At 39.4% G+C, this 72,089-nt stretch overlaps 2 protein-coding genes across 3 annotated transcripts; one reads left to right on the top strand and one right to left on the bottom strand.

Annotated features, from left to right (window-relative positions):
• Positions 1-19,019: 19,019 nt before the first annotated feature.
• Positions 19,020-33,990, top strand: LOC141627491 (TPR repeat-containing thioredoxin TTL1-like). Of its 2 annotated transcripts, XM_074440737.1 has the most exons (8): positions 19,113-20,511; positions 30,382-30,577; positions 30,880-31,064; positions 31,151-31,484; positions 31,766-31,970; positions 32,052-32,158; positions 32,298-32,429; positions 33,875-33,990. In XM_074440737.1, the coding sequence occupies exons 1-8, from the start codon at positions 19,505-19,507 to the stop codon at positions 33,908-33,910; spliced, it is 2,202 nt and encodes a 733-aa protein (XP_074296838.1). In that variant the 5' UTR covers positions 19,113-19,504; the 3' UTR covers positions 33,911-33,990. The 2 variants fall into 2 exon arrangements, with proteins under 2 accessions (XP_074296839.1, XP_074296838.1); XM_074440738.1 differs by lacking the exon at positions 33,875-33,990 and having other exon boundaries at positions 19,020-20,511; positions 32,298-33,019.
• A 5,643-nt stretch (positions 33,991-39,633) lies between these two features.
• Positions 39,634-46,049, bottom strand: LOC141627492 (ubiquitin-conjugating enzyme E2 36-like). Its single transcript, XM_074440739.1, has 8 exons — positions 45,737-46,049; positions 45,558-45,585; positions 45,287-45,373; positions 42,837-42,895; positions 41,093-41,134; positions 40,935-41,008; positions 40,097-40,194; positions 39,634-39,921 (listed from the first exon to the last, which is right to left on the bottom strand). The coding sequence occupies exons 1-8, from the start codon at positions 45,770-45,772 to the stop codon at positions 39,884-39,886; spliced, it is 462 nt and encodes a 153-aa protein (XP_074296840.1). The 5' UTR covers positions 45,773-46,049; the 3' UTR covers positions 39,634-39,883.
• Positions 46,050-72,089: the final 26,040 nt, after the last annotated feature.

Raw genomic sequence — 72,089 nt, forward strand, 5'->3', positions numbered from 1 at the left:
CGGTTTCTCCATAAAGAAACTTTGGAGAAACTAGGTCACATGAGTCGGTCGTGTCCCCGCTAAATGGGACGGGTATGATAGGTCCGGTGGACATGTCCGAGTCCACATATTATGTTATGACCCTTGAATTCTTTTCCTCTTACGCTTTTGATTCCGAAGCCTTTGAGGCTGATGAGACCAAACCCTGCATTTCCTTTCGACTTTTTAATGTTAATTATTCTCTGACACTTGCTGATTTTGCGGGTTTTCTGGGTCTTCACTCCGAGGGTAGAACCTCGGACCCCTCTGACACTCACCGGGCCATGTGGTCTTGTATTGGTGACACTTACGGGTCGAGGAGGACGGGCACTTCCGTCCACTTGCCCCCTCTTCGTTATTTTCTACGGCTAATGGGTAATACCATTTTTGGCCGTAAAGAGTCTAATAATGTGAATAATATTGAGCTTTCAATTTTGGCGGGTTATCTGAACGTTGAGCGTCGGAGAGCCCGCATCTATAACATTGCCTACTTGACCGCCGCTCACTTTCAGACTGTAAGTGAGGGCAACTTGACCACCATTGCCTGTGGCGGTTTGGTGACACGCATCGCCAACCGCCTTGTTTTACTTTTCCCTCGACAGGAGGACCCCATTGACCCTGACCTGCGCTTCATGGACCTCCGTTACGCGCAGGGTGTCTATTGGGTCGATAGACAGATGCGGTGGAAGATTGATTCTTTCATCTGTGACCGCATCCCCGTCACCGGTTACCCCCTCGTCCCCGCCCCTCACCACTGTTGAGGGGACTGCTAGGCCGCCTTTGCCTAGTTACAGGCTTCCTTTGGTGGCGGCCACGCCTTCTGCTGGCACTTCGAGGAGGGCTCGTGCCTCCTCTTCACAGGCACCCCCTACCTCCACTACCACCCCTACTGCTGGTGCGGCTATTTTTCGACCACCTACTCCTTTAGTTGTCCCTCCGGTCATGGACCAGAGGGCAATGTCACGTGTCTTGGGTGATTTGTGCAGGAGCTTCAACGAGCACAGATTGGACACGGCCATCGCCCTGTTCCCGGTCTACGACGAGCTAGCTAGGGGGTGATGCTTCCTAAGGGTGACTGGGCTCACCCTTCTTACTTTGTTCCCCCTGAGGGTGGCTACCCTCAGGCTGCTAGGAGACCCCCTCCTACCACCACCACTACTGGTCCCTCCACTTCCAGGAGAGCCACTCCCTCCGTTTCTAGGAGAGCTACACCTGCTGCTGAGGAGGAGGAGAGTGAGTCGGGGTCCGACGGGGACAGTGACCCCTCCTACGAGGGTGGAGATTAGATGCTGGTGACCTCCCCATTTTTGGCTGGTTTGGGGAGGTCGTATTTTGTGAGTTATTTTCCTTTCTCTTTTCGCTTCCTTTTACCTTTTATGCTTTTATTCTCCCATTCTTCTGCTGGTGATTTGCTGTTGAGCACAATGGGGACATTGTGCGTTTTGGTTTGGGGAGGGTATTTGCATATGCCTTTTGTCTTGCATCTGCATTCGTTTTCTATTGCATTTCAGTCACATGTTTAATTTCTGCTTGCATTTGTCAAAAAAAAAAAAAAAAAAAAAAAAAAAAAAAAAAAGACAAAAAAAATTGAAAAAATGCATAAAAAAACCAAAAATATCACGTTTACTTTTGCATGTAGTTGAGTCGGATTGGAGTTTTTAATGATGATTTTGCTCTACTAGTCAAATATGCCGTTCCTTGCCTTTTCATAGCTGCTTAGCGAGAATTAAAAGTGATCTCTCAAATTTCGTTATGGAATCCATTTCGGGCAATTAGAATTGACTCATTACTTTTGGCAAGCTACTTATACTTTCTGAGATATAGAGCCTGTAACTGGTGACATTTATGACCGGTTAATTTAGGTTTGAGAGTAGTTACTCCCTTCATTTCATGTTTTGCACGTGTATGAGTTTTGATTTCTTATTGCCTATACGCATTGGTTTGTGGTCGGTATTGCATGTTTAGAGAACTTTTGCATCCTCCCCTTTCTCATTTTACCCCACTAACTCCACTATAAGCCAAAATTGCCAGTTGCCCTCAACTACATCCCATAATTAGCCTACCATTGTGCCAAGCTAGGAAGTAGTAGAGGAATTTGTTGATTTAAGTCGTTTTGGTTCGCTCTTGTAATGTTGGAGCGGGTATTTTTGAGAAGTGAAGGATTTACTTGACTGAAAACAGGAAGAAAGAAAAAGATTCAAACAAAAAAAAATGAAAAAAAAAGAGAAGTTGTTTACCTGCGTAATGTTCAAAGTATGCAGGGTGGTCGATCGACAGCCCTCATTGGTCGATCGACCACCAGTTCAGATTTTGAAAAAAAAAAAAAAAAAAAAAAAGGAAAGAAACAGGAATAGAAAAAATGAAAAAAAAAAGAGAGAGTCTTGAAATTAATAAGTCTTGGCTGAAATAAAACACGCCTCATGTGTTTACCTCTTGATTTGGAGGCGTCCGTTTGGATTTGTGTGTTGCCTAGTAAATAAAGGCATGTTCTTTTTGTTGAGTTGGAAGAACGGGATTCGGTTTCTGATGGTTCGTTAGGTACTAGCTTGGCTCTTACCTTCACTTTCCCATAATTGTTTTGCCTCTTCTTTCCCACTTAGCCTCACATTTCCAAATTTTGCAATAGTTCGGCATGTGATAGTCCTTGACGGTGGTTATGCGTATGTACGGTAAATGGAATCATTATTCATGCTAGTCAAGCATACATGTTTTGTCGGTCGCAGTCTAGGTGAGAGACTATACTTATCTTCCCTCTCTTTTACATATTTTCTTACCATTTGCTTTGGCCGAGAAGAGTGATCCGGGAGAGTCCGATTGTGTGAGTCTTGCAAGGTCGAACGCCCGATCTAATTCTATGATATGCATAAATTTGTTCGCTTGATTTAAGCTTTGCAGTAGTTGACTTGGGGCATTAAATGGTTTGGCATTGACTTGTAGTTAGCTCTGAAATGTTCTCCTTTCCATTTAGTTTTTATACGGGTCATAGTGCTTGCTTGGGGACAAGCAAGGTTTGGTTTGGGGAGATTTGATACGTGCATATTTTATACACTTTATCCGTGGTTTTGCACGTATTTCCATGCATAATTAGTAGCTTAAAGCTACTATTTCTCCCAAAACGGTTTACTTTGCATTTTCTATGATTTATTGTAGGAATGCGTGGAAGTAGGCTAAATCAAGCCAAGTTCTGTCCTCCTAAGCGAGTTCGGGAAGCCAAGAGGAAGGAGAGTTCATTCACTCACCTTGGGATGCGTGCAAGGAGTGAAGAGTTGTTCGGAAGCATCAAGGAGCCACTTTGCACAAAGACTTTCAATCGATCGACTAAGACTTCCAATCGATCGACCACTGAGCTAGACGAAGCTACTTTCATTCGCATGTTCGATCGATCGACCGTGCGGACGATCGATCGACCGATTTCGAGCCGATGTTTAATTTTCCGTGTTAGACTTTTAAAAGCCCAACTTGTAATTAACTTTCGGTATCTTTTATCGCTTGAACGCAGCAACTTTTAGGTTATGTTATTCATTCCGAAAACCCGAGTTTTTCGGATCTAGCTCGAGACGGAAACCTTTGATTCGAATACTTTGTTCTTGATATTCAATTAGTAAGCCTTTTATGCAATTCTTCTTTTTCTTATTTTTGCTTGTTAATTTAATTCTTGTTTCATCAATTAATTTCATTAATTGAATTTCTCTCCTTTGTCCTAGTTAGATTTCATCATGTTGAATTTGTCCTTATTTATTAATTTCGCAATTAGTGTAGTCATGATTATGAGTAGGTAATCCGTTGATTGGGAATGAGGTGAACCATGGTATTAAATTAGGATAGTTGTGTAGCATGAGTTCTTCCGTATTGGTCTTGTATCTTTTGATGGACTTCTTTGCTAGGTCGAAAGATTGGTAAATTGATTTATCGCTAGATTTAGAATTTCTCTTGAGTGAAAACTTTGATGAATTCTAGGGAATTTATAGACCGTGAGGTTATTTGAGCTTTGATCGCAAGATTAGCTTATTTTCCCGAGACCGTGTTGTGAGATCTCTCGCTTGACTGACTGTTACTTGCCATGGTGAACCGAAATTCCCGATCCTCTCTTTATCTTGTTAAGAATATTCATTTTTGCAATTAGCCTTTTAGCCAACCAATTTCAAAACCCCCAATTAATTGTTACTTTTATAGACTGATAATTAGCAAACAAAATCAACCTTGTCTCTCTGTGGTTCGACCCTTACTATCACTAGCTATAGTTTTAGTTTGGAATTATAAATTTAATTTTGGTACTAAACGACGGTATCAAACACTTCCCCACGAATTGCCTTCAACTCCCTCTCAAAACCCGCTAACCTCTTGTCCACTTCCTCTATCCAAGAGTACACCCGAGTAGCATCCAAGCCCGAGTCTAAAGACCGAGATGGTCCAACCCGTGACAACACCGTAGCCAAATTAGTCGCATGCTCCTCGAATTTTTCCATTAAGCCACTCATAAACCCCTCCAACTTTGACTCCATAGCTCCTAAACCCGAATCCACCGGGGCTTTCTCAACATCTTTTGCAAGAAGCAACTCGGATCCATCAACAACAAGACCTATTAGCTTGATTAACTTGTCACACATACAGTCCCGCGCACTAACATCGTAACTGTCAGGCCCTACCACTCGTTTTATTTCCAACAATCTAGACACCCACATACCATAAGGCAAATCGATAGTGGTGCTCAACTTCTCCTTAGTTACCGTAAGACTTGTTTGAATTATACGGTGCAACATGACACTTCCCAAATTCACCTTCTGACCTTCCAACCAAGAATAAACCATTATAGCTTCATAACTCGATACCGTATCACGACCTCCTCTCCTCGGCACCACTGTGTTCCACAAAAAGTTCAAGAGGAACTTGATTTTTGCCGAGAGAGGACGAACCACGATATTACCTCCCTCCGTCATCTTCTCAAAATACTTCTTTACCAACAACTCCTTTTCACTCACAACATTAGACCACTCAAGACTCGAATTTAATTCAATTCCTTCATCGGGAACCGAAAAAACAGAGCAAAAATCCGAAACAGAGATCGTCACATCCACGCCATTAACAACCGCATGCAAAACTCCTTTCTTAATTGAGACACTAGCAAAGAATTGAACCACCTCAACTGGGTAAACAGGACCCGAAAACTGACTAATGTGACTCCACCCTTGAAAATCAAGAAAATTAACAAAGAAAGCAAGAGCGGGAACACTAACCAACCAAGATTTCGGATAGTACCTACCACCATGAATGGAATACCTCAAAACTCGATTAACTAGGATGCTTTCATCATGAGTAAGCCGAACACGATTTAACCCTTCCTTGGTCGCGGTTTTGGAAGCATCCCTAAGCAAGGTACAAGCAACACCATTCCAAACTATCACCTCGGGTTCCTCCACAGCTTCACTATCATCAACAACTACTTTATTTTTACCCTTGAAAAGACGGCGTCTTTTGCCTTCGGACACCGATTCGTCCCGACTACGAAACAGGGGCGAATTTTGGTTTGGTTGTGGTGAAGGACAATTAATGGAACGAGGATCATGTGGTGGTAGAGGTGATGTTTGGTTAGGAAAGGGGCGGTTTTGGTGGTGACGGGTTGAGGATCGGGTATTTTTTGCATGAGATGGATTCATGATGATGGTGATTGTTAAAAAAAAGGAGGTGATGGTGATGGTTTGAGTAAAGAAGATGAATTGTGATGATGGTAAAAATATGAAAGAAAGAAAAGTATACAAGTGGGGTTGGGTGGACGGGTAACACGCAATAAGGAGGGTAGAAATAGGTGTAGGCTAGGTATAGGGTTAACAAGTGGAGGTCAATTATGGTAAGTGTCTTTAATTAGGAATAGGTATTATGATAGGTATGGGAATTTATGGTGATAAGACAAGAATTAGGAAATTGATTTTATGTAGGAAGTATGAGCCGTGTATAGGAGAGCTATTTGGAAGAGTTTTTTGAATTGGAAAGATAAAAATATGGTGTGTTTTGTTTATTGTGATAAAGAATAAGTTTGTATAACAATTAAATTCTAAATAGCAGATAGAATCTTATGATAAAAATATTTCTATAAACGAAATTATTCATGCAACGCAATATACGGACACAGTCATACAATCTTAACTTAACTAGTCAGTCATAAAAAGATTGAACAAATATAGAAGCTTAGGTACCACCAATTAAACAAATTTCCAACCGTAAAGTCTCAAATCGTTCTCTAGCTAATGATTTTGTCAAAATGTCTGCCCATTGTTTTTCAGTACTACAAAATTCAAGTTTTATATTCCCCTTCTCAACATGGTCTCGTATAAAATGGTGTCTTATTTCAATATGTTTGGTACGTGAATGTTGTGCGGGGTTTTTAGAAATTATTATCGCACTAGTATTATCACATAAAATAGGAATATATCCTACGTCAACACCATAATCACGTAACTGTTGCTTAAGCTATAAAAGTTGAGTACATACCAGTCCTGCGGCAATATATTCGGCTTCAGCAGTTGAGAGAGCAACCGAATTTTGTTTCTTCGAACCCCACGTGATGATACACGGTCCGACAAACGTGGCGACACCCGACGTGCTTTTTCTGTCTAGAGAACATCCTGCGTAGTCGGCATCAGAATAACCGACAAGATCAAAATTGCACTCCATTGGGTACCATAGGTATAAGTTGGCCGTTCCAATCAAGTAACGTAAAATTTGTTTTACGGCCGTCATATGCGATTCTTTGGGAGACGATTGATATCTCGCACAAACACATACGCTAAACATAATATCGGATCTACTTGCGGTCAAATATAACAGTGACCCAATCATCCCATGGTAAGTAGTTTCATCAACTGATTTACCGTTTTCATCCAATGTCAATTTCTTGTTTTCGACCATTGGAGTAGGCATAGCGTGTGAATTTTCCATTCCAAATTTCCGAATCAACTCCTTGATATATTTCTGTTGATGGATTTTAATGCCTTCATCAGTTTGTTGTATTTGCAGTCCTAAGAAGAATTTTAATTCTCCCATCATACTCATCTCGAACTCAGAAGTCATCAACTCAGAAAAATATTTGCACAAGCTTCGGTTAGTCGATCCAAAGATGATATCATCGACGTATATTTGAACAACCAAAAGGTCAGAACCCTCAGTTTTTAGAAATAGGGTTTTGTCGACGGGTCCTCTCAATCCACCATCAAGTAGAAACTTAGATAATCGATCGTACCAAGCCCTAGGTGCTTGCTTTAATCCGTATAGGGCTTTATCTAATTTGAATACGTGATCCTCAAATTTGATATTCTTAAAACCAGGGAGTTGTTCAACGAAGACTTCCTCTTGTAAATAACCATTCAAGAATGTCGTCTTGACGTCCATCTGGAAGAGCTTCATTCCCTTGTGTGCGGCGAATACTATCAGAAATCTAATAGCTTCAAGACGAGCAACAGGTGCGAAGGTCTCGTCATAATCTATACCTTCTTGTTGATTATACCCTTGGACCACCAATCTTCCTTTGTTTCTGACAATGACTCCGGCATCATCTAATTTGTTCCTGAAGACCCACCGAGTTCCAATGACTGTACGATCTTTTGGTCTAGGAACTAAATGCCAAACCTTGTTTCTTTCGAACTGTTGTAGCTCTTCTTGCATAGCTATAATCCAATCTAATTCAGCAGGAGCTTCATTGATGTTCTTTGGTTCAATCATGGACAGAAAAGAGTAGAAAGAGCAGAAATTGTTCAAGGAACGTCTTGTTTGAACATCCTTCTTAATATTTCCAAGAATATTGTCCATGGGGTGTGAGTTCTTGTATTTCCACTTCGTTGAAGTGCTTGGTTCTTCATCGTTATTTGAGCTTGTCCCGACTTCATTTGGTTCGGAATTAGAGGAAGTTCCCCCTGAATCCAATCCAGGTGTTGTATTTGAGCCGATTATAACCTCGGACTCTATACCTTGATTTGGATTCAATGTTACAGTAACATCATCTATAACATTGGTTTGGGAGTTCTTGTCTTGAGTCAATGTTATATTATCATCAACTATAACTTTTCCTTTCTCCTTTTTATCTTTTGAGGAACGAATAAGTTCATCACTTATTCCCTCAATTTCGTTATCCTCTAATTCCAATTCCGGGGGGTCGTCTCTTGAAAGACGAAAGTCGGGTTCATCCAAGTCTTTTTCCTCATCCTGTAAAGGCTTATCGAACACGTTATCTTCATCAAAAATAACGTGGACACTTTCTTCAATACAAAGAGTTCTTTTATTGAAGACTTTTTAAGCCTTGCTATGATCTGAGTATCCTATGAAGATCGCCTCATCACTTCTGGGGTCGAATTTGCTTAAACGGTTTTTACCGTTATTATGCACAAAGCACTTGCTCCCAAAGCAACGAAGATGGGAGATATTAGGTTTTCGACCTCTAAGAAATTCGTAGGGGGTTTTCTTGAGGATAGGTCGGATCATAGCACGATTATGGATGTAGCAAGAAGTACTTATGGCTTCAGCCCAAAAATTACGAGGTAAACCACTACACAGAAGCATTGTGCGTGCCATATCTTCTAAAGTTCTATTCATACGTTCAACGACACCGTTTTGTTGAGGAGTTCTTGGTGCAGAAAAGTTATGACCTACACCATTAACTCTACAATATTCTATAAAAGTTTGGTTGTCAAATTCGGTGCCATGATCCGTACGAATAGATACAAGATTAGTCTTATATTTGTTTTGAACACGTTTCATAAGACAATCAAATTCATCAAAAGTTTCGTCTTTTGAATGAAGAAAGATAGGCCATACATACCTTGAGTAGTCGTCTACAAGAACAAAGACGTACCTGGATCCTCCTTTACTCCTTACCTTCATAGGTCCACATAAATCCATGTGTACCAACTCCAAGGCTTGATTTGTGCTTACTACTCTTTTCGGTTTAAACGATGATCTTACTTGTTTGCACCTTGCACACGTGTCACACATCTTTTCTTGGTCGAACTTGATCTTAGGTAACCCTTCAACCAAGTCCCACTTCTTGAGTTTATTCAAGGTTAGTGAGCTAATGTGACCAAACCGTTTATGCCATAAACAAGGATCATCAAGAGTAACTTTCATGCATGAAAAAGAGTTAGTAGGCACAGCATTTAAATCTACCATATAAACATTTCTTTTCCTTTGGCCTTCTAGAAAAACATTGCTAGTTCCTTCGATAATAATGCGACAACTATCAGTATGAAACACTACTTTGTTACCTTTGTCGCATAGTTGAGATATGCTTAGCAAGTTATGTTTTAGACCATCGACGAGATAAACATCACTGATTGCATGAGACTTAGAAATTCCGATTTTGCCAACTCCGATTACTTTTCCCTTTTTATTGTCCCCGAACGTCACTTTTCCTCCATTAAAGGGCTTGAGTGAAAGAAACATATTCTTGTCTCCGGTCACGTGTCTTGAGCATCCACTATCAAGATACCACTAATTGTTTTCTTTCACTTCTTCCTGCAGAAAAGATTAGATACAGTTTTTAGGTACCCAAGCTAAGTTGGGTCCTTTATGATTAGTTACTCTATATACTAAATCCTTTCGAATCCAAACATGTTTAATGACCGTTTTTCTAACCTTAGGTTTGTTTCGCTTAAGAGGAGTTCTAGGGTTAGGGTTTTCTCTAGGTCTAGGAATTTCTCTAGGTCTCTCTTGACTACTTCCCTTGTGAATAGGTTTACTAGGTTGAGGTCGACAAGGGTTTTTTGAAGTGCTAGGTTTCTTAGAGTAGTCAAAGGCCATGTCATAGAACCAACGAAATTTATTGTTCCTTTCTTCGTTAGTGGGAGTTTCCTTATCCTCGACAACTGTGTCAACAGTTTTCGCATGTTCGGCATTTTTTCGTAAATCATGAGCCTTTTTGACACAATTGATTTGGATATGTCCCGTATGACCACTGTAATTGCAAATCAAGTATTCAGGAAGATCAGCATACTTCCTTTTTCTAAAATCGAAATCCGAAGGTGTTGATTTGCATTTAGAGTGATCTCTATGGCTGTAGCACTCATGTCCTAACCTCATCTTCATATTATCATCAGATTGTTCGGTTAGGAAGTTTAGGACTTTTGTGCTACCTTCCCACTTGTCATGGACCTTTCTAGCGTGTAGAAGAAGGTCTTTTAGGGTTTTAACTTCCTCTTGACATTTCGTGTGATCTACATCATTGTCCTTTTTAAAGTTATCACGAAAGTCTTGGAATCGTTTATTAAGAATGAACACAACATCGGTGTGGTGTTTCTTAACATTGATCATATCGGTCTTAGATTCTTTCAATTGCTTTGAAAGAGAATCTATCTCTTTCTTTTGATCTAAGATAACTTCTTCATTAGATTTGACCTTAGTTTCCAAAAGTTCTTTGACTTTTCTAAGTTATAAAGTTATAGTTTCATTAGCTATAACTTTAGCTTGAAGGTGCTTGATGTTAAGCTTTAGGTCGGAAGTTATAGCTTCATTAGCTATAACTTTGGACTCTAAATCCTTCTTTTCAGCCATAATAGAATCTAATGTTGTAGCTTTCTCAGCTATAACTTTAGATTTCAACTTCTTAGCTTTAGTCTTGAGAGTATGATTCTCTTCCGCGATTTCGAGAATCTGTTCCTTTATATCTTTCAATTCCAAATCCTATTCGTGACACTTATCAAGAGATTGTTCAAAGAATTCAATTAAAGCACTTTTAGACAATTTCCTAACACGTTTTTTAAGCTCAAGATAACTTACCACTTCATCATCGTCTTCGTCTGATTCTCCGAGAAAGCAATAGTTTGAATGAGAAGTTGTGCTTTCATCATCACTGTCGGAGATTAGGTCAAGACTAACACTGCTGAGACACAGGTTTGCTACTTCGTCGTCTTCAGATTCCTCGTCATCTTCTGATTCAAGGTCTCCCCAACACGAAGCCATCATAACTTGCTTGAATTCTCTCTTTGTCTTTTCACGCTTCGTCTTGTCCTTTATCTTATCCCATATTGGACAATCCTTGATCATATGACCAGATTCTCCACACTTGAAGCAACCTCTATTTGCGAAGGACATCTTCGAGTCATTAACCTTTTTGTTGAATGACTTGTTGTTATTGTTGTTATAGGATGATTTTGTTTGTTTATTTCGAAATATCTTGTTTTTAAAGCGTCGTGCAAACAAGACAGTTTCATCCTCTAGTTCAGAGTCAACTTCTTCGCTCTTTAAGGCCATACTCTTATTGCGACTTGGTTCAGCGTCATCTTTGTTAAGAGTAATTTCATGGGCCATGAGAGCACCAATGAGTTCTTGATAGGATAGGGTTTCAAGATCTCGTGATTCCTCCATTGCAGTGACCTTAGCACGCCACTTCTTAGTAAGGCTCCTAAGAACCTTTCTAGCAATATCCTCGGTACAGAATTTCCTACCTAGTTTTTTTAATTCATTTATTATACTTGAAAACCTTGCGGACATACTATCTAAGGACTCATTAGGCTCCATAATGAATAGCTCATATTTTTGCATAAGCAAATCTATTCGGTGCTTCCTAACAATGGAAGTACCCTCGTAAGCTAATTCGAGCCCATCCCATATCTCCTTGGCCGTGGAACATGAAGAGAACCGATCAAACTCAGTAGAAGTCATTCCGTTTTGCAGAAGACTTATCGCTTTGGAGTTCTTTTCGGCCTTCTTGCAGTCAGCCTCGACATAGTCCTCTTCTTTCTTTTCATAGGTAGTGCCTTCCTCGGATGCCACAAGAATTTTATGCGGTCCGTTTTGAATAATCCTCCAGCACTCCCAATCGTGTTCTTTCACATAGTGAGTCATCATGTTTTTCCAAAATCCGTAATTCTTCCCATCAAAGACGGGACACTTGAGATATTTGGAATCCATTTATCACGTGATAGGCAGCGGAATATAAAACGATAAGATAAATGAAAAACAAGATAGATCAGCCTCTTTGCGGTTAGGCAATCAAGAGCACGAGGCTCTGATACCAATTGAAAAGTCTATTGATCCAAAATACTCAAGAGGGGGGGTGAATTGAGGATTTAAAACTTTTTGAAAGCGTTTTCGATTATTCTAATGTAATTGATTATTTAAAGTTTATTGATTAAACTTTAACTAATCAACTAATGTAATAAACGAAACAAACGAAAGAACGAAGAGACACAGGGTTTTTGAAGTGGTTCAGTTTCACAAGTCGAAACCTACGTCCACTATTCTCGATTAATAAATTTAGTACCTTTCTACGGATTACAAATTTACTAACCCAACTCGTACAACTAACTCTAGCTGTAACTCAATGGGTACCGTTAAATACTCGAGTGACTAACTTACGCTAATAAGAAAGCACTAATGATTCTAACAAAGGTTTATGTTAATGAACAAGTTAAGAATTCAACTAAGCACTATTATCTTATAACGATAAATGAAGAACGAGTATGCGAGTTTTAAGACACACGACCTTTCAAAATAACAAAACGGTTTTCTGTTTAAAACACACGGTTTTGCTTTGTAAAGATGAAAACAATTTTTATGCTTAAGGTCTCTATTTTAGATGTTGTAAATAGCAAAGTATTTATAGGAGAAGGAAGAGTGGGCTAGACGGTTTTGTCAAACCCTAATAGCCGAAATATTAAGATATAAAAACAAATTATATCTTCTTATTATCTCTTTCCTAAAAGCCTTAAAAGATAAAAAAGAATATTCTAAAAGATAGAATATAATCTTTTCAAATATTATCTTTACTATAAATTCTAAGATTATGATAAGATTTCCTAAAATAAGAATATGTTTTACCATAAACAAATATATTAAGTAAGATATATAAGATATGTAAAGATATTATTATAGAATAAAATCTTTACCTAATATACCCTAGGTAGCACGAGATGTTACGGCTCATGTGCCTCGTGACTCGTGCAAACCCTAGTCTTAACATATGATTAGAATTTAGGTTTTAAGAGAGGCTATACAGAAACCCTAATTAGTAGCAAGGTCCAACTCATAAGTTGATACATCAAGACTACCAATTAATGTTTACTATAAAACCGGACTCCTCACTAAACCAGGCTTTATAATATAAATACTTTTATTAAAACATTTAAAACAAACTTTAAACAATTAAAAAACAATTTTCGAAACAATTATAAGTCGTGTATAAAAACTCAGCATTTCAATGTTATAGTAGAAGAGCTATAACAAACAATAATAAAACCGAGCAAAGACATCACAAAAACCCTAATGATAGGCGATTTTGAGGCGATTTTGAAGACGACTTGCAGCCAAAATTAGGGCTTGATTTCTCTTCAATATGGCTCGAAATTCTGCAAAGAAATCAAGCAATAAGAAATCTACGAACTCTAAACGTGTTAATTCTAATAAAACAAAGAGTAGCGTAGTATTGAGAGAAGGAAACAGGGACCATCGGAGGAGGATGTAATACGTACGAAACCTATGCATGATGTTAATGGAGTCCTGGACTGTCTTTTGATGATGAAGAGACACCCTCTCGAAAATACTCGATGGGTTACACAACGAGGTAAGAAACCTAGTTCAATAGTGCAAATCGACATACACGGCTGAAACAGGTTCCCTCTGTTTTGGAGCAACCAACGAAGTGACTTCACGAGATCCTTGATTTTCCAAAGAAGATGTGCAGGAGGAAGTAGAATATTGGAATCAAGTAGTGATATGCTTTGTGTTAGGAGCCAATCCTCCATGGGAGGTATTGGAAGGATTTATTCATCGAATATGGAATAAATATGGCATTGATAAGATTTCTTTTTTACCAAATGGTATATTCTTGGTTCGGTTTAAGGAAATGAAGAATAGGGATGCGTCTTGCAGTGAATACCATATGTTTGACAATAAACCATTAGTGATTAAGCCGTGGCAAAGTGATGTTGATCCGTTAAAAGAAGAGGTTAAGGTGGTACCAAAGATGGATGCGATTGTATGGTTTGCCTTTGAAATTTTGGGGTAAATGCTTGCCCAAGATATCTGGTCTAGTGGGCCCATTTGTTAAGACTGATCAAGCCACAGAGGAGAAAACTAGATTGGGATATGCTCGAGTAATGGTTGAATTGAATGTAGGGCATAAATTTCCAACTAGTGTGCAATTCAAGGATGAGCATGGCACTCTATTGAAGATCAAGGTGGAATATGAATGGAAACCGAGTATTTGTTTGAAATGTAAAGGTATGGGACATGAAACTAATGAGTGTATGAGGTCTCAAAATAAACAACAGCCAAAACCAAGTGGGAAAATGGTTTGGAGACAGGTCCCTAAAGTCAATAATGTTTTATCAGACAAGGAATATCCTGTGCTTCCACCTAAAACTCCAACAAAGATTCAGAGTGAGGAGAATGAGGAGAGTGAACTGGAAGACATAATTGATCTGGATGCTATTGAGAAAGAACAGAATCAGGTGACACAAACTGCTGACACAAACTGGTGACCCTCCTCAACAACCTATTTCTAATTAATAGCATTGGTTTTTGGAACGTGCGAGGTCTTAATAATGTAAATAAACAGAAGTTGGTTAGATGCTTTATGAATAATCACTCAGTAGGCCTTTTTGGTTTACTTGAGACTAAAATAAATGGAACTAATGTGAGTAATATTTCTCTCAATATGTTTGATGGTTGGTGTGTTACTACCAATTGTCATACACATAAGGGAGGTAGGGTGTGGTTGTTATGGAAACCTCATCTATTTGATGTTTGGGTGCTGCATTATGATCCTCAATTCATTCATGCTAAAGTTCAAGTCAAAGCTACTGCGAAATGTTTTTTCTTAACTATGGTATATGCTTTTAATGAAGGAACTGACAGAATTGGGTTATGGAACTGTTTGAATAACTATGCTGTTGGATGCACTGAACCTTGGGCTATTGTAGGTGATTTTAACACAGTGATGAACCCTGATGAAAGGCTAGGTGGTCAGACTAAGCCTGAAGATATGGAAGCTTTTGTGGATTGTATGAACAATTGTGATATGGTTGATATTCAGGCTACTGGGGCATTCTTCACTTGGACGAATAAACAAGATGATATGCATAGGAAATATAGTAGGTTAGATCGTTTTCTTATCAACTCATACTGGACTACCATGTTTCCTGAAATGGTTGGGCATTTTTACCCTGAAGGAGTGTTGGATCATACCCCATGTGTTGTTTATAACAACAAGCTAACTATTCAAAAAAATAGGAGTTTCAAATATTTTTCTATGTGGAGTGGGGCTACAGAATTTTTGCCTAAAGTCCAGGAGGTTTGGGACAGGAATATCCTAGGCACCAAGATGTTTTGTATTGTGAAAAAGCTTAAGGAATTGAAAACAGTCCTTAAAGAATTGAACAAAACCTGCTATGCTGATATTGAAGTTCAAACTGTGGAGACTGAGAAAGAACTAAATACTCTTCAGCTGCAGTTAAGTGGGAACCCCACTAGCTTTGATCTGATTAGCCAGGAGATTGGTATTATTGCAAAACTCAGGAGACTTCGTAAGGATAGAGACAGCTTCCTACAACAGAAAGCCAAGGCTCAATGGCTAGAGGAGGGGGACACAAATTCAGCTTACTTCCATGGTATTATCAGGAAAAAATGCATGAGAAACACTGTCATCCAAATTGAAGATCAGCATGGAATTGTTTGTTCAGATAGTAGTAGCATTCAGAGTGCCTTCTTGGACTACTTTCAAGGTTTACTTGGAAGTAAAAAGACTACTGAGGGTGTGAGGGATGCTGTCTTGGCTTATGGTAATGTCTGTAGTGAGGAGCATGTTGAGATTCTGTCCAAGCCAGTGACTTTTGAGGAGGTGAAACAGGTGGTGTTCTCTATTCCCATAGACAAAGCCCCAGGACCTGATGGGTTTTCAAGTGGCTTCTTTCGAGATGCTGAGAGTGTGATTGGGCAGGATGTCTTTGAGGCAGTCAAGGAATTCTTTGTAACTGGTCAATTACTTGGCCAGATAAATGCAACCAATGTGTGCCTGATTCCCAAATGTGAGAGACCAACTTCCGTGAAACAATTTAGGCCCATTGCATGCTGCAATATGTTATACAAAATCATTTCTAAACTCCTTTGCAACAGATTAGCTCTAGTATTGCCAGATATTATTCATGAATGTCAGGGAGCATTTGTTCAAGGGAGGTCCATCATTGAAAACGTCCTGATTTGCCAAGATATTGTGCATCAGTACTCCAGGAAGAATGTGTCACCTAGATGCCTGTTTAAAATAGATTTGCAAAAAGCATATGATACAGTTGAATGGGAATTTGTGGAGCAAATGTTGACTGGTTTGCAGTTTCCAAAACATTTTATTACTCTGATTATGGCTTGCATTCAATCCACTTCCTTTACTTTGGTCTTGAATGGGAATAATTTTGGATATTTCAGAGGTATGAGAGGTCTGCGTCAAGGAGATCCTGTGTCTCCTCTCATTTTTACAATCTGTATGGAATACTTGACAAGACTCATTAAGTTTGCTACAGCAAGATGGACTTTTCATTATCATTCTTTATGTAAGGGACTCAAGCTCACTCACCTTATGTTTGCGGATGACCTGTTGATGTTTAGTAAAGGGGATGCTCCTTCTATTCTCCTACTTTTGAGAGCTTTCAGTTCCTTCTCTAAAGCTTCAGGATTAAGCATGAATAACAGTAAGTCAGAAATCTTTTTTAATGGGATGCAGGAGGACTTACAGAAGGACATCCTTGCTGTGTCTGGTTTCCGGAAGGCACAATGCCTTTTAAATATCTCGGGAGTACCCATACGACCAGGGAAGATGAGCAAGAAGGGTCAGAATTGCCTGATAGAAAAAATGGTGGCAAAAATTCGTAGCCTTGGTGCAAAGAAGCTATCTTATGCAGGAAGAGTGGTTCTTATAAATTCAGTGCTTAACACTCTTTACAATTATTGGGCTGCCATGTTCATTATCCCAAAGAGTGTGATCAAAAGAGTAGAAGCCATCTGCAGGAACTTTCTATGGAGTAGCTCATCTGATTACCACATAGTTCCACTGGTAGGATGGGATAGAGTTACATTGCCAAAGGATGAAGGAGGTCTAGGAATTAAAAAGCGAGCTGTGGAATACCGCCTCGGTGGGGAAATTGGTGAATTGGCTATATATCAAGCCCGATGTGCTTTGGATCAAATGGGTTGCTAATGTGTATTTAAAGGGAGTTGAATGGCATGATTATACTCCCGGAAGTGATACCCCCGGACTGGAAGAGCATTTGTAAGGTTAAGGAAAGGATTAAGAGTGGTTTTCATGGTAATCTTTGGATTTCTTCGACCAAAGGATACTCTATACGTAATGGATATGAATGGTTGATGGGTCGGACCCCAAAACCGCTGGTCTAATCTTGTATGGAATAACTGGAACATCCTTAAACACTCTGTTGTTGCTTGGATGATTATGCAAGATGGATTAAATCTTAGAACCAAGCTATATGCTATTGGTTTGTGTCCTGATGATGATTTGCATCTTATGTGGGGAATGACTGAGACAAGTGACCATCTCTTTTCGTAGTGCGGGTTCACTAGTAAAGTTAAGGATAGTATTGCGATTGGATTGGTAAGCCAATGCTTGATCCTACTTTGCATTAATATCTCGCAAACAGAACGATTGCAATGGAAGGCTTCGTGTGTGTTCAAACAAAGATTCGTATACCATATGGTTTCGTAGAAACAATGCGAGGCATCGATTGTGTGTTCGAGACGACATTATAGCACAAAGAATCAAGTAGTTAATTCAGAGGAGAATTCGTAGCAAAATGTGTAATCTAGAAAGCAATGGTGCCATTGATCGCGGCAAGCATAGGATTTATGTGTTAGAATGCCTTAGCCGGGATTCGAACATTGTCCTTGTAATTATGGCTGTTTTTTGATATAATTTATATACTCACATTTTACCTAAAAAAAAAAAAGAAGAGCTATAACATTGAGCTCTTTTACTAGTAATGTTATGGCTGCAAAGCTATAACTTTACTAATCAAGAAACTCATTCTTGATTACCATTACGAGATAATCACCTATGCTATTCTAATCTTCAAGGAGATCTTCGAGTATAGGCTACGTCATCATCCAAGCTTGATTAAACTTTAGACGAACTTCGTCTTCACATAGTTCTTGAATGAATCTTGAATCGTTTGATCTTGAACGAAGGCTCTTGAACTTCTTACGCAATTGTCACATTCTTCTTTGTTGCTCATAATAGGTTAGTTCTAAAATACTTAACAAACGATTACACGCAACAAGTATATAAAATGTAAAACACCTTGACATCATCAAAACATAAACATATAAACTATTGGTTCAACAGCTGCGGTCCCCCGACGGTGTGGATTATCTGTTGCAGCAGGTAATTTGGCAGGACTACACACTTGAGTGTGTAGTTGGATATGAGGCATGATTGGAAATTGGAGGATGGTTGTATAGTGGTTGTTGTGGTTGTTTCTTGTATATTGTTTATCTTGATTATTCAGTGAACTGACCCCGTTGTTTTGTAAAACTGTGATGATCCATTCGGAGATGGTGAGCAGATTGTGACAGGTGATGATTATCTTTAGCTGCGGGGACGAGGATGAGATGTCATCACTTTAAGTCTAGCTTCCGCTGTTACAAGTTTAGATGTTTTGGATTTTTATGTATTGAGATTCATACACTTTCGTTTTGGTATTCTTTGAGACGTTGTAATCGCTAAACGTTATACTTTAATAAATGTTTCTGAATGGTTACTTTTGATATACTAATCTCGGGCAACCGAGATGGTAGCAGCTTCACATGCTAGGGTGGTCTTTGGTAAGGCACCTTGTTATATGGGGTGTTATAATATATGAAAGGTTGGGTGTTATTTCTAAAAATGTAAATACTGATAATAATTTGTAAAAATATGCTAATACGTGGTGGTTATTTGTGATTTTTTTCTAAAGAAAAAGATGAAAAGGGAGGAGTAAATGTGAAAACAAAAACTAAACAAGTGTAAAGTGTGAACTAGTTTCACTGTCACTTCCAATCTCACTCCCTTCAAACAACAACAATCGCTAAAAAACGATGATTAAAAAAAGCTAAAAAATGAAGTAAACCTCAAAACTCCATTCATTTCCTTACATCGTTTCTTTCCCTCTCATCATCTCCGACACTCGGCATCTCCTTGTTCTCATATCCAATTATCCATCACCCAAACACCCATTTATATTTATTTCAAATTACTGTACATTTAATTACAGTACTTTTAATACTATTTGGCTAGTTTAATAACAACACTCCCATTCTTTGCTCTCTCCTTTTTTTTCACGAGATCCCCATCTCTTTCATTTTTTTCACATCTTCTTCTACTACTAAACCCCATTTCTCCATTTTTTTGTTCTTCAATCGTAGTTCGTTTTCTGGGTTTTTGTTCATTGTTCATATAACATTGTTTCTTATCATCAGAAAGATCGCATAATATCTGGGTACATTGCAATTTTAATCAATAAAAATGGCCAATAATGATAAGGGGATACAAACACTATCAGATCGACTCAAGCACTCAAATTTTTCCGACAATAAACCAGATTTCCGTGAACTTGATCTGGGTTCACCCGTTTCCCCGCTCCGGACTCGAACCCGGTCTACTGGGCCTTCCCAATACCATATTTCTCTTACTACCACCACCACTAGCAGCAGCTCGAGTTCGTCTGGGTCGTTTTCGGGTCGGGTTAACCCGAATCCGGGAACAAAGAGGCATTCCGGAGAGTTGACGTTGTCCGGCTTGAATAATGAAACATGTCTCAGCCCGAAAACCCGGCCTGGTAGGAGTAAACCGGGCCACGGGCGGTCCGATTCTTCTGGGTCAAGTGGATCACACTCGATAGTGAACGAGACTGTCGGTGGGACGGTGAACTCGCCACCGTTGAATGTGTTACCGACGGGGAACATTATCTGCCCGTCAGGCAGGACAAAGGTGACCGGGCAGCATCATCATCATCAAGCTGCCCGGAAAGCTGACGTGTTGGGATCTGGGACCGTGAATTACGGTCACGGTAGTATAATGCGGGCAGGCGGAACCCTAAAGTCATCAACCTCCACCATCATCGGGGACGTATCCAGTGGCGGTGTTGTGTCGGAGAGAGTGATGGGTAATATAAGAGGGAATGTGATAGTTGGTGGCGGTGGCGGTGTAGTGGGGGATAGAGTAAGAGGTAATGTGGTGGTTGGTGGCGGAGGTGGGAGTTTGATGAAGAAGGGAACAGGGAATGTGGACCCTGAGGAGTTGAAGAAGGTGGGGAATGAACATTATAAAAGAGGGCATTTTGGGGAGGCATTATTGTTTTATGATCGGGCAATCGCCATTTCGCCTAGCAATGCTGCTCTCCGGAGTAACCGGGCAGCAGCATTGACGGGTTTGGGTCGAGTTGGGGAAGCAGTGAGGGAGGGTGAGGAGGCCGTGAGGTTGGATCCTGCTTATGGAAGAGCTCACCACAGATTAGGGTCTCTGCTTATTAGGTGATTTTGCTTATATTTTAATTATTTAGGATTTTATTGGGTCTTTTCTGCTGATTTTTTAAACTGCATTGTTGGTTTTTGTTGATTTTTTACCTGTTCTGGATATTTGGTCCTTTTGAGATTAGATCATGGTTCTTATTATTTGCTGTTCCCCTGGTTCATTATGGTTTATTTACGTTTTGTGATGGCTGTGATTGGTGGCACTGTCAAGTTCATGATTTCGTTTTGAGAATGATGGGAAACGCTTTTGGCTGGTGTTGTGATTGATTTGGGTGTATCATAAATGAAATCGGAGATAGTTGTCTCGAGAGCTCTGGCATTTGCAACTCCATCTGCTACATCAATCTAAGTCTGCCTGATGGTGCCTACTCCTTTGATAAATCTTGCCAATAGAAATGTAGATTCTAACCTATGATGATTTAGCATACTGATAAAGGCAGAAGGCTTGTGGACGTTAGGTCGCTGATTCGAATCACCTTGCGCTAGTAATTGCACCGGCCTTTCGTCTTCTTGCATGCCTAAACTCACAGAAAAAAAGGGGTTGGTTGGTGGCTGTCATTATCAATGCTTAATTTAAGGCTAGTCAATTTGTGAATTTGATGGCGAATTGTGATGCACACACCTTTATCTTTATGTTGGTGGCTTGTCACATGGTGACCTCCTTGGAGGGCATTTCTGCACATTGTTCAATCTTGCTATATTGATAGTGTAACACCCCCATACTCCAAGTGCCTTACCAGGACCACTCAGGTATAAGGATGCTACCATCTCGGTTACCCGAGGCATGATATTCATAAGACAATAACGAAACAACTTAAATGATATAACTTTAGTGAAAAGTACAACTGAAACCAAATCCCAAAATACGGGTACAAGTTCTTAAAACCAACTGTCATAAAAAATACGAAATGTCATAAAACTAAAAGACTACAAAATGGAAGACTTCTATCGTCGGACGGTGGCACATCCCACTATCCCGATCGAACTCAAACTCCGCATTCACCGCTCACCATCCCCGAATGGATCACCGCAGTTTTACAAAACAACAACCGGGTCGCACTAATCACACAACTCAATATATCAACAATAAGATAAACAGACAGCTTAATCACACACACACACACACAATCACACCAATCCCAACAATCTCAATCACCGACTGTCCACTGGACCAGCCCTGCCAGTGGGGGACCGCAGCCGTTCCCACCTAAACCCAGCTCATCATACCGAGCGATAACCCTATCTATTAATGTGCACATCCCCTTCCGTGGCGGGTTCCACGAAGGGCGAAACTATGGCGTGAAGCCACTTCCGCAAGTGACTCCACTCAGCCGAGAACGCATCTCGAGAACCATAGACAAACAATCACAATCACAATCACAGCCGTCACAATACAATTACTATATCAAACAATCAATCTCAACACATCAACAATCATCCCATTATGGGATAGCACAACTATCAGACGGTCTCTACAGCTGTATCAAAAAGCTTCTTCTACGAAACCTCCTCCTATCATACAACATACAAATGCTACCAAATCACAAACTACTCAAAAACCCCCAAATCCCTAGATTAGGGTTTAACCAACTTAAAGGAAAGACAACAAAAAGGGTACATAGATCTTACCCTCGACGCAAGGATCTCAACGGTATAACCAACGATGAAAACCGACCTTCCAAACTCCGGGATTTGCTAACAATGCGATTAAGATGATGAACGTACTTGCTTTCTCTCTTTGACAGTAAATTAGGTTTTGCAAAAGTGTTTAGAATGATGACGGAAAAGGTTATATATCTTAATCGCATAATTAACAAAATCCGAGAAAAACTCCCAGAACCTAGCTTACTCGATCGAGTATCTAAGGTACTCGATCGAGTACCCCCTTACTCGATCGAGTATCCTAGTTACTCGATCGAGTACCCAACAGGTCAGAAACTATTTTAAAACGCAACTTACCTTTACTCGACAGAGTAAGGCCTACTAGATAGAGTATCCAACAACAACAACATCAGAGCCTTAATCCCAAAATGATTTGGGGTCGGCTGATATGAATCATCCTTTCGAACCGTCCATGGGTGAACGCACGCCTCAAAATGCGAATAAAAAAGGGAAGATAAAAAACAAAAGGGAGAACGAAAATGTAATGGAAAGTCAAGGTGAACTTAGGGGTTTTAAAATCGAATTCCGTCTTTCTTTTAGAAAAACTTAAAATTTAAATTGAGAGAAAAGGTTAAAACGATTTTTTAAAAACCGAAATAGAGTTAAGGATCCGGAATGAACCAGGTAAAATTTATAAGAAAGTGGTTGTAAAACATAAATACGGAGTATTACAGCCTTCCCTCCTTGAAAAGAACTTCGTCCCCGAAGTTCAAACCACTACTAAACAAAGGTACTCCCTCAACACTTCCGACTCAACAACCAAAACAAAACTCAACATAAAACATGTTACTAACCCAACTCATCCCGACAAACATACCGACACAACATGTTACTAACCCAACTCATCCCGACAAACATACCGACACAACATACAAAAAGGGTATAAAACTCTTAAAAACTCTTCGCGATCATCTCCTACCCCCCTAAAAGAAACAAGGTTACGTCCCCGTAACCATACATACCTGATCAAAAAGAAAAGGGTAACGCTCTTTCATAGCTTCCTCTGGCTCCCATGTAGCTTCCTCAGTCTCGTGGTTAGACCAAAGGATCTTAAGCAAAACTGTCTCACCACTCCTAGTCTTCCTAACCTTTCGGCCAAGAATCGCTTAGGCACCTCAAGATATGATAAGGACTCATCTAGCTCTAAGTTCTCTCGCTCTAACACACGTGACGGTCACTCACATACTTCCGCACCATGCGATACATGAAACACATTATGCACTCTCTCTGCAAATTGTAAAGCGAGACGATATCGCAACTTCCCAACTCGCTCTAAGATCTCATAAGGCCCAATAAACTTTTGACTTAGCTTGCCTTTCTTCCCAAATCTCATAACCCCACGCATAGGAGACACTTTCAAAAGAACCTTTTCCCCAACCTAAAACTCTATATCCCGGCGATGTAGATCTGCATAACTCTTTTGCTTATCCCGAGCCGCTCTCATCCGTTCCCCGATCATCTTAACTGCTCCACCATCTCACGCACCATCTCCGGTCCTAAAACCACCGGCTCAAAGACTATCATCCCAACAAATCGGACTCCTACATCTCCTCCCATACAAAACCTCAAACGGTGCCATACCAATACTAGTGTGATAGCTGTTGTTGTAAGAAAACTCTATCAAGTCCAACCTCTGTTCCCAGCTACCACCAAAATCCATCACACAAGCTCGTAGCATATCCCCAAGTGTTTTGATTGTTCTCTCGATCATCTGTCCCTGTCATCCGCGGATGAAATGTCAGACTCATCTTCAAAGTTGTTCCCAACGATTCCTGCAACTCTTTCCAAAACCTTGATATAAATCTTGCATCTCTGTCAGACACTATGTCCTTAGGGACTCCATGTAACTTAAGCACGTTCTTTCGATAGGCCATAGCCAATTGTGCTTTAGTCCATGTATCTTTCATTGGAACAAAGTGAGCTGACTTGGTCAGTCGATTCACTATTACCTAAATCATGTTGTTACCTTGTTGACTCTTTGGCAAACCCACGATAAAATCCATGGAAATGGATTCCCACTTCCACTCAGGTACCGTTAAGGTACCGTTAAAGACTGAATCTTACCTTGTGGTCGTCGCTGTTCCCCCTTAACTCTCTGGCATGTCAAACAACGGGCCACAAACTCAGCTGTCTCTTTCTTCATTCCAGGCCACCAAAACGTATTCTTTAAATCCTTATACAACTTATCTCCACCTGGATGAACTGAATATGGTGTGCAATATGCTTCTGTTATGATAGTCTTTTTCAACTCCTCATCATTAGGAACACACCACCTACCATCAAACCTTAAACTACCGTCTGTATGAATAGAAAATCGAAATCGGGACACTGTCCCTTTCTCTACTCCAGCTCTTCACTCCACTGTCTTAGGATCCAACGCCTGCTTACCTCGAATGTCATCATAAAACTCAAGTTGCACCGTCAGATCACCCATGGCATCTCCTTTCTGCATCATATGTATCCCAAACCTCGCTACCTCATCTCTCAGCCTCATCAAAGATAGAGGTGTACACAAAGAATGTACACTCTTCCTACTCAAAGCATCAAAGAACTACATCGGCCTTCCCTTCATGGTAGATAATTTCCATGTCATAATCGCCAATCAGCTCCATCCACCTCCTCTGTCTCATGTTCAACTCCTTTTGAGTGAAGATGTACTTCAGACTCTTGTGATCAGAAAATACCTTAAAGATTGCTCCATAAAGGTAATGTCTCCAAATCTTGAGAGCAAACACCACTGCACCCAACTCCAGATCATGAGTAGGGTAGTTCTCCTCATAAGGCTTCAATTGCCTAGAAGCATAGGCAATCACCTTACCGTTCTGCATCAACACACACCCCAACCAATTCTTTGAGGCATCCGTATAAACCTCAAAGTTCTCAATCCCCTCAGGTAATGCTAAGATAGGAGCTGTGGTCAAACGCTTCTTTAATGTTTGGAACGTCGTCTCACAACTCTCATCCCAACGAAACCTGTTCTCTTTCCTCATCAACGCTGTCATAGGTCTAGCTATCTTGGAGAAATCTTTCACGAACCGTCTGTAGTATCCAGCTAAACCGAAGAAACTTCTGATCTCAGCAACATTCTTTGGTGCTTCCCACTTTGTCACTGCTTCAATCTTTGCCGGATCCACAGCTACTCCATCTTTAGAGATCACATGCCCCGGAAAAGCAACCTTCTCTAACCAGAACTCACACTTGGATAGCTTAGCATATAGCTCATGTGTAACACCCCGGCCCAAATCGGGTCGGGAGCGGTTACTTATGATAGCTCACCAGGCTGTGTACATGGCCCACAGATCAACACGGGTCCTTTATAGCGCATTTTGTCCTCACTCATGCGCATCCCGGAAACCTTCCCAGGAGGTCACCCATCCTAAGACTACTCCCAGCCAAGCACGCTTAACTTTGGAGTTCTTTCACATGGATGACCATAAAAGAAAGTGCACTTTGTTGATATGAGTAGTACTTCCAATCCCTTTAAGCACTAGTCATTTAAGCCTAGAAATGGACCTCTTCAATTACCGTGGGGTGTTACATCATGCTCCCTCAAAGTCTGTAACACAACCCTCAGATCTCCTCATGCTCCTCCTTAGTCTTGGAGTAGACTAAGATATCATCGATAAACACCACTACAAACTTGTCCAAAAACTGTCTAAAGATCATATTCATCAAATCCATAAACACTGCCGGTGCATTAGGCAACCCAAACGGCATCACCACATACTCATAATGGTCATACCTCGACGTGAAAGTTGTCTTTGGTATGTCCACCTCTCTAATCTTTACTTGATGGTACCCCGATCTCAAATCAATCTTAGAAAAGACTGATGCACCACTCAACTTATCAAACAAGTCATCTATCCTTGGCAAAGGATACTTGTTCTTCACTGTCACTCGGTTCAACTCTCTATAGTCTATGCACAACCTCAAACTCCCATCCTTCTTCTTCACAAAAAGAACTGGTGCTCCCCACGGCGATACACATAGTCTAATGTATCCCTTCTCTATCAGATCATCCAACTGTTTCCTAAGCTCCTCCATCTCCTTAGGACCCATACGGTACGGTGCCTTAGAGAATGGCCCCGTCCCTGGTTTCAACTCTACTGTGAAATCTATCTCTCTTCTCGGCGGCAACCCCGGAATCTCCTCTGGAAACACATCCTCAAACTCTCCCACCACTCGTATCTGATCAACGTCGGACCCTCGATCCTGGTCATCTCTCACATGGCACAATATCAAAGGACATCCCTTCCTTAGATATGACTTTAAGGTAACAAAAATCAACTTAACTTTGGGTTTGACTAGAAACCCACGATAAGACACACTAACGCCCTTAGGACCTCTTAAAGACACTTTATTTTGATGACAGTCTATCTTAGCTTTATACTTTCCCAGCCAATCCATCCCAACTATCATCTCAAAACCGTCAAAAGGAAACTCTAGCAAGTCTACAGGGAAATCAACTTGCCCAACTATCATAGGTACATCCCTATATAACCTCCCACAAGATACAGACTCACCCGAAGGTATAAAAACTTTCTCACTAACAGACTCATACACCCTCAAACCCAACCGTTTAACATGACTCGAAGATACAAACGACTGAGAAGCCCCCAAATCAAACAAAACAAAAGTATGAATACCATTAACAAGAAAAGTACCAGTGATAACGTGTGCATCCTCCTCAGCTGCTTTCTTCTCCATCACAAACCTTTCCATCGGTCTTCATCCACCTCCCGACAAGAGTGGGCGCGACGTGGTCGCTTAGCACCCGACCCTTGATTATTGTTGTTGTTCGTTGGTGGTTTCTGATAAGAATTACCGCCGTTGCGGTTGCCTCCACTCTGGTAGCTCTGACTTCCCCGGTTTGACCATAACCCAGCCGGTCTATTGCTCACCATAACCCAGCCGGTCTATTGCTCGCGTAGCTCTGCGCAGGTCTCTGGAAAGTAGGTCTCTGGAAAGTTCCCGGTGCACTTGTGCACTCATGTCTCTTGTGGCCTACACCACCACAACTGAAGCAGGTCGTTCCCCAACTACTACTACCACCTCCACGGCCACGCCCAAAGGAAGCCCCAAAGATCAACCCGACCCGAAGAAAACCCTCTGGGCGATTGTGGTTGCCTTTCTTGTGACTAGATTGGCCACCACCCTCGCTCTCAGACTTCCTTTTCTCGCCACCTAACCTCTCCTGAGCCATCTCCACCAACCTCTCAGCTCTCCCAGCTCTCTCATAAACTTCCTTAACATGAGTAAGGACTCCCACGGGTAACTTATGCATAATCTTAGGGGTCAACCCCCTCTCAAACCTCAGCGCCAGATTCTCCTCACTCAAACCCATATCCTCGATACTTAGACTTGTCATTGAATCGCTGTCAGTACTCGACCACGTACATATCGCGGTCATCTTAAACCCATCAAACTCCTCTCTCAACTTACTCCTCACATGCTCTGGTACAAACTCTTTTCTCATAGACCTACGAAACTCTTCCCAAGGTATAGCAGGTAAACCTTGGTTCGCATAAAACTCCTTAGCACTCACTTTCACCGTATCCCACCACTTGCCACCCTCCCTCGGATAGAACGGAGCTTTCCACTCTCATCTCATCGGACAAAGAACCAAATCTAATATGTTCTCCATCTCTAAGCCGCCTATCAAGAAGGTTAGGCTCCCCAACCCCCTTTACTCTTTCGGGTTAAACCTCGCTATATAGAGGCTGATTTTAGAGTGGTCAACCTCTTTCTCCTTATCCTTATCCTTATCTTTCCCCACAGTCTTTAAAGCCTCAGTAAGAGCATCCCGATGCTCCAACATCTTAACAATGTCATCTATGTTCATAAGCTCAGCTCTCGCATACAACGCATTCTTCTTGGGGGTGGATATAAACATACGCGCTAAAACCTCAAAACACGAAAACAAGCTGCCCAGACCCTACTCGATCGAGTTCCCCAAACATACTCGATCGAGTAACAGGCTACTCGATCGAGTGCCCACCATACTCGATCGAGTGCTCCAACATCAGACCCCAAACAGACCTTCTGATCTCTAACATACTCGACCGAGTAGCTAGGCTACTCGATCGAGTGACCCCCTACTCGATCGAGTGCCCGAGGTACTCGATCGAGTGCTCAAAAACACGATTTTGGACTCAAAATCGTCAAAAACCCACCCGATCAAGTCAGTCCCACTCGATCGAGTCATGCTAACTCAAAAACGCTACCCGCATGCTATATCATATTCTAACATGCTCAAAACTTTATAAAACCAACGTTATATCATAACTAAGCATATAATGCTACGCATCCTTTCATACGATCTACGAAATCATTATATCATGTTATTAAACGCCACATTGTAAACATCCATCATGTTTCTTATTCCAACAACAGTTCTACATAAACTTTCTACTGCAAACATCCAACAGTTACACACACTTCATCACATTCACACACAAGCTAACCAAACAACGCATACGACCTTGACATACACCCCCCATGTGACCGGTTCAAAATTGTAGGGCGAGTTCGCGACTTTAGGACGTCTCCCAAGCCTTTGCATTAGCTCCTACAACCTTTACCCCGGTTCATTTTAATTGACCCCCATGTTCATTAGATTCATTGGTTACGGGTTTCGAAATCGTCTCTCGATACCATTTGTAACACCCCATACTCTAAGTGCCTTACCAGGACCACTCAGGTATAAGGATGCTACCATCTCGGTTATCCGAGGCATGATATTCATAAGACAATAACGAAACAACTTAAATGATATAACTTTAGTGAAAAGTACAATTAAAACCAAATCCCAAAATACGGGTACAAGTTCTTAAAACCAACTCGTCTCATGAAATATTGAAATGTCATAAAACTAAAAGACTACAAATGAAGACTTCTATCGTCGGACGGTGGCACATCCCGCCTATCCCGAAGATTCAACTCAAACCTCGCTCAATTCTCGCTCACCATCCCCCGAATGGATCACCGCAGTTTTACAAAACAACAACCGGCCGATCTAATCACACAACTCAATATATCAACAATAAGATAAACAGATGCTTAACTCACACACACACACACAATCACACCAATCCCAACAATCTCAATCACCGATCGTCCACCTGGACCCCGCCAAAGCCGGGGGGACCGCACCGTTCCCACCTAAGCCCAGCTCATCATACCGAGCGATAACCCTATCTATTAATGTGCACATCCCCTTCCGTGGCGGGTTCCACGAAGGGCGAAACTATGGCGTGAAGCCACTCCCGCAAGTGACTCCACTCGGTAGAGAACGCATCTCGAGAACCATAGACAACAATCACAATCACAATCACAATCACCACCGTCACAATACAATTACTATATCAAACAATCAATCTCAACACATCAACAATCATCCCATTATGTGATTAATACCGAGTAGGAAATCCTACCCGGAAAGCACAACTATCGACGGTCTCTCAAAATTTTGTATCAAAAAGCTTCTTCTACGAAACCTCCTCCTATCATACAACATACAAATGCTACCAAATCACAAACTACTCAAAAACCCCCAAATCCCTAGATTAGGGTTTAACCAACTTAAAGGAAAGACAACAAAAAGGGTACATAGATCTTACCATCGACGCAAGGATCTCAACGGTATAACCAACGATGAAAACCGACCTTCCAAACTCCGGGATTTCTCTCTTTGACAGTAAATTAGGTTTTGCAAAAGTGTTTAGAATGATGACGGAAAAGGTTATATATCTTAATCGCATAATTAACAAAATTCGAGAAAAACTCCCCGTAAACCGGCTACTCGATCGAGTATCTAAGGTACTCGATCGAGTACCCCTTACTCGATCGAGTATCCTAGTTACTCGATCGGGTACCCAACAGGTCAAAAACTATTTTAAAACGCAACTTACCCTTACTCGACAGAGTAAGGCCTACTCGATAGAGTACCCAAAGACTGATAAATACGGAGTATTACAGATAGGTCCAACCTTTTTGGGTCCTTGCACATGTATCATCCCAATGACTTCGTTGGATTCTACATCTGCCGATTAGGTTATAATTGTGACGAGTCATTTTCCCTTCATCCTGCATCATTAGTGTTTCCCTTTGTTACATACTTTGTACACTTTTGTACTACTCTAGTTTGTTTATGCATTGGTAGCTTTGTGTAGGTAGTTATTTATCTTCCTTTTTTCTTGGTCGGTTCAGGCTAGGACAGGTAGAGGTTGCCAGGAGGCACCTGTGTTATGCGGGTCAACAACCTGATCCGACGGAGCTCCACAAGTTGCAAGTGGTTGAGAAACATTTAAATAAATGCTTTGAATCACGGAGAAATGGAGATTGGAAAAGCACATTACGGGAAGGAGATGCTGCCATCACTGCCGGAGCTGACTATTCCCCTCAGGTAAAAAGTCTTGGGACTATGTTGGAACCTTTGTTTAGCACTCCGTCTCAATTTATAAGTTCCGGAGTACAATGTAAGTTCGATCATGTTTGATTTATCTAAAAAAGAGTGTTAATATCATCAATTTATAAATGTTGAGCTATTGTATACTCTTGAGAAAATATTGGTCAAAGTCAACATTGTTTGACCACCAACGCTAATGAGGACAATATAAATGGACCAAGGGAGTATTGAATTTATTAAAATCATCTTAGGGATGCCTTTACTTTGAGACTGAAGCTAGTTTGTTCCATGAATTGCAGCTCTTCTTATGCAGAGCAGAATCTTTACTAAAACTACTACAAATCGATGATGTTGAAAGCATTTTGTCAAATACACCAAAAATAGACCCATCTCCACATTGCTGCTCAAATAGTAAGTTTTTCGGGATGCTTTCCGAGGCTTACCTGTTTTACGTCCAAGCCCAAATCGAGATGGCACTTGGAAGGTAAGTCAGAGGAATAGTCTTTCTTCCAGAGCGGAACTTTTACGCTTGATTTGGGAAAGTGAGAAAAGATGATGGATATCTTGCAGGTTTGAGAATGCAGTAACCCTTGCTGAGAAGGCCAGGAAGATTGACCCTAGAGGTGTCGAAATTGCAAAACTGCTAAATACTGTGAGACTGGTGGCAAAAGCCCGAGCTCGTGGAAATGATCTCTTCAATTCCGAAAGGTTTACAGAAGCTTGTGCAGCTTATGGAGAAGGGCTCAAACTTGATCCTTCCAACTCTGTTCTTTATGGGAATAGAGCTGCTTGTTGGTATAAGCTTGGGATGTGGGAGAAGTCTATTGAAGATTGCAACCATGCACTTCGTATCCATCCTAATTACACCAAGGCCCTTCTTCGAAGGGCTGCCTCCAACAATAAGGTAAAAAGGCAGGTCTAATTTTCTAAGTAGGGTCATCTCCGTCATAAAATCCCTCGAGAGACCATTTAGTTGTAGTTTAGTTTGAGCCAACCAATTTTACTAGAAAGTTCATCTACTTACCCACTTACCTACAAAAAACTAAAATAAATTAGTAACCACCCCGTTGTATGGGTCGGTCCCATGATAATCTTATCCTAAGGCCGTTTCATATGAAAATTGGGCATCTCTTTACTCTAAGGCATTGTACAATTAGTGACCATGTTATTTGATGTTGCTAATAGCTTGAACGGTGGGGTGAGGCTGTTAGAGATTATGAGGTTGTGAGAAAACAACTTCCTCAAGATAATGAAGTTGCCGAGTCTTTATTCCATGCGCAAGTTGCATTGAAGAAATCTCGTGGTGAAGAGGTCTATAACATGAGGTTTGGAGGTGATGTTGAGGAAATTACGGGTCTTGAGCACTTCAGAGCTACTATATCCTCACCAGGTGGTCCTCTTGTCGATTATCGTAGTTTTTCTGTTGGCCTTTTTTTTTTCTTTCTATAATATCGACTTTATGGAATTGCAGGCGTGTCTGTTGTCCATTTTGAAAGCCCTTCAAATCCACAATGCCAACGGATATCTTCTTTATTGGATACCCTATGTAGTCAATATCCTTTCATCAATTTCCTCAAGGTGCGTTATTATCTTCCTCACATCGTGCTCGAAGCTTGATGTTTGCGTTACTTTTACTACCGTCTTCATTCTAATGAGCATAAGTTGATCTTTTGACAACAATATCGTGTTGTTTTTAAATGTTTTTTATTGATTATAGGTTGATATTGAGGTGAGCCGAGATGTAGCTGAAGCTGAAAGCTTGAGAATAGTACCGACGTTCAAAATATACAAGAATGGTAGCCGGGTGAAAGAGATTGTCAATCCAACAAACGATGTGTTGCAAGCTACGGTGAGACACTATAGCTTTTAACAAATATCACTGTAAAAACTAATCTATAGTTTTCTTGCTGCAACTCCTTAAGCCAAACTCTCGAACAACCATAGACTGTTGGGACTGTCCTACTTCCGCTTAAAAATCCCGTCTTTTCGTGCCCAACATTCTGAGAACCGTTTAGATCAAATGCCAAAGGAACCAAAGGGATAATATACAGCTTAGCAACTCTTAAAATTCATTTCATTCATTCATTTCCCATCACCCTCTTTGGTTCCTCTTTCTCCGCCCACATTCCTTATTTTCCCCTCAAAAATTTCGCGTGAGACCTTCTTTGACTTCTGCACTGCCCAAATATTCGATCCAAGAAAAACAAAGCAAGAGGGGGAAATGTGTACATTTATAAGATGCAGAGTATGAGTGTATGAAGATGGAAGGATCTGTTTATGTATATATGTTGGATTATATATACAAAAAGAAAAAGAAAATTACATTTAGAGGCCGTGACGGAGATTTGATGTATTGTCATGTATGGTGGGTGTACTTGAATGGGATAGTGAAGGAAGGATGAATATGATCAAAATTAATGTTATTATCTTCTTATTTCTTGTTACTTTTGCAGAACCATTTCTATTACAAGTATTCCTTAATAATTTTGTTTCACCATATTTTGACAAATAGTAATATTCAGTTATCGTAAAATGAGATGGTGGTCTACATAGAGACGACAGTAAGCTTGATCCCCTAGTTGATAAGTGAATTAATGACTCGGTTGTGTACACGGTGGTTGATGACATTGATTGCTGCTGTTAGTGTTACTAGCAGCAGCATTGTTCTTGTAGGGGAAGGGCATCTCTTCCTAGAAAACTCTTGGATGCTTGAACTCATTTAATGTGTACGTACGAACGTATGCAAATATAGAGTTGAACCCTTAAACTAATTATTACTGACTGGTTTATGACAAAGTCATATAAATACAGGAATAGTACTCAGATTTATGTACGGCTATCAAGGTCTATGAATTTTCCTACAATATGGCTTTGAAAGCGCACAAATACTATCCTACAACCAGTTGTATAGTAGCATTGTACAACCGCCTCAAAGTTGTTGAGCTCTTACACAAAGTTGTTGAGTTATTTTACAAGTTATTGAGCTATAGTACAAAGTTATTGAGCTTAATAATTATTCTGTTAAGCTCGATAACTTTGTATCATAGCTCGATAATTTTGTTAGTAGAGCTCGATAACTTTATAACAAAGTTCAACTACATTGAATAAGTTGTATATACAACAAGTTGTATAATACATTAACTGTTGAAAGCGGAGGAAGTAAGATCTTCTAGGTTGAACCCTAAAGGAGTTATGCATCAATGCCGTGCAGATGATCAGCTTTTGGATTTAAGGAATAGTGTTTCTTTTCCTCTTACTTAATTGTGAGTTGTGACCAACTTGAGTTATTTGTAGATGCTTCTTGGCACCAAAATCTCTCTACTGGTTTAGGTTGGGTTATAAGGAGAAACTCTAGAGAAGTGGTTTTACAGGGTGCCCGATCGTTAGCGGCACAAAGTGTGGAATAAGCTGAAGCTCTGGCTATTCGGAAAGGATTAATTGCTGCTCTGAAGTCTAAATACGTTCATATCTCTGTCTTCTCTGATTGTTTGCCGGTGTTATCTAAAGTCCTCAAAATTACTCAACTCCACCATGGAACCAAGACCATTATTGAAGATATCTTTAATTTGGTCCACAATTTCCATTGTATTTCCTTATGGTTTTTCCCTGGAAACTATAATATGATAGCTCATGGATTAGCTAAGGGATTTATCCGTCTGTAATCTCTACTCGCTTTCTAATTGTCAAAAAAAAAAAAAAAAAAAAAAAAAAATATTCATCACCATCAACATTCACTAGCTAATAGGTTAGACTTTAAGCTCCCAATTAGGGATGTCAGGCGGTTATTAGCGAGTACCGGCCCGCACCCGTCCCAATTGGGGCGGGTATGGGTACAACTTTCGTGGGTGGTAGGACGGGTACGAGTACAAAAATTCCACACGCCATGGGTGGTGGGGCGGAGATGGGTTTTACGTCATACCCACCAAATACCCGCCTACTGACCAATTATTAAAAAAAATATATATATATATTATTATGACTTTTGATAATGTTCTTTACTAATTTTATTGAAAATCCTAAACTTGATTATAAATAGGAAAAATTACAATTTACCACCTATTATATTATATTCTTTACAATTTACCACCTATTATGTTATACTTTACAAATAACCACCTAAGTTTCATGTTCATCCCCACCATTCTCACTTATTTTACATTCTAGTGACGGTTTTGTGTAATTATTGACTCGACTTCATATTACCGTCTTACGTTAATTTGCATTGACCAATATACCTTACACCCCACATTACATTACATATACTTTTTTTTTAATTCCCCGCAAGCGCTGTCTTCATCCCGAACTCCTATTCTTCCCCAGGAATCGTGTTTCAATTAGTGTTCTTCCCCAGACTCGACTTCATTCAAGTTCGTTTCCCCCTTAATTTTATTTTTTGAACCAGTCTCCAATTAGGATTATGTGTTCATGTTCTTCCCATTGTATTCTCTTTTGCAATCTTTTTGGGTTATTTGATTCTTCAATTGGGGTTTTCTATTCGTTACAATTGAGCCACACTTGAGCTCCGTTCCTGGGCAATCTTCCTTATTGGGTTCTACTCCACTTACCAACATTTCCGAAAAACAATTTACAGCTTCATAAAAATGTCTGTGAATCCAGAAATCAAAATCGTCCAAGAAACTACATTTTTATCTTGAATTTGATCAAATACTTTATGGGTACCGGAGATTAAACCGAAACAAGTATAATCTTTCATCAAACAATTGGAAATATAAACATTGTTGGTTGTACCAGAAACAATGATTTGGGCATGTAATTGACGAAGAATTCTAGGGGTGCATGGGTGTAGCAAATGAACTCGGCGCGGTTGGAATCTTGGTGGATTGTTGTTGTGGTCGGAGCAAAGAGTGGTGAAACGGATCGGAGGACGAGGGTAGTGGGGTTGCGGAATTAAAGGAGGTGTTTCGTGTTGGTGTTGTGTCGATGTCGATGTCGGTTGAGGTATGTTGGTCAGGACGGAGTGCAGGTGGTGTACCGGAGGCTCACAGTGGTGTTTTGTCTGGTGAGCTGGATGTTGTCATGGTGGAAGGTTGGTGATTTATGTGGTGGATTGACAGTGAAAGAGTCAGATTATGCGGAATTGCATGATTTATGGGGAAAATTGGGGGTTTGAGTTGAAGACACGATATGGGGGTAATTAGTGTAAGGAGTAAGGGTATGTTGGTCAATGCAAATTTATGTAAGACGATAAAATAAAATCGAGTTGATAATTACACAAAACCGTCACTAGAATACTCCCTTCGTCCCGGTCAATTGTTGTCCTTTGATTTTGGCACAAAGACCAAGGAAAGAGTAGATGACCAATAACTAAATGACAAGTGGAACAAATTAAATAAGAATGATCAAATTACTCATCAAATTCATTCTTAAAATAGAAAGGACAACAAATGACTGAGACACTCAAAAATGGAAAAGGACAACAAATAACCGGGTCAGAGGGAGTATAAAATAGGTGAGAATGGTGGGGAGTAACATAAAAGTTAGGTGGTTATTTGTAAAGTATAACATAATAGGTGGTAAATTGTAAAAAATGAAATATAATAGGTGATAAATTGTAATTTTTCCTTATAAATATGAAAACTTACGGAAATTCATAGTGATTAAACAACATTTTATTTAAAAACGTATCGTCAAAAATTATGACATAGGTGGTTGGTGGGTAAACGGGGCGGGTACGGGTCTAGATTTTCATTTAGTGGGGCGGGTACGGGTATGGAAACTTGTACCCACCACGGGCGGTGGGGCTGGTACGGGTATGAGAATTGCTTGATGGGTACGGGTACGGGGGAGCGTATATCCACCACCGCCTCGTCCCGTCCCAGTGACATCCCTACTCCCAATCCATTTCAAGTTTACGTCTATTGAAAGACAATCTTATGTTACACAAATTCTTGTTTACAACCGTTGCTTATGTTATTATAGTCGAGAGTCGAGACCAAACCATATTAAATAAAACTTAGTTTTCCACTTAAAGAAAAATATCAAACAAAATGAGCGGGACACGAGGAAAGAAACACTAAGACCATGTTTATGATGATGCCACAATCTCACATGGTAATGGTAATTTCACAAGATAAATAGTGTATTGCCAAGGATTATCCTTGATTTGACGATCTATAATTTATAAAGAGGTAGATGTTGGGAGAGATTAGTGGACACACAAATTTTCATTTGTGACGGAGGTATCCGTCGCAAGTTTGCGACGAGTGCCGTTTCCTCTCACAAAATGCCCATGAGCAGGTCAGTGAAAAGCACATGGGAGGTGTCTCACCTTGTCCCCTCTCCCTTTTCTGTGAGAGGTCACAAGCTTGTGACGGGCTACGGGCTAAGCCCGTCACAAGCAAGACTAGCTGTAGTGGACAAGGTTTCCATAAATAGTAATTAGTCAAAATAAAATTGTAAGCATGACCTGTGGGATTCAATCCAACGAATTGAACATGTTTTCAAGATAATTTGTCAAGATCCATGTGCAGATTTGAACATAAAAGGGTGACAAGTAGTAGGAATTCAATTCAATTCTCATGTGATTAGAGCTGGCAAAAGTTGACCCGATCCGAGGAACCTGACCCGACTCGTCCGAAACTCGACCCGATACAACCTGAAAATTGGGTGAACCGAATTTGAGCCAACCAGATAACCGATAGCAGCCTTATTTTTTCCAACCCGAACCCGACCTGAATCGACCGGACCCGACTCGTGACCCGATATTTTCTCAACCCGATAGATGACCCGATAATGATCTAGTTTAATAATGGTTTAAATAACACCAAATTGACATTCATCTTAATTACTTTCACTTAAAACTACAATTAATACACATCCCCATTATTTAAACATAAAATTACCGTCTAAAACTAAATATAAGATAAAATATATGCCGATAACCTGACCCGACAATGACCAGACCCGACTTCCCACCCGTTGATGACCCGACCCAAAGATGACCCGACATGAACCGAGCCGACCCAAACCCGACACTGACCCGACATAACCCAAACCCGACATGACCCAACCCACTTTGAGAACCGACCCGATCTCAATTCTCTCAACAATGCTGTCAGTTTTAATGCATTGGGACCCACCTATCAAACCGACCATTTATCATTTATATTATATTATATTATTGATTATTAACTAAACAAAATGGAGAAGTCTGATTTCTTTGGCACAAAAAACATGTGTCATAACAGTCATAAGCATTCCTTTATTCACGGGAACTTGGTTTTATGGTCAAATTATAAATTTATAATGCTTTATTTGCTGCTTAACTTCTGCTCAACAAGTGCCCAAATTTGATAGAAAATTTGGTGAATCGAGGATAATTCGATACATTATACATTTATACTCTCCTGTATAAGCGTATGGTTGTGATCAAACCTGAACTTATTCGCGATCTACGAGTAATTGTTTTACCTATAAGTGACTCAGACATGAAAAAAGCGTTAGGGTTAAGGTTCTCTCCCATATCGAGAGATATCTAGTACCTTTACAAAGGAAAGAAGGGATCAACGTCTCATTTTTTTATATAGCTAATCAACCGTGACTTTTATTTAACCCGATCTATAATCAACCCAACCCTTCTTCTAACCTGGCACGAGACTCAACTGAAATAAACATTTCTACATTTCCTTGTATCTTGGGCTCAACTGAAATAAATTAAGCTAGCTGACGGATATAGAAGTGGTAGTACTCCAGTATTTTGCACTGACAGTTTTCCAATAATAACTACCGAGTACGTACAAGCTACTCCCGTACTATAATCCCTTACAGTACACGGAGTAATAAATTAGTAAAGCTACGTACAAATACTAACGTACTATAATCCCTTGTGAAGTAGGATTACTTGTTGGGTACACTCTTATCAAACACCATGATTAATCAATAATTTAAAACTAATTGTATTACATTTACATCATGAATAGATGGAAAAAATGGATTAGGGTTGATAAGAGAAATGGAGAGTTGGGCTTACCAAAAGCTACAATGAAGAGTGGTGGTGGTGTGTGCAAGCAATGCGAGTTATATAATTTGAACATACAACCTAGATATTGTTGGACCGTGACGGTGGTGGTGGTGGTGGCCGTGCAAAATTGGGCGGGTATTGTAAAATTAAATTTTGTACGGTGTTGCATCATTTAAACAGTGGGATTTGAGTCGAGTGACCAAAAAATCCATAAATGGCTTTGCTTTGATGGTCTCACAAATCACAATAGTGATCTAGTGATCTACTAGTCTAGGATAAATTATAGCATCAGAGGTCACCTCGTCAACACTAACATACACCCATCAACCGTACACACTGTCCCTCGTCATTCATCACTGCTTTTTTGTTTCTTTATATTTTGCTCATCAGATAAAGAGGATCCCATCCCATGCCATGCCATGACCAATTTGTCTCATGCACGACTTAAACCACCCGTTTGCAAGGTCTGTGTACAAAAAAGAGGTCGCTCCATGAAGTACGACAATTTTCATTTCAGTATTACCTACGCAAACTCCAGAGCTAGAAGTCTAGAACAATAGGCGTAGAAGTAATGAAAGGAGTGCATAGGCAATAAAAAAGGGATTTTACAGGGCATGAAAAGAGACCCTTTAAGGTGTGCAAGGAGTGATTAAATCTCTAGTAAAATGATCTCGTAGAATTAAGTCAGTCAGGGCGAGACAATTTCATAATTGAAAATAAAAGAGGGACTAAGACATTTCACTAGTTCACTGTATACAAAAGATCATTATACTCGGAAAAAATATCATGAACATTATGAAAATGGTTATTCACTCCAATAGCCCAATGTTAGCCCTACAAGTTTATTAAAAATATATATTATAGATCACTTTGATTATGAAGACAATAGTCTTACAAGAAATAGTTGGGAGGTGGTGGTAGAAGGACCAGGCGGTTTAGGGGAATCTAATCTATTCGCAAACTAAACAAAAACCACACTCTATTAAACAACTAATTGATATCATAGCCACCTATGAAATCCCCAGAGTGCACAGAAAGGCATATCCTTAAACATGAACATATACACGAGATATACTACGAATAGACGCAAATAAGAACTCATTCACTAGAATTATATGGTTTCATAGATAGTCTATGACATTTAAAGAACAGTGAAAGAGACAACAAGATGCTGAATCCAATCTCATACTCACAAATTGATCATAATCTCTTAAATTATCGCTTTAGATTCAATTTCTTACCCCGAAGGTCAATTCCAGAATTAACAGTTGATAAACATTCCACAATTGTTATTTGCACAGGGTTGTGGTTTCCCCCATGGATCACACCCCGCTCGCATATAACTGAGTCCATTCTTTTGCTGCATATTTTACAGAAAAGAAAATAACAGTCAATATAGGGAGCATATTGAGCAAACAAGCAAGAAATAATGGTTTTGTTCTTACAGTTTAACTGTGTTTCCTATTCGTTTTTTTAAAAGGCGGGTTTTAGGGGGTGCGACAGAGAGGGAGGGAATGATTTATAAAGTAACTAACCAGTTTCAACAGCTTCTGCCTCATCTGTTTTCCAGTGCTTAGCAACGTTCTCCGATAGAGGGTCGTCAGGATTTGGAGCACTTAGCAAGGCTTGAATACTGAAATCAGAGATAAGAAGCAAACCAAGGTAATCAACTACTGTAACAATGTACAAAAGCATCATATTTGACAGAAAGCCAATTATGACAATAGCCCAAAATAAAAATAAAAATCCACATGAAACAACTTCTTGGTAATTGATAGCACCCCCATCCCATTTTCTCCCATTATACAAAAGTAACAATATCTTAAACATGATAACATGAAAACAGTTTGTTTTAACCTGGGTTATCGGTTCCCTCAAGTCCCAGCGAATTGTGAACTGATTCCCCTGTACTTCGTATCCGTATTACGACGTATTATTATTCTTGGTTTAGAATGTCCATACTATATAGTGTAAAAAGTGTGTATCGCATATGCGTACTATGGATCAGACAACCATTGGTTTAACAAATCCAATATTACAAATTTTACCTTGTACCTATACAAATACTTGGGAGATATAATGGTCAAAGTTTACAATGGTTGACCATGACAAACTGAGACAATGTAATGGACGGGAGGGAGTATAACACAAACAGACAAGAAGAACCATCAAAACTACATGAAGACAACCAAAAAGCACAGTAGTACTTGAATAAAAACCACTGCTATGGAAAAATCGGCCAACAAATTTCAGCGACGAGTATTTCTGGGATACAAGGATATGATTCATCTGAACTTCAAATGGTGACTCCATAGAAGTAGAAAAAGAAAGGAGTAATTGACAGCCAGACAAAGTGTTGCCGTACTCCATTACCTCAAGAGTACAGTTCGTATCTGGAGAGCAGGGCTCCATTTATCTTTCAGTATATCCAGGCATATGCGTCCAAGCTGCCAAGATAACCATTTCTATTAGAGGCAAAAACCTTAAGGGTGTCGGCTAAAAAAACATTTATCAGAAAGATCCCACTTTACCTTGTCAATATTGGGATGATAAATTTTCGTGAGAAAGCGAACCTGTAATAAGCAAGATATATATTAAATATGCAGCAAGCTGTAAAGAGTGCCATAGTTATACTGTGCAAGATTGTAAAACAAACATCATTTATTTCCCACTTCAATACACATTTTTCACCTTTGGTTAGGTAATTTAAATTGGGGATGGGAGCAAAGCTATCCAGCGTATTTGAGACAAATCTTCATCTAATGGCGCACGTATGAGATCAAATTCAAATTAGATCTTTTGTACATCAACATGATTCTAGTTCCTATTTTGGATAGTGTGCCAGCAAAAATAAGTAACCGCTATAGGCTATCTACCATTATTTACATTAACTAACAGGTTGAACTGAGATACATACATCCAAACTAAATCAGTTACCTCCTCACCTAGCTGCTGGTGAGAATTAATAACTCAGTTACCCATCCCTCGGCATCCGTAAATAAACTCAAAAACTTATGTACTTTTAGAACAGCTCATCACATCATTTCCACAAAATAACAATATCAATGCACAAAAGAAATGAATCCTGTATTATTTTCTTTAGGCAAATCCAAGCCAGTCCCAATCAGAAGCTGATAGATGTGAAATAAGTAATAACACCAAGAGGTGAGGATTAATATGATCCAACCAAACATTATGTTTCATGCAGACAGTCAAACTTGCATTCATAGTGCGACATGACTGCCACAAATCAATATACAAGTAATTGCATCTTCGGTATGCCAGACTTCGATATGAATGTAGGATGTAGTTGAAAACGCATTTGCTAAGCTTTCTTGTCTTGCAGTCTATATACCACTAAAATCATAAGGAAGAATTCTCAATTTACATTGTAGCTCTACTAACAGTGTAACACCTTGTATAACCACAATAAACAAAATATGAGATTACATGAACTAATGCGGTGTGTATGTTTCAAGTGAGACTTCCAGATAAAAATGAATATCCTTTGCCACTCTTGGCTTCCAGTTTCCCTATATCCCTTTAACCAGCCTTCTCTGTACCCATTCTGGGCCACATCTCATCAATGTTTAGTTCCCCTCATGTTACCTCAATACATCATCGACAGCCAATGCAGAGCCAAATACTATGAAGTTGTGGGTGGGGGTGAGGGGAGATGGATTGAATTTTTTTTGTGGCGTGTTTGTGCGAGCGCACGCGTGTTCACTAGCAATGCAGTAGAGTACCTCAGAAACAAAACGAAGGATATTACATAAAGCTTTAATATTATTCACAGATTAGAGGGGGTGGCAGCCTGTGCTAACTCCATCTGGTTCTGCCACTGTTGACAGCAACGAAAAACTTATTGGTAACTGCAGTTGTCTGTAGAATGGTGCATCATTGATCAGGAACAATAATGGGATATAGAAGTATAGTACATGTAAAGTACAAAAAGGAATCTAAGAAAGGCTTTCATAAATACGTGCAAAACTTCTTTGGCTTCTAGAACCCTCCATCAAATCATATTCCAACCCAATAAATTACAACATGAGGTAATATGCTTGTTTGCCTCATGATACAGAAGCTGCACTTTCTTGATTGAGACCCTCATAACATAGGGCAACAAGGATATAGCGCTCCAAATCCATCATATTCAAAAGGTTAAGGGAATCAGGGAATTAATATACGTAGTAAACTTGTGAATTGAGAATAATACAATCATCACGCAGGAATGTCCAAACAAATAATAAATAATGTGTGTAGGGTTCAGTTAACCTTAGGAGCAGCCATTGGATACTCCTCGGGCAAAAATAATTCCAACTTGAAAACTCCTCCTGCACATCACAAGAAAGTGAGTCATTCAGAGAATGAGCCAAAAAGTTCAACATCATGTGGACGAACCAAGCCTAGATTCTTACAGGAAACTTACTATGCATTAATATTAATTTGCAAGGAACGAGTGACTCTGGCAAAGTTTTATAGCTGAAGCTTTCAATTATGGGACAGCCCAATACAACCTAGGCTCTTAAAGAGAACTTACTGTATAAAAGGAAAGACTGAAAGAGTAACTTTAACACAGTTCTATATCGAAAGACTCACAATTATAGGATGTGAATTCTAGTAGAATGTTACTCCGTATATCCCAAATCCCCATTCCTGATTCCTCGACAAGAACTAACAGTGACCTTCAAACAGGTAAACACACCAAACAGTAACCTGAGCAATCTAAATAATTGGGAAGTGACTGGAAGCTAATTGGTATAATCGAAAATTGAAGGCAAGGAATTCTTAGATGCACACCAAGAATATGGCCCCAATGCATCTAGAGACGCTCTCGACTAAGCAAGGCTGGATGTACGTAACCTTATCCACAGTTTCAAACAACAGGTGTTTATTCTCGATGTACCCTTGATGAGTTTGGCAACAATTAAATGTCACTTCAGAATAGAGTAGAATAGAACTTATGTGATTTCATGCTACTAAAAATATGCACTCACTAAGAATAAAAAAACTAGAACTGTTGTTCAATTCTGTTTGAGGTGTATCCATAAACACAAATAGGATCCTACATCTTGTTGTACAGTAGCATTGTACAACAAAGCCCATATTATATATATATATATATATATATATATATATATATATATATATATATATATATATATATATATATATATATATATATATATATACATATATATATATATATCTAAGCCCAATAAAAACAAAAATAAATTCTACGCATCTCATTTTTCCCTGATTCTGATTTTTCTTCAGTCGACAAACCCTCTTCTTTCCCTTCTCTAAATTTCTCTTAAACGACAGTCGACAAATCTCTCTTCTCCATAATTTTGATTCTAAAATGGTGAAAGGGAAGCAATTTACATCATCATCAAGGAGGAAAAACGCATCTAACAATATTTCGTGAACGAGAAACAATTTATATCATCATCAGGAAGGAAAAATGTATCTAACAATACTTTGAGGTAAATTTCTACGCCAATCATACGAACTATTATTAAAAGAATATGGACTAAAAAATACGAGCATCTAAGAATACGAGCTATTAAGATACGAATATGAGCTAATGTAAAAAGAATACGAGCTTAAAAGGATCACGAACTTAAAAAAACGAGCACATAAGCATGCGAGCTATTAAGATAAGAATACGAGCTAATGTAAAAAGAACACGAGCTTAAAATGATCAGGAGCTTTAAAATACGAGCACATAAGAATACGAGCTATTCAGATAAGAATACGAGCTAATGTAAAAATAATACGAGATTCAACTATTTTCATGCATTATGAATTTTGGATAAAAAAATTCAATCAAGATGATGCTCAGTTCCGCATAGTCAATTAATGATAATAATTTAAGGGAGAAGATGAATCATTAACTGGATGATGGAGGAAGATGAAGAGAAGTTAGAAAAATATGGAAACAGTCAAAGAGAATGAGGATTAAATTCAAAATTGAATTACGTTACCTTTTTTTTTGCAAAAATATTTGAAAAAAGACTAAAATAACCTTGGATGTACAATGCTCATTGTACATCCAGTTGTATAGTCTTGGAACTGATCCATAAATAACACTCATATCATCACCAGCACTCCATTAACTGGCTAATCTACCTCCAATAAAGGCATCTCAGATTGTTCATAGAAATCCACCACACAGAATCTCAACTTCCAAACAAAAACTACAAGCGAATGTCTCTTCATTCAGATTTAACAACTGTATACAGAAATCAAGTACCATGATTCGGGTCTGCAGCTAATGTTTAAAAAACACCTTTTTTTAGCTTTCCAAAAAAAAAAACCGTCTAATATACCCCATCAATTTAATGAATAGTTCCTAAATTACTCAAGTACTGTGATTCGGGTTCACAACCTATGACAACTTTAAAGGATGATTCAAGTCAGCCGACCCCGATCATTTGAGATCAAGGCTCTAATGTTGTTATTGTACCGTGATTTGGGTTTCTAACGGCTAAATTTGTCATGAAAAGATATTTATTGATGAATACATAAGGATTAGGTTGCTGAATCCAATCAATCAAAAGTCTCTAAACATAACACTTAAAAAAAGCAAATTCGAGTATTTAGGTTACTTGAAGAACTATTGATCAATCGAGGGTACATATCACAATTCAAACACGGACATACATATAACAGCTTAAAAAACTACACAGGCGTACGTCTATAAAATCCGATAAAAACAATACCTTCATAAGGAGATTGAGATGGGCCAAGGATCATTACATTAAAGTAACGCATATTTTCCTCTGAGGGAGATGCACTTATCCCCGGAGCTACATTCACAGCAAAAAAATTCGAACAATTATGAAGATCGATGCATATTAACGCTTATCAAAGAAATTAAAGTTGTACGCCTTAGATCAGAAGAAAAAAAACCGCAAATTATACTGATTCTGCTAGCTATACGAGGATTTTCGAAAAACATATACAATCAAATAGAACGGATGAATGACGAACCTGGCTCGCTCAAAAGGCGCTGAGTTTCCTGCGATAATAAATCAAATCAAGACACAAAAATGAAACCCTAAAAAATGCTTTTGATTTGATTGAAGAGGAAGGGAATCGAATAAAAGTGAAATCGGATAAAGGTGAAAGAATGAGAGATAGAAATCAGAGAAATGGGGGAAAGGATTTACCTTGATGATTCTGCGAGGAAGATTGCTGTTCGCCATGGATGGACTTGGTGTGAGGTTTGCGAGAAGAATTAGAGAAAATCTAGTTTGAATACGACTTCTCTGATTCTCTCTCCCTCCATACTTACTACGACTACTAGCAAAGAATTAGAAAATGTTAATCTCGTCACCAAAAAGTGTAAAATAAACGCAAATTCTCATTTGTAACGGATTACCATCATAAGTTTGTGACGTGAGACAAACTTACAAGTGGGAGAGCAAGTAGAGAGGGGCCGAGGGCAAGTGGTGGGAGGGGATTGTGAGAGGTCACAAGTTTGTGACCGTCACAAGCAAGACGGACTGATAAATGAAAAAGGTTTTTTTTTGTGGTGTTTATTCATGGACATGTTTTACTCTTTTATGGACATAAATGACCATTATATGTAATACTACGGTTTTATGAGTCTCTGGGTACTCTATCGAGTAGGCCTTACTCTGTCGAGTAAGGGTGTGTTGCGTTTTAAAATAGTTTCGACTGTTGGGTACTCGATCGAGTAACGTAGATACTCGATCGAGTAAGGGGCACTCGATCGAGTACCTTAGCTACTCGATCGAGTAGCGGTTTACGGGAATGATTTGACGGGTTTTGCTAATAACGCGAGTTTGATATAAAAGGTTTTCGTCAGTTTATTTAATCACTTTTAACCTTTCTAAATCCTTCAAAAGAAAAAGGAGTTACGTAGTTCTCTCTCGTCGCGTTGTTGGCAAATCCCCAAGGCTAGGAGTGTCGGATCATCTTGTTCTTTGCATCATAGTGTTCCTTGCGTCAAGGGTAAGATCTACATACCAATTTTATACTGTTTCTTTGAGTTTGTTTAAAACCCTAATTGGGTAGATTTGGGGGTTTTGGGAGGGTTATGTTGATTAGGTGATAATTGTATGATTATGTGTATAGGAGAAGGGTTCGTAGAGGAAAGGTTTTGAGACAAATTTGCTAGATCGTCGATGTTTGTGTTGCATTCCAGGTAGGGTTTCCCTACTCAGTATTAGTTACATAATGTGTGGTGATTGTGCTGTAATTAGTGCTTGTTGATTGGTTTCGTGACGGTTGTTGATTGATTGTTGTTGATGGATGTGATTGTTTGTCTCTGGTTCTCGAGATGCGTTCTCGGCTGAGTGGAGTCACTTGCGGGAGTGGCTTCACGCCCTAGTTTCGCCCTCCGTGGAACCCGCCACGGAGGGGATGTGCACATTAATGGGACGGGGTTATCGCTCGGTATGATGAGCGGGGCTTAGGTGGGAACAGGCTGCGGTCCCCCATCGTGGGCGGTCCGGTGGACAGTCGGTGACGGAGATTGATTGGAGTGGGTGTGATTGTGTGTGTGACTGTTTGAGCTATGTTGTTTGTTGTGTTGTTGGATCATATAAATTGTGTGATTAGTACTGACCCCGTTTAAATGTTTTAAAAATTGTGGTGATCCATTCGGGGTGGTGAGCGATTATTGAGCGGTATGAGACGATGCGTATGAGATAGGCCGGGATGAGTCACCACGTTGCGGTTTAGAAGTCTTCCGCATGTGTCGACGCTTGATAGTATTTTGATAGTAGATAGTTTTGAGAACTTGTTTTTTTCCTTTTATCAGTTTTGGTTTTGAACATGTAATCACTTAAACTATAATTACTTTTAAAGTACGTGTCTTTATTGTCTTATGATATTCATTGCCTCGGGCAACCGAGATGGTAACATCCTTATACCTGGTGGTCCTGGTAAGGCACTTGAGTATGGGGTGTTACAAAATGGTATCGAGCGACGATCCCGAAACCTCGTAACCAATGAACTCAATAAACATAGGGAGTCAAATAAAATGAACCCGGGGTAAAAGTTGTAGGAGCTAATGCAAAGACTTGGGAGACGTCCTAAAGTCGCGAACTCGCCCTACAATTTTGAACCGGTCACTATGGGATATGAGTCGGGATCGTTATGTGTTTACCTTGTGTATTGTGTACCTATGTAGTGATGTGTGGCATGAATCAGTGGATGTACGTATGTTGAGAATGGGGAATGTGTAGAAAAGATGGTGATGATGTGATTTTGTAAGTTATTGATTGAAAGTATGATAGTTGTTTTACGATATGGCATTATAGAAATACGGAAAGAAAATTTGTTTGACTGGAGTTATACATAGAGTTATGTATACATATATGTTGTTGGTAGTGTTGTACGAATTTATATAGCTGAAAGTTTGAGTAAGAGCATGAATAATTGGTGGAAAAAGATGATAATTGTTGCATGATAATATGATATTTTTTTTATAACGCATGTTGTATGATGAAAGAGATTTTATAGGGTTGTTATGCTAGTAACATGTGAATATGATACTTGATGTCATATAATTGTGATTTTGTTTACGTAAAGTTATATAATAAAAACATGTGGGTAATATGTGATTGGTAAGTTGAATGATATATGTGCATCGAGTTATTTATTGCTTGCCTTTTGAGGTTAGTAACATGTGGTTAGGGATACTGGTTTTATGAGCATCGAGCTGTTTTTGTTTACCATGTTGTCGTTTAAGTTGTTGGGAAGTAAAATCAAGTAGTTGTGTTTTCGATTATAGGGAGGTTGTCTTTAAACTGTTATAACTTGAGATGCATAAATGATTTTAGTGTGATTCTAATTAGAGGTGATAGCTTGTCCTTTTACGATTCTAACGATAGGTCACACGCCCAAAACGACCAAGAAATGAGTGAGTTATGACTGTTTTACAAAAATTGGACAGTGCTGAGAAATGCGTAGGTACTCGATCGAGTAGCCTTGGTACTCGATCGAGTAGGGGGGGGGACTCGATCGAGTACGTTAGTTACTCGATCAAGTAGCCCTGGTAATTTGTTTTACGTGCTTCTGATCTTCACCTACTCGATCGAGTAAGTCACTTACTCGAACGAGTGTCCTGTACTCGATCTAGTGACCCCTGTTTTGGGTCATATGCTTATCTTTTGAATTCGTTGCATATTATGTTTAATTCAAAGTTGTTATTTTGCCTCTTTATGCATTGTTTTACATGTACGTTGGTCTTGACGCGTAAGTTACCCAATCTTGTGGTGTAGTGAGTGGCACCTGTGGTGAGTATGAGTTCGGTGGGAGGACATGAGTTATACGTGGTTGTGATAGATAGTGGAAAAAGAAAAGGAAGATCGTTATGGTTTATTGAGACATAGAGCATGTTTTGTGAGATGAAATGAGCGATATGTTTGTACGTTGAGTAATGCAAAAGTAATTAAATGTGGGCAAGGGATGATGTGAGTTTATGGAACGTGAGAATGAAAAGATTGAAATGAGGGACGCAAATGGTGGCATCTTGAGATGTGTAAAGAATCATGGAGGGGGATGGTTAGGAGTCGTGTGGGTTAAGAATATACATAGTGAAAGTTCGTTTTAAAAGGGTTGAGAAGAGTAGTATATAGTGAACTTTGTGGAGACATGTCGCGAGGTGGATTTGTAGACAGTGAATGAGTTTGGGAGATTTGATTTATTAAGAGATGAAACTACTGTGTGATTTCCTTGGGCAATTAGCGGTATGAAAGGAATTTTGATTTCTAGAGATGTAATTGTTGAACAGTAAACGTTGATTCTATGGATGGATTAGTGGCAAGGGTGATTGATGACATAATAAGAGAATATTTGTGGTGAGAAAGAGTGAGATGATATCGATATGAAATAATTAGATGTGATTTTTGGAGCAGTGAGAAAGTAACCGGAACACTAAAGAGTTAGGTAGAAGTGATAAGGCACTACAAAAAAAACGCGGAAAACTGACGGTAGATGTGACGGAATTTGAAGTCCGTCAGATATTTTAAATAACTGACGGCCTTGTGACGGAATATCCGTCAGGAGTCTATTAGTGACGGAATATCCGTCACATGACGTCAGATAATACCAGCGCGTAAAAAAACCAAAGGCGCCATTTCTCTCTGACGGAAAAGCCGTCAATAATTAAGCCCATACTGACGGATAATCCGTCAGAATTGAGCATTAGTGACGGTAATTCCGTCAGTTGATTTCCCTCAATTATTACCCAGTGTAACAATAATTGAGAGGAAACCATCGACGGATATTCCGTCGAGACTCCGCTTTTTGGAGACATCGACGGAATTTCCGTCGATAAGTCAACAGAAATTTGACTTAACTGACGGAAATTCCGTCAGATCTTTCCAAAAAAGCGGAGTCCTGACGGAATTTCCGTCAGGAGTCTATTAAATACCGCATCAGCCATCCTCGTTCTCATCGTTATTATTTTCCCCCAAATCAATTTTTACTCCTCTATTCTCCCCAAATCCGCCAACCACCACCACACCACCACCACACTCTCGTGCCGCCGACCACCACCACCCCAGGTTTGTCATTTATATCTTGTTTTTCCTTTTCCTTTTCCTTTTTCCTTTTCTTGTCTTTATTTATATTATTTGTATAGGTTAACACCGCCGCCGCCACCGCCGCCGCCACCGCCGCCGATTTTGTCCACCACTGCCGGTCACCCTTCCTTTTTACTTATTAGTAAAATTAATTAGGTATTTTTAATCTCTTTTTAATTAATTTTTTTGTTTAATTAGTTTAATTATCTTAATTAGTATTAGTTAGTGTTGATGCATGTTGAATTAGGATAGAAGCCATTTTGTTGTAGTTTTTTGTGAATTGTTAAATTTTGTGTAGTAGTTAGTAGTAGCTTAATTAGCTTTATTAGTAATAGTTAGTAGTAGTTTTGTGAATTGTTAAATTTTGTGTAATGTTAATGTTTTTAAATTGATAATTTTAATTAATGTTAATTAGATTAGATATTTAAAATGAAAAATTAGTCATGTTACTTAGTTTTTGTTAATTGACATTATTAAGAAAGTAGACATTGTAGTATGTTTTGTTTTTAATATTATTGAAATTAATGTTCATATTGACTTAGTACCCGTTCAAAAATTACTCATTAGTAGTAATTTTTGAATAGTCCCCGTTTTGGGACTGTCTTTGTACGTTTCAAGTCACTTAGGTAGCAAACATGTATTTGTGATTTGTTAATGAGGAAAGAGCTCGGTGACAATTCCTTTAATGTTCTCTGAATGCATATGTGGAGTAATTATTTATTCTACATTGTGTATTTGGAGAACTAAGGGGAATTGTCTTTTAATTTTTGCTCATTAATAAATTACAAGTGTGTGTTTGCTAGTGACTTGAAACGTACATTGATGGGTTTAGGTTGGAGTGATAAGGACCCAATTAAAAAAAAAAAACTACTTGTTGACAATAGTTATTTGTTAGTGATAATGTTTATTGAGTATTATTTTTGGTTGTTATTGTGTTTTTATGACATATATACAAACAAATTGAATTGTAGATATATATAAACATGAAAAGATTAGAACGACAATGGATGTATGAAAGATTAGACGAAAAAAAGAAACCGAAGCGTGAATTTGCAAAGGGGGTGAAAGAGTTTATTAACTTCGTGGGACAAAGTAGTATGTATAAGAATTTTGGTGAAATAAGATGTCCGTGTAAGAAATGCGAATGAGCTTTTAAAGGGAAAAAAGTAGTTGAAGATCATCTTTGGTCGAATGGTTTTGTCGATAATTACTATGTTTGGACGTATCACGGTGAGGAAATGCCTACCGAAGGAAGTTCAAGTAGTATCGTAGTTAGTGAAAATCCTTACCGTGAGCTCGTGGAAAATGCATTACGTGATAATGTTAAACAAATATTGGAGGAGCAACCCAATCCCGACGACCTTAGCGATGAAGAAGTGCGTTATGAAACCCCAAACCCCCAAGTTACTTCCTTCTATAAAATGTTAGAAAAAGCCGAACAACCAGTGTATGAGGGAAGTAATATGAGTTTGTTAAGCGGCACTAGGTTGGTAACACTAAAATGTGAGAATAACATATCTCTTAGATGCGCGAATGGGTTTGTGTCGTTCGTAGGTGACATTATTCCAAAGAATAATGACATGGCGCGCAATTTTAATGAGATTAAGAAAGTCCTTAAGGGACTCCAACTACCACACCAGAAGATTGATGCATGTCCTACTGGATGCATGCTTTTTTGGGAGGAAAATGCTAATCTTGAGGAATGTACAAAGTGTCATGCATCTCGGTATAAAAGTACAAAAAATTCAAGTGGGAGGCGAATTCCTTGTACACCGTTAACTTATTTCCCGATTGCGCCAAGGTTACAACGATTATATGCAACCAAGCGGATAGCGGTGAGATGAGTTGGCATCATAGAAACTCTCGATTAAGAGAAAGGGGGACAATGGCACACCCAAGTGATGGAGAAGCGTGGAAACATTTTGATAGAGAGCATCCAGAATTTGCAAGTGAGCCTCGTAATGTTCGGCTTGGTTTGTGTACAGATGGATTTAATCCTTATGGGCAATTTGGGAGGAATTACTCATGTTGGCCCGTGATTGTCACTCCATACAACTTACCTCCTTGGTTATGTATGAAGCGACAATTTATGTTCTTATCTCTCGCTCATTCCAGTCCTAAGAATCCTAAGACAAATTTGGATGTGTACCTACAACCGTTGATTAAAGAGTTGAAAGAACTTTGGGAAACCGGCGTGTACACTTACGATGTTTCTAAGAAACAAAATTTCCAATTAAAGGCTGCATTAATGTGGACGATCAATGATTTCCCGGCATATGGCATGCTTTCCGGTTGGTCCACAAGTGGGTACCGTGCTTGTCCTTATTGTCAAGAAAAAGAACATAGATCTTTTTGGCTTAAAAATAGCAAAAAGGTTTGTTGGTTCGATTGTCACCGTGAGTTCTTAAGACCTGAACATCCTTTCCGCAACAATTGTAAGCATTTTCTAAAGAACAGAAAAACTGAGAATCGCATAGCCGCGTCGAAATTAACAGGTGATGAAGTGTGGGATTCCGTTAAGGATTTGCCAAAAATAGTTGATGCTTCTGATCAAGAATTGAAAAGATTGAAAGACAAGAATGAAGGTTGGTCGAAACAAAGCATACTTTGGGAACTTCCTTACTGGAAAACGTTGTTAATTCGACACAACCTGGACGTTATGCACATTGAGAAAAACTTCTTCGAACAACTTATCAACACGATGATGGATGTACCAGGTAAAACTAAATTTGGCACAAAAGCGAAAGATTTAGATGTTGGTGTGAATTCTGATGACGACATAGATTCAATGAAATTACCCGAGTTATTCAATGCTGACATGGGTACTACAACTGGGAAATGTATTCAGAGGCACTTGAGTCAGAAAGAGTATGAAGATTCTCATTTTTATGTGCTACGGAATTGTGGGAAATTGTTAGAACCTTATGAAAAGTAAGTTATTTTTTCGTCATTACTCAATACATTTTTAATTATCAAATAAGATCAAAATTATAGGTAATATATAATTAAAACATTTTTCCCCTATATATAGGGAATTTGAGACACATATCAAACTCACATTTCCTGATGTCATGTCCTCTGATGATGTTTGGAGCAAACATGACAAAAGTTATCCGAAATGGTTCCGAAATGAAGTAAGTAATACGTTTCATACTATCATATACCAATCCATTTATTTTGTTTGTCCATATCATTAGTTATGGAGATTATTAATATATATAACACATTAATTAACATATTGTTTTATTGATAGTCTTATAGATTAAAGGATCCTTTAATAGTAGCTCTAGCATTAGGTCCTAGTAGCAAGGTGAAGACATGGAGACGATATTCTATCAATGGCTATAAATTTCGAGCTTATAAGGAGGAGTTGATCTTTCAAAGCTACCTCAAGTAATGGGGTTTGTGTGAATTCTCTGACGAAGGTTTGGACTACTATGGAACCCGAAATGAAGTAATTGAACTTGGTTATTATACCGAGAAAAGGGTTTATAGGGTGATATTGTTTAAATGTGATTGGTTTGATAATTCTCAAGTAGGACTTAATATCCATAAGGCATACGGACTTGTAGATGTAAATGAGAAAAAGAAGTTTCGTGGACATAACCCATTCGTGGCAGCTTTTCAAGTCGATCAAGTTTGTTATGCTCCTTATCCAACCACTAAGAAAGGTAATCAACAATGGTCCGCGGTTTTTAAAATCAAGGCAAGATCACATGTTGATGCTCCCGTTGACGAAATTGTCTTCCAAGAGGATGTGGTTGTCAATGATCACGCATCTTCACCAATTTTGGTGGAAGAGTCAGAAACTGAAGATGAATATGAAGTGGTTGTGGAAATGGGTGAAAGGGAATATGACGGGGATGTCGGAGAAGAAGAGGATAATGAAGTTGAAGTTGAAGAAAATAGAATAGAGGAAAATGGGGAAGAAGATGAAGAAGTCGGAATGCTTTTTTCAGATGATGATGAACCTCTTTTGATTCATAGTGATAGTGATAGTGATGAGTGATGGGAGTTGTTGTAATTCTACTATATTAATGTATGAATTTTAATGAAATCATTTTTATGTATGAATTTTAATCGTTGAATCAAATTGAAGCATTTTAATCATGACACTTCATTTTTGTTTTCATTTTTGTTGGACTACCAATTTGCGGTGTTAATTATTTATTTATTATATTGTTCATGACACTCCAATTTGTACTAACGGTTTTTATTCAACTGACAATTTCTCGTTGTTTAGAATTAGTATATGGCGAGTTTCATTCGAAAGATAATAGGGAGCGATGAGTGGGGAAGTCGCCGTAACCAGGAGAACGATGTGATTGATAATGATGATGATGACGATGTTCAGACATTTAATCCTGAAACGGATAATATGCAGATAATTCTATCACAAAACAAACCAGGTGGTCAATGGTAAGTGTTCTAAAACTTATTTTTAGCTTTATGAAATATATATCATTTAAATCATTTTATTTAAATTTTCAATATATATTTGTTTTAATTTTCAGTGGAATGATAAGTCCATAAAAAAATATGTCGATTGGTCATTCACAAATAACATTACAGATGAAGAGTACTTCACCAAATGGAGTGAGGCGAGCCAAGCGCGCGTTGAAGATGTGGAATTGGTTTAGGGTAATTTAAAAGTTACCTATTATTTACTTAACGTTAATAATTTTTTTTTATTTTTATTAATTAAAGTCATCTTCTATTACTAATTAAATACTTGTTTTTGAAATAGAAACATGTGAAGTCCGTCGATAAAGAGTATAACCCTTATCCTGATTGGCAAAAGGCGATCACGAGGAGGATTACCAAGCTTATTAATGGACTCAAGTATCTAAAGAACAAACCCGAGTGGGTACCGTCCACTTGGTGGGTGAATCTGAAGGAAAGAGAAGAAAAAGACCCTGAATTTGCCAAAAGTTCTAAGACAAATAAGGCAAATAGAATGTCGGGTGCTAAGGACGGGAAAGCACTAGGCACTCATACTCTAGGCCGTAAGAGTTGCTCCGATGCTTTCAAGGAATTGGTAAGTATTACACTCCCTCCAAATTTATTATTTTTCACAAATTGGTTACAAGTATTATTGATTGCCGAATATAATCAATTTACGTTTTTATGCTACTTTCGGGGTGAGTCGGCCACACCATACAAGTTGTTTACAAAGACCAAGAAAAACAAGAAGGGGGAGTGGGTTAATCCTCGAGCCGCTAAGACCGACGTAAGTTAATATTTATTTTATATCTCTAATTCAAAATGTTAATAGTTATTATATTTTCCTCATTTTTAAATATAACATCATTTTTTCCTTATTTGTTTTTCTTTTAGGCCGTTTATCAAGAAGAGATGAGTCAACCAACGCCCCGGAGAGGCTCCAGGCGAGTTCCGTTCGTTCTACAAAGCTACGATGGTTTTGACAATCGTGGAAGATTTTTCGGGAGCGGTGATGTAGCGGCCGAAAAATGGTTTGAACGTCCGTGTAACAAAGGTACTCGTCAATCATTCTCTTACACTCCTACCCAAAGATACTCAATTTGCCACCCAACTAAACAATGAGCGAACCGCACGACAAAGTCTTGAGGAAACAGTCCGTCTCCAAGCTCAAGAAATGGCAGAAATAAAAGAAGCAATGGCTCAGATGCGCGCATCTCAAGTCCCTCCCACGTGCTCCAGTTTCCCCGGCCCTTTCCGTAGAGAAGACAATGAGGATGGCGGACATGGCTTTGGTAATGACTTTATTGAGCCTCTAGGTAATTATTAGTACCGTCGTCTATGTTCTTATGTTGGTAGTTTAGTTAAGGCTACCTTAGGACACTTATGATTATGGATTTTAGTAGTTTAGTTAGTATGTATAAGACATGTAAAAATTTGACCTTTAACTTTTATGTAATAACTTTGGTCTTCCAATCGTGTTTGGTTTTCTTTCGTTGCTTTCGTTGTCTACTCTTGATTCCCGCTCATGCGGTCGACATGATAATGGATTCCCGCTTGGCGGTCGACGGTCGTATTTGGTTTTTGCAGGTTTGGTGCGTAAAAACAATGCAAAATCCGCATTGTGGCTAGGCAGTAAGCTGCCTTTTTCAGCTACTGCCCAAATATGTTCTGACGGAAATACCGTCACATAATCAGACTAATACTGACGGAATAACCGTCAGAATTGGGTACTCCTGACGGAAATACCGTCACATAAGTCAACTAAATGTTGACTATAACTGACGGTTATTCCGTCAGAATTGGCCACTCCTGACGGAATTTCCGTCACAATAGTCAAAAAGTTGTTTGACATATGTGACGATTATTCCGTCAGAAGTGGGGTAGTTCTGACGGTTATTCCGTCAGTTATGGTCAACATTTCGTTGACTTGCCCAGTCACCCTAAAAGTGAGATTATGACGGAATAACCGTCAGTTATGGTGATCCTGACGGAAATACCGTCAGAAACATTTTTCTGTGACCATTTGTAGTGACGGTCTAATACTGACGGAACAACCGTCAGGAATGGCCATTCCTGACGGGAAACAGGCCGTAGTGACGGTTTTTTTCCGTCAGTTTTCCGCTTTTATTTTGTAGTGAGGAGTTGAATGGTTAATTGATTTTGTAGAGTGTAAAAGAAAAGAATGAGGGGAATAAAACTAAGAAAATGTTGACCGGAGTTATGTGGTATAGAGGTAAGGAGTCGTCGAGATGTGTGCTACCAATCATGAGGATGTTAGTTAATGGTTATAGAGGAGTTTTGGGACAACATGAGTAGTCTTGAGTTTTGAGGAATTCAGGAAAGTAAGAAGTTGGTAGAATATCTGCATGATATGAGATTTTGGTGGAGATTTAGATGATGATACAGTTAAGAATGGTATTGGGAAGAATGTTGAAGTAATTTTGTTGATAGATTTGATGTTCGTTATTTGGGATGTTAACCAAACATAGGAAAGAAATCGTGATATTTAGAGATGAGTATAAGGATTTGATGTCCGGACAGTGGTAGTGTTATGGTTTGTGACTAGTGGTTAAGGGTGATGGTATATTAGAAAGGTAACAATTCTAAAGCGGTTGATTTTGCAGAGACCAGGTTGATATGTATGGTTGTGAGAGAGTGTAAGATGTGGTTATATGAGGCGGTTGTTAGTAGTTGAGTATTAATAGTATGGTTACATTTGGCAGGGGGTGATGGATATGCGAATGGGAGAATATGTTATGAGGGGCATATGAGTTAAGCTCGGGCGACAGGTAACCTTTGTTGAGTGGTAATTTACGTGATCAGGATTGACTAGGTGGATGTGATTACGGGTCTATGATACGTGTAAATGTTTGTGTGAGGTTCTGACCTCACAAGAAGTGGTATGGTGTGATAATTATAAAGTTGTTATATGATTGTTTTGTAATTTATGTTGGGTACGGTATACTAATGGAATGAGGTTCAAAAGGTAATAATGTGATTGATCTGGCATGGATAGTTAAAATTGTATGTGTATGGATGATACTTGTTTATTCCGTGAAATGGTAAGGATGATGTTCATGAGATTATTATCTGTTTAATTCATATAACATGTTGCATTGTGATTTAGTAAAGTGGATTTGAGTAAGTTTTTCTTGTCCGAGAAGTTATGTTGGGTCAGTGTTTATGGGATTGTGTTTGTTGTGATGTCTATCGGTGTAGTTGTGGTGCCTCGGGTGATGATCCGGGCACGGTACCTAGTGTTGTGATGCGGGTATTTTCGCATTGCGGTGTGGCTGTTGGTGGTGGTGTTGCGATGTCGTCACCGGTTGTGGTGGAGTAGGCGGGATGATTATGATTCAAGTTTCGAAAGTACATACCAGTTACACATAAATTGTTGTTTTGTTTGATGTTGCTTCTGTGAGTTTCGGTTTGTACGGATAGACGATTGTTTTGTTTATTGATGTTTCTTACCAGTTAAGTTTTGGTATGAGGGTAGAGTATGATATGGAAGAGAGTTGTATATGTTTTCGTTGTTGTCATGGTATAGTGACATTCTGTTGATGGGACACAGTTGTCAGAAGTTGTTACAGTACTTTTGATCTTGTTTTAAGATGAGGCTTTAGACATAGTCATGGTAAGTGATTGATGGAACATGTGTTGTATTGATCTGGACGCTGCAGGTGGTTCATAATCAGATTTTGGGACAGTGAGTGTAGGGTGTTGGGAGTTAGTGTCATGTTAAGTTTTGTATGAGTTTTGCGGTAATAAAGAAAAGAACTTGAGGATCTAGTGTGAGTGTACGTAACGAGTGTAGATCGCGAGTTATGCTTTTGGGAGATATGTGCCTTACATAGAGAGGTATGTTGTTTTGCAGTAAGAATGGAGAGTTAGTATGGTGATTTTGCTACGAGTTTTATGGTATAGGTTAGGTGGTGTGCCGTATGAGTTGAGGTATGAAAAATGTTTAAGTAAGAGAGACTTGGATATGTGCATGGCGAGTGTTTAGGTTATAGGTGGTTATCTTTGACATGCAGTGGTGATGAGGATAATGAAAAGATATATCTAGGATTTAGTATTAGTGAGTTACGAGGACGTAACATTTATCGTAAGAGGAGTAGGATGCGATAAAAGAGATTTTGATGGTTGTTCATATGGTAGTATATTTGGAAGTAGAGTGTTGGTGTAGCATAAGATATGGATTTGTATATGTTGTGGTTGATAGTGTTAAAAGGTCATGGATGTGCTTCTAGTAGTTCGATGTTAGGAATGCGAGAATACTTCGATAGTGTTGACAGTTGGATGATGAGGTTATGAGTGTGAGTAAACTTCGAGGACGAAGTTCCTTTTAAGGGTGGTAGAATGTAACATTCCGTTTCATGTTTATGTAGTTGGTTATGTATGGAGTTAGTGTCGGGAGAGTTTATGATGTAGTTGATACGACATCGTGAGCGAGGTGTGGAGGTAGGAATAGTTGGTAGAGTTGGTGTTAAGAGTTCATGGTTTCATGTTTTGTAAGTTGGGGTTTTGTTTTGAGTTCTTAGTAGCTTTGTTGCGTTTTGACCGAGTTAGTATGTTGTTTTTATGTATGGGTTGAACTTCGGGGACGAAGTTCTTTTTAAGGAGGGAAGACTGTAATACTACGGTTTTATGAGTCTCTGGGTACTCTATCGAGTAGGCCTTACTCTGTCGAGTAAGGGTGTGTTGCGTTTTAAAATAGTTTCTGACCTGTTGGGTACTCGATCGAGTAACGTAGATACTCGATCGAGTAAGGGGGCACTCGATCGAGTACCTTAGCTACTCGATCGAGTAGCCGGTTCTGAGGGAATGATTTGACGGGTTTTGCTAATAACGCGAGTTTGATATAAAAGGTTTCCGTCAGTTTATTTAATCACTTTTAACCTTTCTAAACCCTTCAAAAGAAAAAGGAGTTACGTAGTTCTCTCTCGTCGCGTTGTTGGCAAATCCCCAAGGCTAGGAGTGTCGGATCATCTTGTTCTTTGCATCATAGTGTTCCTTGCGTCAAGGGTAAGATCTACATACCAATTTTATACTGTTTCTTTGAGTTTGTTTAAAACCCTAATTGGGTAGATTTGGGGGGTTTTGGGAGGGTTATGTTGATTAGGTGATAATTGTATGAATATGTGTATAGGAGAAGGGTTCGTAGAGGAAAGGTTTTGAGACAGCTGCTAGCTCGTCTGATGTTTGTGTTGCATTCCAGGTAAGGTTTCCCTACTCAGTATTAGTTACATAATGTGTGGTGATTGTGCTGTAATTAGTGCTTGTTGATTGGTTTCGTGACGGTTGTTGATTGATTGTTGTTGATGTGATTGTTTGTCTCTGGTTCTCGAGATGCGTTCTCGACTGAGTGGAGTCACTTGCGGGAGTGGCTTCACGCCCTAGTTTCGCCCTCCGTGGAACCCGCCACGGGAGGGGATGTGCACATTAATGGGACAGGGTTATCGCTCGGTATGATGAGCGGGGTTTAGGTGGGAACGGCTGCGGTCCCCCACTGGCAGGGTTGGTCCAGTGGACAGTCGGTGACGGAGATTGATTGGAGTGGGTGTGATTGTGTGTGTGATTGTTTGAGCTATGTTGTTTGTTGTGTTGTTGGATCATATAAATTGTGTGATTAGTACTGACCCCGTTTAAATGTTTTAAAAATTGTGGTGATCCATTCGGGGGTGGTGAGCAGTTATTGAGCAGGTATGAGACGATGCGTATGGGATAGCTGGGATGAGTCACCACGTTGCAGTTTAGAAGTCTTCCGCTGTGTCTGACGTTTGATAGTATTTTGATAGTAGATAGTTTTGAGAACTTGTTTTTTTTCCTTTTATCAGTTTTGGTTTTGAACATGTAATCACTTAAACTATAATTACTTTTAAAGTACGTGTCTTTATTGTCTTATGATATTTATTGCCTCGGGCAACCGAGATGGCCGGTAACATCCTTATACCTGGGTGGTCTTGGTAAGGCACTTGGAGTATAGGAGTGTTACATTATACCCTTTTCATTTTAATTCCTTCATTTACTTTTTTTGTTCCAATTCAATTATTTCTCTTAATTTTCTCACTCTGATTACCACCATCCAAACACCACCACCCGAGGAGCGTCCAAGACGAATTGGAAACCACCATTAAAGGTGCTTACTTTAATCCTAATTTCTAAGGAATTTACGAAAAAAGAAGCTACTCTGTATCTTAATATCTGAAATCGTTTGTTGTACTGAAAACTATACTCGTGAGTTGCGATGGCTATATGCCATTCTACTTCACGGCTTTGACCTGCATTCTAGGGGGTTGTTTGGTTGCCTTTTAAAATCATGGAAATTGGAAAATCATGGGAAATGGCTAAATGGAGTCTTGTTTGGTTGCCTAATTCATGGGAAGTAGAACTTCCTATGGAACTCCAATTCCTACATAATGGAGGAAATCACTTACCTAGCGGGGCTAGGTAAGTGGGAGTTCCCACATGAATTGAAGTTCACACATTCAACCAAACAACATTTACACAATTCATGTGATTTTCAAGTTCATATGAATTTAATCTTCCCAGGAATTCTATCTTCCTATAGCGAACCAAACGACTCCTAGGTCTTAATTCCCTTGTGATCTCTTTATCAATCTCAAGTTGCAAGTATTTCAATTGCATGCGACGCGAAATTCGGACTATAAATTTTCAATTGACAATTGTTTCTACAAACCCTAATTTTGTTCGTCTAAATAATTTAATCTACCTAACTTAATATACCATCGTTAATGAGTTAAATAAATTAGAATTATTACTTGATCGACATGAGAACTAGAGTCCATAGTTGATTAATCTGATGGATTTGATTAATTTTGTGAGGAAGATTAATTTTGCGAGGGAGAGAATAGAGAGTGTGTTTTTTTATTTATAAAATAAAAAAAATATAAAATGCCCAATTATTATTCCGTCTTACGACATATTCATTAATCGTAAATACTCCCTCCTATTCATTCATTTTGTCCCTCTTCTATTTTGCACAAGAATTAAGAAAATGATTTTGGACCACACAAAACACTCTATTCCACTCTACCCCACATATAGTTAAATTTGGACCACACAAAAGTTACCAAAAAAGGAAAGAGGGACAAAAATCCGACTAGCTTCGATAAGGAAAGAGGGACAAAATGAATGAATAGGAGGGAGTATTATTTATAAAATATAAAATGCCCAATTATTATTTATGAAACACATTTCCACCTTTACTAGCTACTAACCATGCCATTCATCATCACCATCTTCTTCAACCTCATCCTCTACACGTTCTTCCTCTTCTTCACTCTCTTGACTTGTTGTAGAGGCAAACTGCTTTACTTCTTGTATGGTAAGGACACGACTTGTGGGGCACTCGGATTGATAATGACCGTAACCTTTACACTTAAAACATTGTATTCGCAATTTAGGATCCACTTGAACACTTTTTCCTTTTATCTTGAGCATTCATTCTTGAGCCTGTTTTACTTGCCTCCCCTTTAGTTGGTTCTCGTACCAACTTTGGGCCATCCAGAGAATTGTCCTTTTTCCTTTTACGATTTAATTGTCTTTCACACTTAAGAGCCAATTTACTAGCCTATTCATAGGTGGTGACAGGATACATCTTAAGAACATTGACAATACCATCTTTCAAGCCTCCCATAAAACGACTAATTTTCTGCGCCTCCTTCTCTCTAATATCACAAAGCATGCACAATTTTTCAAACCCCAAACTATATTCATCAACAGTAGAATTACTTTGTTTTAATGTCGTCATGCGCTAGTACTTCTCTTGTTCATAGTCAGCAGGAACAAAGCGTTTCATCATATACTTCTTTAGTTTCTCCCAAGACTTGATCTTGTCTATTCCTTCTCTCACTCTTTGATTCTTTAGAATTGCCACCTTGAAACTTTTAGTATCATCAAATTCCTTGTATTCAAACACCCTTTCAGCAGCCCTAATCCACTATAAGATTTCATCGGGTTCCAATTTACCATCAAAGTCGGGTTTATCGAGCTTGACTCCTCGATCATCATCTTTCTTGGGTTTAGGACGTTCTTCATCATCACTAGATACGTGTTGAGCCTTTCGCGTAGAACGGTGCAGCCCTAGCCTTATCTTCCATGAGCTTGCATTGCAAAAGCGGATTAATAACTGTTTGCATCTCTCCCAAGTTCTCGGCTATTTTATCTAGCTTATCCATGGGTGGTTGATCGACCTTGCCTGGCATGGTTAGGTTCGTTGAGATTTATGGACATCAAGAGGCGAAACTCTGATACCACTTGATACGTATCTCAATCAAAAGATTAAAAATATACGAATTAGCAGCAAAAATAATGAATACGACAGTTGATGTGATGTTGTTTTGTCTAACTTTGAATAAACCGGAGAAGATAATAGGTATGAACGACCCCTTAGTTACCAACTAAGGATCGAGCTACTTGATGAGAGTGGATTCAGCCAAGGCTAGGGGTTTGATCGGCTGGAACCTGGCCAAGGCTGCAGCCAGGGTACCCGGCCTAGTTTCGAGTTCTTTCGTCAAAGATTACTTTGACAGTAAGGTTCTGGCGAGGGTGCAGATGACTGCAGATGGTGGTATGATGCCTCTTCCACCGTGTACAGCTAAGCAGCGAGCCCGTCTGTGGCTCTGATGGTTTCTGTCTTCGATTTACTTTGGATACAAGGGGGAGAGGTTGTCGACGAAGCTTCTTCCTTTCGTTGCTGACTTGAGTAGCCTGGGTCGTCTGGACTGGGTTACTCCTAGCTTTGCGGTCCTCACGTGGTACATGAGGGCCATGGTTCGTTCTGAGCTAATTGAGATGGGGACTTCTCCTGCCACTGTCGGTCCAGGTCTCATTTTGGAGGTATGAACCTTCCTTCATTTCTCTTTTATTTTATTTATTTAGAGATGACATATCGCTTTATAAATGAAAGATCATTTCGAAATGAAATGAATGATCATTTTGAGTGATTTCTTCTTCAGGCGTGGGTGTACTCGTACTTCCCTGGCTTTTCTCCTACGAGGGCTGCGGATATGGCGAGAAAGTACCCTGTGGTGGGAGACTGGATCATGTGTCGGTAGAAGAGTTAGCGGTCTTCCTACGACACTTGAAAGAGGGGTGTCAACGCCGTGCAGCTTGACAGTGTAAGCCTTTTACTTTGCTTTCGATCTTTGTTTGCTTTTTCTAATTAATAGCGACTGCTTGAATGACCCATGGTATCCATTTTAGTGGGTACCGAGACCCTGGGAGGCTTATGCTGGCGCTCGAGCCTTCGTAGCCGACGTTCTTTGCCCTCGGAGTTCGAGTAGGCTGCTTCTGACGACGCCCATGGGACCTGTGTGGTACCCGGGTAAGCGGTTGGCTTGGCAGTGCCTCTGTGACGTCTTCGTGGTTCCCATCGACCCTCCATTGACGATGTTTAGAGAGCCTTCAGAGGCTGAGAGGACAGTTGACTTGGCGGGAGCGAGTGTCGACGCTATTTTCCTTCCCAAGCTCGAGTACTCGGAGTTTGTGCGGAGGAGCCCGACGTACTGGCCAATCGTGGTGAGTATACTTTTTTCTTGGCTGCTTTAAATGATGAATTCTTTTGAGCATAGCTTGGAAATGACGAACTTGACTTGGCAGGAGATCAAGGTGGCGGGCGTCGAGCCCCCGGCTTCTCCCGAGACGCTGGTGTACCCGGGCCCAACTGGTACGATGATGTCCATGGAGATCCCGTCTTTCACCGAGGCGGTGACAGAGACTGAACTCGACGAATGGCAGCACGTCGTGAGGAGGGTAAGCCCCCAGTTTAGACTGTCTTATCTTTTTTTGAAGTGATCGTGTAAGAACACGACATTGAATCCATTTTTGAAAATGGAAATGCAGGTGGCACTGTCGAGGCATGTAGAGCTGTGCAGGATGGCCAACCGGCTGGGATCGACGGCCGTGGAGGCTCTTTCAGGGGCCCCGAGTCGGCAGGTATGAACTTTCCTTTCTTCTTTCTTGATATGCATGAACATTTGAGGTACTTTCGCAGTACTTGTCGCCTTTTTATGCTTTGTCATTCATCAGTTTTCTTCCTTCCAGAGGGAGCGTGAGCTGGAGCGCAAGCTGGAGGAGTCGCGAGAGGAGACACCCAGCCTGTTGAGGGAGCTGGAAGTTTGAGATGCTGACATCGCCATTCTCGAGTTGATGGTGGCAGGGCTGAGGGGTCATTTAACTGATCGCCGTAGCTAGACTTGTAGTTTTGTACATTTTTACTTGCTTTCGGGCATGCGCTCGAATTTTCCTGTATATATTTACATTTTGCTGTATATATATGATGGCCTGCGAGCCATTTGCTGTTGCTGGGTGTAAAATCTATCGTACATGCAGGTTAGTTTGGAATTAGGTTTGGCATATTGACAGCTTACGCCGTCATGCTGCCGAAATTCACGTAGAAATCGCAAACAGAAACACAAAATGCAAAGTGAGAAACTGACCTAAACAGCGCAAAATGCAATTTGACCATGTCGAAAAGAGTGTAGAAATAAAGAAAAATGTAGAAAAAAATGCCCCATAGTGAGCAAAATGACTCGACGCGCGACGAACAACGGGAGTGCTTCCCCTTAAAAAAAAGAAAATAAATGAAAAAAAGTAAGTGTAAAGAAGTTGAAAATAATAAAAAGTGAGGGAATGAAATGATTTCCCAAAAAAAAAAGAAATTAAATGGGTAAGTGTGTTTGTGATGAAATAACGATATCATCTCGAAAAGCGAACCCGCATTGGAATTGGATTCCGTGGTGAAAAAGGAGTAGAAATTTGGTAAGGAAAGAAAATTTCTGAATTTACCAAATATATCCTTATAGGAATAGGAAACAATAGCTAAAACCGAAATAGGAAAGATCCTTGCGGGAATTAACAGAGAATAAGGCTGGGGAAGAGGCGCAACAAGAGCTGTGGTGCTTCCAAAGGGCGCAGCTATTGGTGCGTTATTTCCTGAGTTGGTCTCTTCCTAAGCAGATTTAGGAAAGGCCGAATAGTATAAATAGAGGCCTCGGGTTAGCTTATATTCTCACAATTCTCACTTCTATTACTCTGTAGCTCATCAAATATATATAATTTCTCTCAAAAAAATACTTTCAAAAAAATGGATGCTTTTGAATCGCGACGCAAAGAATGGACAAATGAGTTTTCGAACACGGAGAAGCATGACATGGGTATTTTCGGATCGATCATCAGTTTTAAGCAAGTAAAAGTGGTAAGATCGTTTCTTGATGCTTGTCTTGAATATTGGAACCCGGATTATCTCGTATTTGCCTTTCCCGGAGGTGAAATTTGTCCTTTTCCCGAAGAATTTGCAGCGAATGGAGGGTGGTATATAGAAAATCTCCCGGCCTTACCATCTAGCTCCCAAGGATATAAAATTAAATTTAGGGACCTTCTAGGACTGACCAAAGCTGAGGTGGATCGACTTGTAACCTCCAAGGATGTACGAATGTTTGACTTTGTAGACCGTTTCATAGATAGGGAAGACCCTTCCATTTCCTATGCTACGAGGCGCAAAGCCTTTGGATTTTGCCTTCTTCACTGCTTTGTCTTAAAGGGCCATGTTAATGCGGAAATGAGAGGTGTCCCGCGATTCTTGAGTATTATCGAGCAAATGGAACTACGCAAGAGCCCAACTTGCTTTGTATTAGGAGAGACCATCTTAGGGTTGTATAACCGAAAGGCGAACCGTGAGCTTCCGTATCTAGGAAGTCCTATCATTTTATAGGTAAAATGCTCCCGTCTTCTTTTTTTCGTTCTTTTTCGTTTTTTTTTTCTTTTTTTTGGACGTGAACATGTGAGATGGAGGGGCATTAATACTTGTCCCCTTTTTGCAGATTTGGCTGATGGAGAGGCTGCGATTAATCGAGCCCCAAGTTAACGTTCTTGGATATCGATCACAATCGATCGTAATGAGGACAAGGCTATACATGGTAAACTTTACTCGAGTTTGCAACTTCTAGGAGAACAATCTAAAGAACAAAGGAGGTCCTTTGATTAGATGAATCGTCCCTTGGTGGCATCTCAGATCATTGACAGGAGTATCATCCCTTGATCCTACTCGATCTATTCGCATCCCAGGCTTGGAGTCCATGGTCAACATATTCCCGGACAGATTGATGAGGCAAGTGGGCATGATGCAAAAAATTCTAAAGCTTGACACCGTTCCACAGACCGCACTGGCGCACACCTCGATCTGAGTCCTGCTACAAATGGGCATTGCGTTGGGCCCAAAGGAACATGTGGTTTATAGATGTCCCAATTGGTTCGTTGTGGGTTTCGGATTCTTACTTGTAGTGGGACAAGGCTAACACCTCGGAGGAGCACGAGAAGCTAAGAAAGCATGAGCCGATTGACTACAAGATCCGTGAAGTGTCCAAAGAGAACCAGAAATATTTGACCGAAGAAGAAGCTGGATTCTGAGTCGTCTGCCCGAAGAAGAAGCCAAGGAATGCTCCTGTTGAGAAGATGGTTATGGATCGAAATGGAAAGACTAGGCCTCGAGAAAGAGCATTGGTGATTAGGTTAGAGATAATGCAAGAGCGTCCCACTCGAGGCCGAGACAAGAAGTATGATAAAAATGACAAAGGCAAGGGGAAGATGGAAGAATAGGAATAGCCTAAGTCTTTATTAGTACTTATTATTTATTATTGTTGTAATAAACGACATGATTTTTAGAATCTTAGCCTATCATTTATTTCAGCATTTTTTATTGGATGTATTATTTGGCGTACTATTAATAGATGAATAAACTGGATGTTTTTAGTTAGGAACTTAAAACCAATTCCCTTTATTTATTCCTTCGAATTCCAAGTGCCAAAGCGAATGTCCTTCTATTTACATTTTGATAAATAAATTGGGTTGTATCTTGTGAAGGATTACCTATGTATTCATTGAAAATGAAATTAAACCCAGAACGTAGTTCGAAATAGAAAATGTAAAGGAATAAATGTTCGAAGCAAGAGCTCGTAATGAAGATAGGGAATAAGCATGGTGCTTTACTTACTCTTTAAGGATGCAATTAAGTTATTCGATGATATTGAGGATAAAACAAAAAATAAATGTCAAAACGCAAGAGCGAGGTGACATGCATTTCGAGGCTGGCCTGGTATTACGTATCGCAAGAGAGGCACGTGGATCCCGCGTGGCGCATTTTTGAGGTCTATTCTAAGGGTAATATTGCTTGAGTTGATCTGGATCAGTCGGATTTGAAAACTCATTCCGTCTAAGTCATTAATTCTAACCGCACCTCCTCAGACTACAGATTTGACTAGATAAGGCCCGATCCAATTAGGCTTGAATTTTCCCCTTGGGTCAACTGGTAGAACAGGTCGGATAGATTTAAGCACTAGATCTCCCTCTTTAATGTTTCGGGTTTTGAATCTCTTGTTGAAGGCTCTCCTAATCCGTGCTTGATATGTCTAGACATTATAAAAGGCACGTAATCTTCATTCGTCCAAGAGGACGAGTTCTTTATACCTATCCCTATTCCATTCTGCTTCCGGGATTTGGCTTTCGATTAGAATGCGTAGAGACGGGATCTCTAACTCTACTGGTTGTACGACTTCCATGCCATATGTTAGATAGAAAGGAGTAGCCCAGTGGGCGTCTTGACTGAGGTTCGATATCCCCATAATGCGACGGGAATCTTGCTAGGCCAATCTCGATAGTTGTCGATCATTTTCTTGAGGATCATGACGACATTTTTGTTTGCTGCCTCTACCACACGATTTGTCTGAGGTCGATAGGGCGAAGAGTGATGATGCTTTCAGCTTGGAAATGGGACCTGTTATCGCTGATTATCTCATGTGGGCACCCATATCGACATACGATATTGGTTTGTATGAACTTAGCCACATGTTTGGATGTTAGAGCGGTATAGGATGTTGCGTCTACCCATTTCGTGAAGTAATCGATGGCTAACAAAATGAAACAATGACCACCCGTTCCCGCTGGAGAGATCTTCCCGATGATGTCAAATCCCCAAGTAGAAAAAGGCCAAGGAGATGTCATCGTGTATAGAAAAGATGGTGGGATGTATTGTTTTGGATGTGGGGATTCGGATATCCACGGGTTTGAAAATCGTTTGGAGTCGCCACCAAATTTAAGGAAATTTAGGAACCATAAATGAGATTTGAGTTCGTTGTCGTAAGTACGTGATGAAAAATTCGTTAATAAAACACCCACCCCCGCCCGTTGCAATAACGGCCTCTACTAAGGACTACATGGCTAATTGGAAAAGACTACGATTAGTTGTAGAAGAATGCAAAACACTATTTTGATCCTAACATGTGAGGTTGGTTTCTAATCGTTTAATGCATCTAATCTACTTTGTCCAAGTGATTTAGCATGTGAGATTGATTTGAACTATACTAACAAGCATTCACAAACATGGCTTAGATGGGAATGAGGGAGCCATTGGGGAACTAACTATTACAACCCAGACGATTCTCGTCGACTCGATTTGCAAACAATTGAATTAAAGATATAACTCGATCTAAATACAATTCCTAAACATGACACTTGACTCACTTTTGGCACGCCTATCTAGGCGCCTCAAAAACCGTGCTAATGATGTGGCTACGGCTCATATAGGACTTCGTTCTTAGTCTTATCATTGTTTTGCGCACTCACTTCGATTTACTTGATTAAATACTTCAATTTAATCAATTAAAGCAAAGGTTTTGTAAAACATTTTGACTCAAAATAAAAGACTAACTAGACTCATATTTTAAAGTACAAATTACATTGCTTGAAATGAATTACAATAATTACAACGATTTAAATTACAATAACAATTGAAATAAAACCGTAATAATTAAATAAAACCAAAAACCGAACCAAAAATGGCACGAAGGTCGAGGCATCACATGGCCTAAGAATGGTCAACGTTGACTATTCTAGTCATCGAATGCAATGAATCGCATGCTAAGCATGCGCAATTCAACTAGCGAGAAATCGTCATAGAAAAGATGAATTCATTAAATTCTTTAAAGAAGTTCATTTAAAATCTTATGTCGGGTTTTGTATGACCTATGAATGTCTAATTCATTTAACATGCATTCTACATACTAATTGGTCAAGTTTAAGATTTAACAATTGATAAACGATACAAATAACATACATGCACCATAATCAATTAAAACATGTGATTTAATCTAATTATTTCATAATTAAGATTAAATCAAGACATTAAACATGTGAATCAACTAATTACTTCGTAATTAAAATATTAAATATGTGAAAACGAATTAAACTAATTAAAATTTCATTTTAATTGATTTAAAAAATGTTATCGTCATACAATTGCAAACTATTTCATTAAACATGTTAATTATTCTAACTAAACATGTTATCGTCATAATGAAAAACTAAGCATATGATTAACATACTATCTATTCTAAACAGCAATTAATCCATCATCGACATCATAACTATGTAACATTAACTAATGAAACGATAATTAAAACACGATAAAAAACGAAATAGAAAGGCCACATGGCCGTGTACCACACGAGTGAAAGGAAGAAGGAGAGACGGGATTTTGTGCACCCTCAACTTACATGTAGACTTTGACACCACTTGGGATCCCATAGCAAGCTTTGCTTAGAAGGCGCGTCTTCGACGATTGTAAAACAAACTTTGAAACAAATTAACGAAAACAATTTCAAAAAATAAACCAACTTTCTCGCGTAAAAAGGCACTTCATGCAGCGATTTTCAAACGAAGATTGTGACTTCGTTTCTTACTTAAATCTGAATCCGAAAGATGTTATGGAATCCTTAGACTCCAAAGATTCGAACTTTAGCAATAAAAAGAAGTAAAAAACATTTTGAAATGATTAAAAACGAACAAAAACAGGTGTTGTACACACGAGTTCTAAAAACGCGATTTATGTTGTACTTCGTACAACGATTTTCAAACGGCGATTGTGACTTCTTTTCTTACTCAAATTTAAATCCTAAAGATGTTCTGGAATCCTTGAATGACAAAGATTCAAACTTTAGCAAGAAATAAAAGTGAAAATGAATTTAAAACAAAGATAAAAGGACGAGAACACTGGCTGTCCAAAACGCGGGAAGACACGAACAAGAGAGCAAATCGATGCTCTAATGTTAATCTAATCCTTTGTATGAACCTTATGCTTTGTTTCTGGGTATGATAGGGGATTAGGGCAGCTTTCTTATGTGAGATTGATGGTGATTTGCTTAGGGTTTCGAGCTCTCAAAATCGTGTTAAAAACTGCTTTTAAAATCTAATTTTTCAAATTAAATAAAGCGATAAAAACACGAAAAACCGTCACAATCTCATTAAAATAAAAACTTTGAACGATAATTTTTTTTTCAAATAAATTATAAAAGCTTAAATTTTAAATAAACTTAAAAATATGAAAATCGATGAAATAAATTTCTTTTATTTCAAAATAATTTAAATTTCATTTAAATTATAAAACCGTGAAATAACGCTTGTCTTGTGCGTCACTAAACAAAATCCGCTAACGAGCGGTGTAAGTAGATATGTGTCCTATTATCATCGGGTGTTTTGTCGGGATTTCTGTAAATTCCAATATCGACAGATATGGGTATCTACAGAGCCCCCACTTTGAGTGAGGCTTGGACAAGGCGAAAGTCAAAGTATACCCTAAGTCCCTCTCGACCTGAGTATTCCGCGGGTCGTTTAGAGTCCATTAGACTAGCATATGTAAGCTCGCCAGCCATAAGAAGAGATCATACTTGAAACTTTGCTAGAGATTGCTTCTTACTTCTGTTGCGTTAAATCATCATCATTGGTCGTCGACCCGTAAACTTGCGTATATGGTGGATTAAGCCTTATCCTTAGGCGCCTACATATCCGTTGTGATGGAATCAAACCCGCATCGTAGTTCGGCAAACATTGGTTTTGGAATTCTGCTGTCTCGACTCAAATACTGCTAGTATGTATTCTGCTAACTATACCCAAATACTGCTGGTATGCGTTCCGCCAACTATACCCGAATGTTGTTGGTATGCGTTTCGCTAACTATACCCAAATGCTGCTGGTATGCGTTCCGCTAACTATACCCAAAATGGAGCTTTCCGAAAGGAGGTTGCCGTCATACTTTGGGGATACTTCTCCCATACTGTCACCCACTAGAGTTAACAGTTTTCATGATCGTAGCTCACTTGAGCTGTAATTCTTGGTGCCCAACTTCGAGCAGTATTGTTGTAATATCATTGGTTGTATTCCGCTGGGGAATATTTTCGTCTTAGTAACCCGACACAGATTACCTTCACTTGGTGGATACTTCTCCGTACATCATTGTGGTGGTCTCTGGAGCTTGGAAAGCGTACAGAGCCCACAGTTGCATTGGGTCTAAAGTTTCTTACTTTAGGGTGCTTAACTGAAGCGTACCTGCTTAAACTTGGACATATATCATAACAGAAATCATATAATGATATCCCGAACTTTTGGAAATCATAGCTCAAACATGGCGGGGCTCAAGGCCCGAACTAAAACATTGGGCTTCTGACCC

The sequence above is a fragment of the Silene latifolia genome, chromosome Y, assembly GCF_048544455.1.
Source record: "Silene latifolia isolate original U9 population chromosome Y, ASM4854445v1, whole genome shotgun sequence".
Classification (NCBI taxonomy): Eukaryota; Viridiplantae; Streptophyta; class Magnoliopsida; order Caryophyllales; family Caryophyllaceae; genus Silene; species Silene latifolia.

Coding starts and splice junctions, on each gene's coding strand:
- LOC141627491 (XM_074440737.1), top strand. CDS start 19,505: ATGGCCAATAATGATAAGGGGATACAAACACTATCAGATCGACTCAAG. Junction 20,512..30,381: donor TTAGGGTCTCTGCTTATTAG/GTGATTTTGCTT, acceptor TGGTCGGTTCAG/GCTAGGACAGGTAGAGGTTG. Junction 31,065..31,150: donor ATCGAGATGGCACTTGGAAG/GTAAGTCAGAGG, acceptor GATATCTTGCAG/GTTTGAGAATGCAGTAACCC.
- LOC141627492 (XM_074440739.1), bottom strand. CDS start 45,772: ATGGCGAACAGCAATCTTCCTCGCAGAATCATCAAG. Junction 41,009..41,092: donor ATCATCCCAATATTGACAAG/GTAAAGTGGGAT, acceptor TTATCTTGGCAG/CTTGGACGCATATGCCTGGA. Junction 40,195..40,934: donor ATACGAACTGTACTCTTGAG/GTAATGGAGTAC, acceptor CTCTGATTTCAG/TATTCAAGCCTTGCTAAGTG.